Below are 72,089 nucleotides of genomic sequence, written 5' to 3' on the forward strand. Positions count from 1 at the left end.
AACACACCATTATAAATTTTGATTTTATTCAATACACCATTATAAATTATGATTTTATTTAACACGCCATTATAAATTTTGATTTTATTCAACACACCATCATAAATTTTGATTTTATTTAACACGCCATTATAAATTTTGATTTTATTTAATATACTATTATAAATTATGATTTTATTCAACACACCATTATGAATTTTGATTTTATTCAACACACCATTATAAATTTTGATTTTATTCAACACACCATCATAAATTTTGATTTTATTTAACACGCCATTATAAATTTTGATTTTATTTAATATACTATTATAAATTATGATTTTATTCAACACACCATTATAAATTATGATTTTATTTAACACGCCATTATAAATTTTGATTTTATTTAATATACTATTATACATTATGATTTTATTCAACACACTATTATAAATTTTGATTTTATTCAACACACCATCATAAATAAGTATTTTATTTAACACACCATTATGAATTTTGATTTTATTCAACACACTATTATAAATTATGATTTTATTTAACACACCATTATAAATTTTGATTTTATTTAACACGCCATTATAAATTTTGATTTTATTCAACACACTATTATAAATTATGATTTTATTTAACACACCATTATAAAGTATGATTTTATTCAACACACCATCATAAATTTTGATTTTATTCAACACACTATTATAAATTATGATTTTATTCAACACACCATTATAAATTATGATTTTATTCAACACACTATTATAAATTATGATTTTATTCAATACACCATCATAAATTTTGATTTTATTTAACACACTATTATACATTATGATTTTATTCAACACACTATTATAAATTATGATTTTATTCAATACACTATTATAAATTATGATTTTATTCAACACACTATTATAAATTATGATTTTATTCAATACACTATTATAAATTATGATTTTATTCAATACACTATTATAAATTATGATTTTATTCAATACACCATTATGAATTTTGATTTTATTCAACACACTATTATAAATTATGATTTTATTCAATACACGATTATAAATTATGATTTTATTCAACACACCATTATAAATTATGATTTTATTCAATACACCATTATAAATTTTGATTTTATTCAACACACCATTATGAATTTTGATTTTATTCAACACACTATTATAAATTATGATTTTATTCAATACACTATTATAAATTATGATTTTATTCAATACACCATTATGAATTTTGATTTTATTCAACACACCATTATAAATTTTGATTTTATTCAACACACCATTATGAATTTTCATTTTATTCAACACACTATTATAAATTTTGATTTTATTCAACACACGATTATACATTTTGAGTTTATTCAACACACTATTATAAATTATGATTTTATTCAACACACGATTACAAATTTTGATTTTATTCAACACACCATTATAAATTATGATTTTATTCAATACACCATTATGAATTTTGATTTTATTCAACACACCATTATAAAGTTTGATTTTATTTAACACACCATTATAAATTCTGATTTTATTCAACATACCATTATAAATTCTGATTTTATTCAACACACCATTATAAATTCTGATTTTATTCAACACACCATTATAAATTTTGATTTTATTCAACACACGATTATAAATTCTGATTTTATTCAACACACTATTATAAATTATGATTTTATTCAACACACGATTACAAATTTTGATTTTATTCAACACACCATTATAAATTATGATTTTATTCAACACACCATTATAAATTCTGATTTTATTCAAAACACCATTATAAATTAGTATTTTATTCAACACAACATTATAAATTATGATTTTATTCAAAACACCATCATAAATTAGTATTTTATTCAACACAACATTATAAATTTTGATTTTATTCAACACACCATTATTAAGTTTTATTTTATTCAACACACCATTATAAATTATGATTTTATTCAACACACGATTACAAATTTTGATTTTATTTAACACACCATTATAAATTATGGGCAAAAAACTGTCATTTGAAAATCTCAGATTAGATAAAACTTCATCTTTACTAATTATTAGGCAAAATTAATTGCATTTCTCTTCTTTCTTAAAAATCTGTAGCTTTAAACTTTAAAACGTTTTTTAGAATAAAAATCTTTGATACGAAACCTTTCTTCCAGAATGTTTTATTCTAGAAATAAAGTATAGTATCCGTATAAATTTAGTACTATTATAAATTTAATTTCATTATAAATTTAATACTATTATACATTTACTATCATCCTAAATTTAGCATCATTATAAATTTAGTGCCATTAATATCATTATAAATTTAATATCATTACAAATTAAGTATTATTATAAATTTATTATCAAATGATGTTATGGTTTTGATTTTTAAAGGTAACATAAAAGTGATGCCAATCAATTTTATTTTGAAAACCAATTTTATTGTTTAGGACGGGTATTCCTCAAATATATATATCTATATATCTATAAAAGTGAAATTCTCTGCCTCTGTGTGTGTCTGTGTGTGTACATTTCCTTTTAAAACTACTCTGTCCATTTTCAGTCAACAGACTTGAGATTTGACACAAGCGGTATGTAGATTTGGAAAAAAAATAATCGGTTTTCGGTCAGAAATTTGGCTGTCAAGGGCTCAAAGTTCAATGATTTGGCCTTTGTAAACTCTACCAAACTCCTCCGCCAATTTTTGGTCTAAGCATTTGAAATTTTAGATGGAGATTACTTGAACATGGAACACACTTTTTAATTTTATTTGAGCCAAAAAAAATAAATGTTAAAGGGTCAAAATTGGGGTTAAAGTTTTAAAAGAATTGATCTCTTCGGTCTCAATCAAATTATTCAGCCAATTTTTGGTCTAAACATTTGAAATTGTACATAAAGTGTATTCAAACATAGGGCACGCTTTTTAATCGGTTTGTGGCCTAAAATTTGGCTGTCAAGGGGTCAGTTCAAAAGAATTCACCTTTGCTGTCTCTAGCAAACTATTCAGCCATTTTTGTGTCTAAACATTTGAAATTTTACATAAAGGGTATGTAGACATGCAGCAAACTTTTTAAATTTCGCTGCCAAGAGGTCAAAGTTGAAAAAGTTGACCTTGGCAGATTCTACCAAACTCCTCCACCAATTTTGGGTCCAAACACTTGAAATTTTAGATGTAGGTTACCTGGAAATGAGTCAAACATTTTAATATATATGCACATAAATTTATGAACAGTACATAGGACCGGAGCAATATATATATATATTTATATATGTATATATATATATATATATATATATATATGTGTGTGTGTGTGTGTGTGTGTGTGTGTGTGTGTGTGTACATTCATATATATATACATATTTATTTATTTATTTATATGAATTTATTTATATATACTAGAACGCCCATCGATATTTATAATTATCATAGAACCAAATCTATATTCTTATATAGAACCCGGTATATAGTAGTAAGCACAAGGCGTTGCCCGGCCATAAAATGCCCTTACATACAATGTTTTAATTCATGCCGATTTCATATTTATTATTATATAACCAATGCCATATTAATTACATTGGCCAACAACAAAAAATTGTCATGCTGCCATAGATGTTGCAACTGTTTTTACCTTATTTTAGGGCGTTGATTACAGAAATGCTGTCACGTTTTTTTTTTCTTTTTTTATCAGGTCTGGTTTGTCTGCTATCGTATAGCCCCCTTAATAAGAAACCGATAGCTACAATAGAAACAGGAAAATTGAAGAAACAATATTTTATGTAACTTTAAGACAGATATTCATGAAATCAAACCAAAATATTCACAATTAAAGATTGAAGTTGTAAAAAAGATGCTAGGCATCAACATCGTCATCCATAAATTGACGTTTTACTTTTTTTACATAGGCATCACTACTTATCAAGGCCAAGAGGCCACTAGAGGATAAGGGTTAAAGAGTGTACAGTAGAAATTGGACAATATAGTAACCGTTAGTAATGGAGCTTCGATAAATTTGTTAACTAATATGGAACGGCTCATCAAAAACTTGTTTACGTTAGACTTGAAGACAGCCATATTTTAGTCAGCTAGAAAGCAGAAAAACGGAAGACAATTCTATAGGCGTGCAGTTCTAAGAAAGAAGCTTTGTTTATGGAATCTACGTTTAGGTTTAGGTACATATAAAGAGTGGGGGAAATTAGTGATAGTGTTTTCTGCTAGAGGGGTGTTTCTTGTGAAAGTCTGGCGAGAGGAGACTATTGAATGGAGCTCAGCAGAGCACCTGCCATGAAAATAACGATAAAGCAGAGACAAACTCGCAACATCTCCTCTGTGAGAAAGGGGTTGCAGGGAAGAGGAAAGGACATCCCCCACAAGCCTACGAAGTCTATTTTGAACTCTATCAAGGCAGGATAAGTCCTTTTAAGCAGCTCCTGCACAAATCTGGCAACAGTACTCCATCCTTGGACGTACCTGGCTCTTATATAGATAGAGAATTGCATCAGCAATAAAATATCTACTGGGTCGATAGAAGGGTCCCACCATTTTTCCAGCGGCCTTGGCAACGGATTTAATGTATGTGTTCCATTTAATATCAGGAGTAAAGGTCAAGCCCAGAAGCTTTTAAAAATATGAGGCCTCCCCAAGACGAGAGCCATTCACTTTAATTGATGCCAGATGGGGATTAGAGCATTGATGATGTAAAGATAAAAGCTTGGTTTTAGATTAATTAAAAGTAACAAGCCACCTCTTTCCCTATTGTACCATTTGCTCAAGATCAGAGGAGAGAGAATCAGAGAGAACTTGGTCGTTTACGGTCTTAGATGTGCTACCATAGATATTAATGTCATCAGTATAGATGTCTACGAATGATGTAAGGATGTGATTTGGAAGATCATTAATATAGATTAGGAAGAGAGTTAGGCCCAGGATGGACCCCTGAGGGACTCCAGCTTTAATACCGAGAGCATCTAATTTCTGCCCATCAGCCCCTACTCTTATGAACCTATCAGAGAGAAATGACTTAATAATTGAGACGACATTTCCAGCTATACCGTAGCTGGAAATGTTATGAAGTAAACCTTTATGCCATACCCTATCAAAGGCCTTTGATATGTCAAGAGCAATTGACCTAGAAAGCTAGCCCCCGTCGAGAGATTCGCTAATCCTATGAGATATAACTGTAAGTACATCTGCTGTAGATCTAGCAGAACGGAAACCATATTTCCTGTCACTAAGAAGGTTATTTTTGCTGATATGGTTGATTACTTCTCTATTTAACACGGATTCAAGCAACTTACTCATGACGCGCAGGAGACGTATTGGCCTGTACTGTGAAGGAGATGGACGATCACCCGAATTCTTAAATACGGGGCATACTGCTGAGACTTTCCAGGGTGACGGGAAGCAATTCTCCTTAAGATAACGTTTAAACAGTTTTGTAAGGATACGCGTGAGTTCTGGTTGAAGTCTTTTGAGTACTATAATTGGAATACCGTCAGGGCCGGTTGCTTTACTGGAATGAATGTTTTTGATTAACTTGGCAACATCACGTACAGATATTTGTATATCATATAGCATGTTTTCTAATACAGGAGGAAATATTGGAGGTTGGCAGCCTTGGTCGCAAAGGTTAGAATTAGCTGAAAAGTTATTGGCAAAAAGTTTGGCTTTGTATGATGCTGACGAGATTACCTCAGGTCCATTTATGAGTGTTGGGATAGAACACACACTTCTGTTCAGGATTCTGTTTGCTATTTGCCAAAACTGGTGGGAACCAAGCCGCTGCTCAGCTACTTTGGACTTGACGGACTGAGCATACAACTCTCTTGTGTTCCTTATTATTTTTTTACAGTGGTTGCTGGCAGTTCTGAAAGCGGCTTTAGTCTCAGTACGTCTATTACGTTGGAAGCAACGGAAAAAGTAATTTCTATGCGCAATGGCAGCAGCACATTTCGGAGAGAACCACGGCTGGCTGTTAGGTTTTTGCTTGAATTTTTTCGTAGATATGAAACGGTCTATACCTACAATTAACCATTCTGTCAGGTCTGATACTATAGAGGACACATCCTTTTTTAAAATAGAACGTCGAGGTAGATCTGATATAAATGTGCGGAAGCTATCCCAGTCAGCCATAGAGTATCGATATACTGTACGATGGAGAAGTACATCTGGGGACTTATTACAATTCATGTTTATCTTAACTGATACAACACTGGTCGGAAGATTCAAGTGGAGACAGAACGGAAGCTGAACACATTTCTAGGCAAGTTGTGAGAAAAAGGTCTAGGAGACTTGCATACTGGCCGTCAGTATCGGGAACACAGGTGGGTTCATTAACAATCTGAGTGAGGTCATAAGCAATTTAGAAATCATGACAGACCCGCTCCTCATCATCGGTCTTGTTTGAGTGAGTTAACCATTCCACATTGTGAACATTGAAGTCTCCACAAACATGAATATTTTCTGAAGGATAAGCAGATAGGGCGTGGTCAATTTTCTCAGATATGTTTTAAAGAAAATAACTCCGCTGGTGTGGGGTGATAGAGAGCAAATATAAATGCAGTAGTTTGAGCAAGTGCAGCCGTAATTCCTGAAGTCTCGTCGTGATTGGAGGACCAACCTGGGGTGTTCTACAACAACGGTCTCCAGATGTGCATCAAACTATGGGAGAAATGATTTTCAAGGATAGTGGGCTTGACATCATCGCACTTGATAGACCAACAATAGTCAGCCAGTATGGTGGCACCCCAACGACCTTCGTAGCGAACTTCCATGTCACTGATGTCTTGATGGAAGCGCTTCCCTTGCTCGTTACTTACATCACCAATATTTTCTGGAAAACGGACATATAACTTGATGCTCATATTTGCACCTACGAGGGGCGTGCAATAAGTAATGACCTTGACCCACTTCCCATAGCAGTAGAGCAACGAACATTGGCACAGTTATTAGTCTTTCACTATATAAGAACCACCCAGAGTTATACATTTCTGTCATAGTTTGATGCAGCTCTTTTTGTAGAACACCCCAGGTTGGTCCTCCAACCACAACTGACTTCAGAAATTAAGGTTGCATCATCTGGGGAATCCTTACCTTTCAAAAATAACATCACGTCTGGGAAGAGATAAAAGCCAGAGGGTGCAATATCAGGAGATTAGGGAGGATGGGGAAGGATTTCATAACCACACGCCCGTGCTTCTGATTTGGCGACATGCGAGTTGTGGACCGGAGCGTTGTCCCGCAGGAGGAGGGTACCTTTGCTAATCTTGCCCCGCCTCTTGATTTTGATAGCTTCCCTTTTCTTCAAAAGTGAAGCATAATAGGCTCCTATAATTGTGATACCCTTTGCCAGGAAATCTGTCATCACTACTCCGTCCTGGTCTCAGAAGACCGTGAGCATGACCTTGCCAGCGAAGTGGCGAGTCCAAGTTCTTCCACTGCATTGACTGGGCTTTGGCCTCTGGATCATAGCGATGGACCCAGTGTGTAATCAGTCTTTTGAAAAACTTTGACTCATCTTCTTGGCACATCTCCAAATTCACCCTCGAGCACTCGACGCGTTCTCGCTTCTGGAATGGTGTGAGCAACCTGGGAAACCATCTGGCAGACACCTTATGCATATACAAATGGTCATGAATGATAGTTTCCACAGACCCTGTAATAATCTTGATATCTTGGTCTATTTGGCGAATAATAATGCACTGATCTTCCAAAATGGCAGCCTCAACTTGACGGACAAATGCCTCATCAATGGCAGAAGGAGGGGCGATCAGGTCTGGGAGCTACTAAAACAGACTTCCGGCCATGTTTAAATTCACGATGCCAGCGTTTTACAAGATCATATGATGGGGCATTATCACCATAAGTTTCTTTCATTTCATCAAAAGTCTCCTATGGTGTGCATCCTTTCAAATACAAAAACCGGATCACTGCTCGACATTCAACAGGCTCCATTTTACACCTGACTCAGTTCAACCACCTGTAAAACAGAAACCACAATTAGTTCAGATCTGTAATTTGCCACATAACCCGTAGAGATATAAACCATTGCACACGCAAAATTTCAGCTAGATCAGACAACTGGAAGTGGATCAGGGGCATTACTTATTGCACGCCCCTCGTAGTTGATGGAAACTTATGAATAATGTTTCAATAAGCTCTTTTGTAGCTAGGCGCCTTTATTTTTTCCCCAGTTTTTTTTTTACTACATTCGTAAACGCCGTCTGGGCACTCAATCTTGCATCATTCATTAAATTATAGAAATTTGCATCATTCATTAAATTACAGAAATTTGCATCATTCATTAAATTACAGAAATTTGCATCATTCATTAAATTACAGAAATTTGCATCATTTATTAAATTCCAGCTATTAATTTTTTCACGGTATGAAAATTTCATGCATATTTATTTGAAACATTCTCTATCTTTCTTCAGAATGTTTCATGATGCTAAGATTTATGTAAAGATGAGGAAAGACAATTTTGGAACGCCCCACTAAAGGAGAAGCCGAAACATTGAAAGAGTCAGGAATCACTTTTTCGATGAGGTATGATGTAATTCTAGTTTTTTTTTAAATTTTAATTGATTATAAAGGTGGGTGAAGAGGGTTGGGTCGAATTATTTTTATTTTGTTTTTAATTTAAATTTTCTCATTGCATAGTTGTGTTTTTATTTAGTTTCTTGTTAGTTATTAAATACGGTTAGTATATTTGTCCCGGTATTAAATGAGATCCGGTTCAAAAAGGGCTGTCGTTTTTTTTATAAGTATGGCTTCTAGTAATTTTAGTCGTCATGTACAGTTGTATCTGATTTTAGTTTTGTTAGTTAAGATATTTCTAATGTCGGACGAATGTAAGTTTTTTTCGTGGGATGTTAGATATTGTTTTATGGCGCTATTATCAGCTAAATGATAGGTTAGACGTCGGGAGAATTTTGTTATTGTGTGGCCTATGTATGCGTCGTATGAATTTTTATAACCAATGGAAATTTAAAAAAAAAACTATAATTACATAAAGACTCATAGAAAAAGAAAACTTTCTTTTTATTTTTCTCTGAGGCTTAAAAATTTCAATAACAATCGCCCCTAAAGATAATCGGGTTCATCGATAGAAAGCGCTCGAGAAGAATATGGCCGAAAAACAAGTTTAGGCGTCATTCTGCATAAGTTACCTACTGAAATTTAAATTTTAAATTAAAAAGTCCGCCCGGCAAATTGAAAAATTATCCATTAAGATCGGAAGAAAGAATAACTCCGTCGTGTTCAACCAGATGTATCTGAATATATATATATATATATATATATATATATATATATATATATATTTATATATATATATATATATATATGTATATATATATATATACAGTTATGGTCAAAATCATAAGACCACTTAAGAAAGTAAGCGTTTATGCATATTATCGAATTTTTAATCAAATAAATGGTTGAAACCATTTTGGCAATGGTTTCAACCATTTGTTTGATTAAAAATTCGATAATATGCGTAAACGCTTACTTTCTTAAGTGGTCTTATGATTTTGACCAGGACTGTATATATACATACTCCCATGAAACTTCCTTCTTCGGTGGAAGCCGGTTAAACCCGGTTGCTGCTGATTGCACACACACACACACACACACACACACACACACACACACACACACATATACATATATGCATACGTTTAAAGATATATCACACATCAGCTAACAACAGGCTTCACAACATTAAAAGTGTAATCCAGACGTGTGAGAAAAACAATGCATCGCACACAACTTGATGCAAGCTGATAAACATGTGTCTACTCATGTATTCTTTACTTAGTGAGAGAAAAAAGAGGACGTAGAGAATAGATAGGGGCGATGCAGGGAGAGAGAGAGAGAGAGAGAGAGAGAGAGAGAGAGAGAGAGAGAGCGGAGACTATCATGAATTGCGGCCTAACGACAAAAAGCCCGTTGTTTAGCATTTATACTTCGAGTCATTGTCAACATTCTGATGGACGTCAACACCTTTCGTCCATGGTTTCTCTCTCACGGTTCGGCAAAATAACAAAATACAAATAAAAAATGCAACAGTACACTGGCCGAGAAAAAACACGCGACACGCAATAGAACACAAACATCTTTCTCATCTTCTGGTTACGCATGAACAAGATGAAAAGAGGCTTGGTTAGTTTGTTTTGGGGGGAAAAATGTAAAAACTACAAAGAGTGTACCAACACAAAAATCTTGTAAATATACTGAGAGTACATTAGTTGTAGTTAAATAAGCAGCAGAATATCAAGCATTGTGTGTAGTTTGATCCTTTGCAAAATGTGGGTTGAGCAATGAAAAAGAAAACGGTTATTCTTGAAATAGTTTTATTGGAATACATGTCAAATGTTGATATGCAAGAAATGTAATCATAGAAGTTAAAATTTAAGCGTTTTAGTGGAATTAGTTCTGATATAAAATTTAGGGGCATTAACAGTCAAATTAATTTAAAGGGAATTAGTTCGAATAGGTATTTAATGGACATTAACTTGATGGGAATTTAAAGGTACTTTAAGTGTCATATTAATTCATTTTGATATGACTTTAAGAGGCAATACCTGTCATATTAATTTGATAGGTATAACAATAATATGACTTTAACAGCCATTAACTGTCACATAAATTTAAACGGAATTAGTTCTAATAGGAATCTAATGGGCATTAAATGTCATTAATTTATGGGAAATTAATTTTGATATGACTTTAAAGCGTATTTTCTGTCATGTTAAGATGGGATAAATTCTACTAGAATTATTTCAGATATGACTTTAATTTTGACATAAAAATTTATGTCAAAATTAAAGTCATATAAGAAATAATAATTTAAGAAGAAGCATTAACTCTCATATTAATTTGACGATAAGTCGTTCTAATATGACTTTAAGCAGCATTAACTGTCGTATTAATTCATGTGGAATTAGTTTTAATAGGACTTGAAGAGACAACAACTTTCATATTAATGTGATTCTGATATCAATTTAAGGGCCATTAACTGTTATACCAATTTAAGGGGAATTAGTTCTAATATGAATTTTAATTGTATTAACTGTCATATTAATTTTAGTGAGTTTAAGTCTGATATGAAAAGAAGGGGCATTAACGGTCATATTAATATTAATATTAATTAAAGGAGAATTAGTTATATTAATGTAAGGATTCAATTGCAAAAATAATGGTGACTTTTGTAAGTGAGTTTTGTTTCTTCCTTTATTAACGTCAACTGTTATTTTTGATGATTGAAATCCTTTTGCTCGTCATTAGAAGAAAAGTGTAATTAACATGGTCATTCTACAACAGAATAAAAGTGTAATCAACATGGTCATTCTACAACAGAATAAAAGTGTAATCAACATGGTCATTCTACAACAGAATAAAAGTGTAATTAACATGGTCATTCTACAACAGAATAAAAGTGTAATTAACATGGTCATTCTACAACAGAATAAAAGTGTAATAAACATGGTCATTCTACAACAGAATAAAAGTGTAATCAACATGGTCATTCTACAACAGTATAAAAGTGTAATCAACATGGTCATTCTAAAACACAATAAAAGTGTAATCAACATGGTCATTCTACAACAGAATAAAAGTGTAATCAACATGGTCATTCTACAACAGAATAAAAGTGTAATCAACATGGTCATTCTAAAACAGAATAAAAGTGTAATCAACATGGTCATTCTACAACAGAATAAAAGTGTAATCAACATGGTCAGTCTAAAACAGAATAAAAGTGTAATTAACATGGTCATTCTACAACAGAATAAAAGTGTAATCAACATGGTCATTCTACAACAAAATAAAAGTGTAATCAACATGGTCAGTCTAAAACAGAATAAAAGTGTAATTAACATGGTCATTCTAAAACAGAATAAAAGTGTAAGCAACATGGTCATTCTAAAACAGAATAAAAGTGTAATCAACATGGTCATTCTACAACAGAATAAAAGTGTAATCAACATGGTCAGTCTAAAACAGAATAAAAGTGTAATCAACGTGGTCATTCTACAACAGAATAAAAGTGTAATCAACATGGTCATTCTAAAACAGAATAAAAGTGTAATCAACATGGTCATTCTACAACAGAATAAAAGTGTAATCAACATGGTCATTCTAAAACAGAATAAAAGTGTAATAAACATGGTCGTTCTACAACAGAATAAAAGTGTAATCAACATGGTCAGTCTAAAACAGAATAAAAGTGTAATTAACATGGTCATTCTAAAACAGAATAAAAGTGTAATCAACATAGTCATTCTAAAACAGAATAAAAGTGTAATCAACATGGTCATTCTACAACAGAATAAAAGTGTAATCAACATGGTCAGTCTAAAACAGAATAAAAGTGTAATCAACATGGTCATTCTACAACAGAATAAAAGTGTAATCAACATAGTCATTCTAAAACAGAATAAAAGTGTAATCAACATGGTCATTCTACAACAGAATAAAAGTGTAATCAACATGGTCATTCTAAAACAGAATAAAAGTGTAATCAACATGGTCATTCTAAAAAAGGATAAAAGTTTAATCAACATGGTCAGTCTACAACAGAATAAAAGTGTAATCAACATGGTCATTCTACAACAGAATAAAAGTGTAATCAACATGGTCATTCTACAACAGAATAAAAGTGTAATCAACACGGTCATTCTACAACAGAATAAAAGTGTAATCAACATGGTCATTCTAAAACAGAATAAAAGTGTAATCGACATGGTCATTCTAAAACAGAATAAAAGTGTAATCAACATGGTCATTCTACAACAGAATAAAAGTGTAATCTACATGGTCAGTCTAAAACAGAATAAAAGTGTAATTAACATGGTCATTCTACAACAGAATAAAAGTGTAATCAACATGGTCATTCTAAAACAGAATAAAAGTGTAATCAACATGGTCATTCTACAACAGAATAAAAGTGTAATCAACATGGTCATTCTAAAACAGAATAAATGTGTAATTAACATGGTCATTCTACAACAGAATAAAAGTGTAATCAACATGGTCATTCTAAAACAGAATAAAAGTGTAATCAACATGGTCATTCTACAACAGAATAAAAGTGTAATCAACATGGTCATTCTACAACAGAATAAAAGTGTAATCAACATGGTCATTCTACAACAGAATAAAAGTGTACTCAACATGGTCATTCTACAACAGAATAAAAGTGTAATCAACATGGTCATTCTACAACAGAATAAAAGTGTAATCAACATGGTCATTCTACAACAGAATAAAAGTGTAATCAACATGTTCATTCTACAACAGAATAAAAGTGTAATCAACATGGTCATTCTACAACAGAATAAAAGTGTAATCAACATGGTCATTCTACAACAGAATAAAAGTGTAATCAACATGGTCATTCTACAACAGAATAAAAGTGTAATCAACATGGTCAGTCTAAAACAGAATAAAAGTGTAATCACCATGGTCATTCTACAGCAGAATAAAAGTGTAATCGACATGGACATTCTACAACAGAATAAAAGTGTAATCAACATGGTCATTCTAAAACAGAATAAAAGTGTAATCAACATGGTCAGTCTAAAACAGAATAAAAGTGTAATCAACATGGTCAGTCTAAAACAGAATAAAAGTGTAATCAACATGGTCAGTCTAAAACAGAATAAAAGTGTAATCAACATGGTCATTCTAAAACAGAATAAAAGTGTAATCAACATGGTCATTCTACAACAGAATAAAAGTGTAATCAACATGGTCATTCTAAAACAGAATAAAAGTGTAATCAACATGGTCATTCTACAACAGAATAAAAGTGTAATCAACATGGTCATTCTACAACAGAATAAAAGTGTAATCAACATGGTCATTCTACAACAGAATAAAAGTGTAATCAACATGGTCATTCTAAAACAGAATAAAAGTGTAATCAACATGGTCATTCTACAACAGAATAAAAGTGTAATCAACATGGTCATTCTACAACAGAATAAAAGTGTAATCAACATGGTCATTCTACAACAGAATAAAAGTGTAATCAACATGGTCATTCTACAACAGAATAAAAGTGTAATCAACATGGTCATTCTACAACAGAATTAAAGTGTAATCAACATGGTCATTCTAAAACAGAATAAAAGTGTAATCAACATGGTCATTCTAAAACAGAATAAAAGTGTAATCAACATGGTCATTCTAAAACAGAATAAAAGTGTAATCAACATGGTCATTCTAAAACAGAATAAAAGTGTAATCAACATGGTCATTCTACAACAGAATAAAAGTGTAATCAACATGGTCATTCTACAACAGAATAAAAGTGTAATCAACATGGTCATTCTACAACAGAATAAAAGTGTAATCAACATGGTCATTCTAAAACAGAATAAAAGTGTAATCAACATGGTCATTCTAAAACAGAATAAAAGTGTAATCAACATGGTCATTCTACAACAGAATAAAAGTGTAATCAACATGGTCATTCTACAACAGAATAACAGTGTAATCAACATGGTCATTCTACAACAGAATAAAAGTGTAATTAACATGGTCATTCTACAACAGAATAAAAGTGTAATCAACATGGTCATTCTACAACAGAATAAAAGTGTAATTAACATGGTCATTCTAAAACAGAATAAAAGTGTAATCAACATAGTCATTCTACAACAGAATAAAAGTGTAATCAACATGGTCATTCTACAACAGAATAAAAGTGTAATTAACATGGTCATTCTACAACAGAATAAAAGTGTAATCAACATGGTCATTCTACAACAGAATAAAAGTGTAATCAACATTGTCATTCTACAACAGAATAAAAGTGTAATCAACATGGTCATTCGACAACAGAATAAAAGTGTAATCAACATGGTCATTCTACAACAGAAAAAAAGTGTAATTAAAATGGTCATTCTACAACAGAATAAAAGTGTAATCAACATGGTCATTCTACAACAGAATAAAAGTGTAATCAACATGGTCATTCTACAACAGAATAAAAGTGTAATCAACATGGTCATTCTACAACAGAATAAAAGTGTAATCAACATGGTCATTCTAAAACAGAATAAAAGTGTAATCAACATGGTCATTCTACAACAGAATAAAAGTGTAATCAACATGGTCATTCTAAAACAGAATAAAAGTGTAATCAACATGGTCATTCTACAACAGAATAAAAGTGTAATCAACATGGTCATTCTACAACAGAATAAAAGTGTAATCAACATGGTCATTCTACAACAGAATAAAAGTGTAATCAACATGGTCATTCTACAACAGAATAAAAGTGTAATTAACATGGTCATTCTAAAACAGAATAAAAGTCTAATCAACATGGTCATTCTAAAACAAAATAAAAGTGTAATCAACATAGTCATTCTACAACAGAATAAAAGTGTAATTAACATGGTCATTCTACAACAGAATAAAAGTGTAATTAACATGGGCATTCTACAACAGAATAAAAGTGTAATCAACATGGTCATTCTACAACAGAATAAAAGTGTAATTAACATGGTCATTCTAAAACAGAATAAAAGTGTAATCAACATAGTCATTCTAAAACAGAATAAAAGTGTAATCAACATGGTCATTCTACAACAGAATAAAAGTGTAATTAACATGGTCATTCTACAACAGAATAAAAGTGTAATCAACATGGTCATTCTAAAACAGAATAAAAGTGTAATCAACATGGTGATTCTACAACAGAATAAAAGTGTAATCAACATGGTCATTCGACAACAGAATAAAAGTGTAATCAACATGGTCATTCTACAACGGAATAAAAGTGTAATTAAAATGGTCATTCTACAACAGAATAAAAGTGTAATCAACATGGTCATTCTACAACAGAATAAAAGTGTAATCAACATGGTCATTCTAAAACAGAATAAAAGTGTAATCAACATGGTCATTCTACAACAGAATAAAAGTGTAATCAACATGGTCATTCTAAAACAGAATAAAAGTGTAATCAACATGGTCATTCTACAACAGAATAAAAGTGTAATCAACATGGTCATTCTAAAACAGAATAAAAGTGTAATCAACATGGTCATTCTAAAACAGAATAAAAGTGTAATCAACATGGTCATTCTACAACAGAATAAAAGTGTAATTAACATAGTCATTCTACAACAGAATAAAAGTGTAATCAACATGGTCATTCTACAACAGAATAAAAGTGTAATCAACATGGTCATTCTACAACAGAATAAAAGTGTAATCAACATGGTCATTCTACAACAGAATAAAAGTGTAATCAACATGGTCATTCTAAAACAGAATAAAAGTGTAATCAACATGGTCATTCTAAAACAGAATAAAAGTGTAATCAACATGGTCATTCTACAACAGAATAAAAGTGTAATCAACATGGTCATTCTACAACAGAATAAAAGTGTAATCAACATGGTCATTCTACAACAGAATAAAAGTGTAATCAACATGGTCATTCTAAAACAGAATAAAAGTGTAATCAACATGGTCATTCTAAAACAGAATAAAAGTGTAATCAACATGGTCATTCTAAAACAGAATAAAAGTGTAATCAACATGGTCATTCTACAACAGAATAAAAGTGTAATCAACATGGTCATTCTACAACAGAATAAAAGTGTAATCAACATGGTCATTCTACAACAGAATAAAAGTGTAATCAACATGGTCATTCTAAAACAGAATAAAAGTGTAATCAACATGGTCATTCTACAACAGAATAAAAGTGTAATTAACATGGTCATTCTACAACAGAATAAAAGTGTAATTAACATGGTCATTCTACAACAGAATAAAAGTGTAATCAACATGGTCATTCTAAAACAGAAAAAAGTGTAATCAACATGGTCATTCTAAAACAGAAAAAAGTGTAATCAACATGGTCATTCTAAAACAGAATTAAAGTGTAATCAACATAGTCATTCTAAAACAGAATAAAAGTGTAATCAACATGGTCATTCTTAAACAGAATAAAAGTGTAATCAACATGGTCATTCTACAACAGAAAAAAGTGTAATCAACATGGTCATTCTAAAACAGAATAAAAGTGTAATCAACATAGTCATTCTAAAACAGAATAAAAGTCTAATCAACATGGTCATTCTAAAACAGAATAAAAGTCTAATCAACATGGTCATTCTACAACAGAATAAAAGTGTAATCAACATGGTCATTCTAAAACAGAAAAAAGTGTAATCAACATGGTCATTCTAAAACAGAATAAAAGTGTAATCAACATGGTCATTCTAAAACAGAATAAAAGTGTAATCAACATGGTCATTCTACAACAGAATAAAAGTCTAATCAAGATAGTCATTCTAAAACAGAATAAAAGTCTAATCAACATGGTCATTCTACAACAGAATAAAAGTGTAATCAACATGGTCATTCTACAACAGAATAAAAGTGTAATCAACATGGTCATTCTAAAACAGAAAAAAGTGTAATCAACATGGTCATTCTAAAACAGAATAAAAGTGTAATCAACATGGTCATTCTAAAACAGAATAAAAGTGTAATCAACATGGTCATTCTACAACAGAATAAAAGTCTAATCAAGATAGTCATTCTACAACAGAATAAAAGTGTAATCAACATGGTCATTCTACAACAGAATAAAAGTGTAATCTACATGGTCATTCTAAAACAGAATAAAAGTGTAATCAACATGGTCATTCTACAACAGAATAAAAGTGTAATCAACATGGTCATTCTAAAACAGAAAAAAGTGTAATCAACATGGTCATTCTACAACAGAATAAAAGTGTAATCAACATGGTCATTCTACAACAGAATAAAAGTGTAATCAACATGGTCATTCTACAACAGAATAAAAGTGTAATCAACATGGTCATTCTAAAACAGAAAAAAGTGTAATCAACATGGTCATTCTAAAACAGAATAAAAGTGTAATCAACATAGTCATTCTACAACAGAATAAAAGTGTAATCAACATGGTCATTCTAAAACAGAAAAAAGTGTAATCAACATGGTCATTTCTAAAACAGAAAAAAGTGTAATCAACATGGTCATTCTAAAACAGAAAAAAGTGTAATCAACATGGTCATTCTACAACAGAATAAAAGTGTAATCAACGTGGTCATTCTAAAACAGAATAAAAGTGTAATCAACATGGTCATTCTACAACAGAATAAAAGTGTAATCAACATGGTCATTCTACAACAGAATAAAAGTGTAATCAACATGGTCATTCTACAACAGAATAAAAGTCTAATCAACATAGTCATTCTAAAACAGAATAAAAGTGTAATCAACATGGTCATTCTAAAACAGAATAAAAGTGTAATCAACATGGTCATTCTAAAACAGAATAAAAGTGTAATCAACATGGTCATTCTACAACAGAATAAAAGTGTAATCAACATGGTCATTCTAAAACAGAAAAAAGTGTAATCAACATGGTCATTCTACAACAGAATAAAAGTGTAATCAACATGGTCATTCTAAAACAGAATAAAAGTGTAATCAACATGGTCATTCTACAACAGAATAAAAGTGTAATCAACATGGTCATTCTACAACAGAATAAAAGTGTAATCAACATGGTCATTCTACAACAGAATAAAAGTGTAATCAACATGGTCATTCTAAAACAGAAAAAAGTGTAATCAACATGGTCATTCTACAACAGAATAAAAGTGTAATCAACATGGTCATTCTAAAACAGAATAAAAGTGTAATCAACATGGTCATTCTACAACAGAATAAAAGTGTAACCAACATGGTCATTCTACAACAGAATAAAAGTGTAATCAACATGGTCATTCTACAACAGAATAAAAGTCTAATCAACATAGTCATTCTAAAACAGAATAAAAGTGTAATCAACATGGTCATTCTAAAACAGAATAAAAGTGTAATCAACATGGTCATTCTAAAACAGAATAAAAGTGTAATCAACATGGTCATTCTACAACAGAATAAAAGTGTAATCAACATGGTCATTCTAAAACAGAAAAAAGTGTAATCAACATGGTCATTCTACAACAGAATAAAAGTGTAATCAACATGGTCATTCTAAAACAGAATAAAAGTGTAATCAACATGGTCATTCTACAACAGAATAAAAGTGTAATCAACATGGTCATTCTAAAACAGAAAAAAGTGTAATCAACATGGTCATTCTACAACAGAAAAAAGTGTAATCAACATGGTCATTCTAAAACAGAATAAAAGTCTAATCAACATAGTCATTCTAAAACAGAATAAAAGTCTAATCAACATGGTCATTCTACAACAGAATAAAAGTGTAATCAACATGGTCATTCTACAACAGAATAAAAGTGTAATCAACATGGTCATTCTACAACAGAAAAAAGTGTAATCAACATGGTCATTCTAAAACAGAATAAAAGTGTAATCAACATGGTCATTCTACAACAGAATAAAAGTGTAATCAACATGGTCATTCTACAACAGAATAAAAGTGTAATCAACATGGTCAGTCTAAAACAGAATAAAAGTGTAATCAACATGGTCATTCTAAAACAGAATAAAAGTGTAATCAACATGGTCATTCTACAACAGAATAAAAGTGTAATCAACATGGTCATTCTACAACAGAATAAAAGTGTAATCAACATTGTCATTCTACAACAGAAAAAAGTGTAATCAACATGGTCATTCTACAACAGAAAAAAGTGTAATCAACATGGTCATTCTAAAACAGAATAAAAGTCTAATCAACATAGTCATTCTAAAACAGAATAAAAGTCTAATCAACATGGTCATTCTACAACAGAATAAAAGTGTAATCAACATGGTCATTCTACAACAGAAAAAAGTGTAATCAACATGGTCATTCTAAAACAGAATAAAAGTGTAATCAACATGGTCATTCTACAACAGAATAAAAGTGTAATCAACATGGTCATTCTACAACAGAATAAAAGTGTAATCAACATGGTCATTCTACAACAGAATAAAAGTGTAATCAACATTGTCATTCTACAACAGAATAAAAGTGTAATCAACATGGTCATTCGACAACAGAATAAAAGTGTAATCAACATGGTCATTCTACAACAGAATAAAAGTGTAATCAACATGGTCATTCTACAACAGAATAAAAGTGTAATCAACATGGTCAGTCTAAAACAGAATAAAAGTGTAATCAACATGGTCATTCTAAAACAGAATAAAAGTGTAATCAACATGGTCATTCTACAACAGAATAAAAGTGTAATCAACATGGTCATTCTACAACAGAATAAAAGTGTAATCAACATGGTCATTCTAAAACAGTCCCCGTTTGAACCGGCAGTTCAGGTAGTCACATCAAATAAAAACTTCCAATAAATCTGAAGGGTGAAAATTTCGAAAGTCGCTAACCATAATTTGTTTGTTATGAATCTATTTCTGATCCCGTTCGTTTAACATAGAAATTCGTAAAAACAATATCAATAATCGATGAAGATTATCTTAATTACCATAGCACGTGCGGGAATTTCGTTTTCGTGACAAGAAATCTGCCCGTCTTAGCGCCATTTCATTGACCAAAAGATTCTATCATTTTACGTGTGGCTGAGTGACGATTTAAACCTGCGTTTTGCTTTTCACTGATATTTTGACGAGTTAAAAACATTGAAGATTATTTCAAGAGACAAAATAAATATTGAATGAGATTTTAAAATTGTTTCCAGCAAACAAAGCTTACGTCATACGCCGTTAAAGGCTGTTTTATTTGTTTAACGCGTCTTTCTAAAGCATACCAGCCTACTTGCGAGTTGTTAACAGCTTAACATCACACATATTAACAACACACCAGTGTATACGATCAATTAACGACACGTTGCCGTTGTAGTGTAAATTGAAGAATCACTCAATAGTATTGGAGAGTAAATGGGTCTGAGAGTAAATAAGTTCGATACGTGTTTGTTGTAATGCATGTAGTGATATTTGTGTCATTTAAGCCAAATAATAAATGTTATAACATGTCGATAGCGCAGGGTCAGACGAGAGAAAACTGACGATATATTAGAAAACTGTCGTTGATTAAGTTATTCTATTTTTCTCATCTTAGTTGTAATTTTTTCACAACATTTCGGTCTATGTACCACATTTCCTTCTGCAGATGCATCTTTTCGAATCTAAATCCTTATATTGAACTCGGTAATCAATGCAGAAATTCAAACTAAAACTTTTTTTTATATTTCTGCGGAGTTAGATTTTTCTTGTTCCGTCAGCCGAATAGATCTGTAATTATTTTCTGTTACTCTTAGTTATAATCTTCTGTAATAAGGATTAAATCTTCAATCTCCAAATGATTGTCACTTAAAAGTGATTGTTAATCATCACTTTTAATCGCTACGCCTTTTGACCATGCAGACATCGTGGATTGAATGAAGGTTTAGTTTGAAATGCCGTTCAGGTTCCCAGGTTAAAATAAGAGTTTCAAAGTTCAAAAGATGAGAGAGAACCTGTCGAATGTGATTTTGTCTATTAGTTAATGTTTTGTTAATTAGTTTAGTTAATGACTCATCATTGGCTAAAAGGAAATATTTATAATTAAAAAATAATACTAAAAACAGTGTTTTAACCTAAAGACTTTTCACTTGTTAATTTTTGTAAAAGCATTTGGGCAATTCGCACATAACAGATGAAAAGGAAGAACATACATAAATAAACATTTTTTTCCATCATTTTGGACCCCCCCCCTCTTTCATGACTCGAGCAGGCTTTACTTACTTTGGCCAGCATCTAATAAATGTCTAAAGAGATGTAAAGAATATGCGCAAAACACAGCGAATAAAGAATTATTTTCAAAGTTTTTTCGGACTTTGTAGTTTCTATACTTTTAAAGAAATTATTTTCTTCGCGATAAAAAATGGGATACACTTTTGCTTTCCGCTCACCAAGAAATTCTCTTTTAAATTAAATTATAATTCGGATGATTTATTCTTAGTGAAGCAGATGCGAATTATTTCATTCGAATTCAAACGTGTGTTGTATCGAGGAAATTAAACTGAATTTCGAATATAAATAGAAGTTATGTAAGATTACATATATAATGAGAGAGAAAGGGGGGCGTCAATATCTTGCTTCTTTATTTGTACACCTTCTTCCTCTCTCTCTCTCTCTCTCTCTCTCTCTCTCTTGCTACTTTATTACATATGTAATTTTATACAACGTTTATCTATATTCGATTTAATTTCCTCGAAAAGATATATCTTTAAATTTGAAGCCAATAATTTCTATTCTCTATCTCCCTAGTTATATATATATATATATATATATATATATATATATATATATATGTCTGTGTATATGTGTGTGTATGTGATATCCGTGTGCTACCGACAAAAGAAAACGTTAAAGAATCCACATAAAATCATAGTCACCTGTTAAGATGCGTTCCTTAAAAATTTCAACTATAGCCCTATATTTATTAAATGTAAATTATATAAATAATTTTTTCTAAAGAAATAAATGGAAGCCATCCTGTAAAGCTAATGGAGCTATGGAGGTAGAATCTCCTGTCAAACTACAAATATAAGCATGTTTTGATCTAATTCATATCATACGTACAAAATTATCCGGACAAGACAATGAAGTGGTCACGAATCTCTAGGTTACCTTCTATATGTTGAATGAACCCCACTAGAAATTTAAAATTCGTCTTTGGAAGCGAAACAGGTTAGGAGGGACAGTAAAACAAAGCTAGTAATAGATGGGCATAGTAAACAAGTACATTGAAGTGAGCATCATTAATGCCGAGCAATCGCGGAGTTTCTTGCTAGTATCCCATGAAGAGAGATGAACGTGTATATGCGAGGGATGATGATGATGATGATGATGATGATGATGATGATGATGATGATGATGATGACGACGACGACGACGACTAAAAAAAAGTACAGAAAACAAGACGAGAAGATGGATGCACAAGAACAAGCAACTGTGAGAGAAAAAGGGTAAAACTTCATAGAGCTAAAAAGGCAGGAAGGTAAAGAACAAAAAAGCTAAATAGGTAGATAATAATGAGAAAGGAGGGGGATAGAGAAGGAATAATTGGAGAGGATGTAATAAAAGGAGAAGAATATAGAAAAAGACGTAGATCTAGAGATATAGAAAGGGAGAATGAAATACAGAGAGAGAGAGAGAGTTCTGATTGGTAATTTGGTTTACTTTTAACAGCAAGTACATACACACGAAATGTAGCTTCCTCGTTGGGTGGACAACGTGCATCGAATAAAAATGGAAGAAATCTTTCACTTTGACATCGAACACGCAAATGAAAAGAAATCGACGATGTGACTTCCATTATACGTCATCCTAAGGAGAGACAACATAACATATCTTCGTTCGTCATAAGACCATTCTGCCAAGGATTACTTTCTCCTTTTTGAGGACGTAGTAATAATACCTGTTTCGTTGCGATGATACTATCACAGTCACAGTCTTTGAAGCATGTGATCATAAAAGTGTCTCATTTTTACGATGTTTTTGCTGTTTTTGACTGCAAGATTTATGAAGTTGCACTGATTGCTCAGCAGGAGGCAGATAAGACAGTCCCATCGTATAATCCTCCTTTCCCCATCCGTAGATATTTGGGTAGGATTTGTAGGCCCATCTAGTTATAATTATCTAATTATAATTATCTAATTATAATTAGATAATTATAATTAGATAATTATACGAACTTTTCATTGTCTCAGTCCAGTTTCAGTCGGTTGTTTTTTTAAACGAGTCACATGACATCATATAACGTTTTTAAAATTCTTATATTATGTATTTAAAATAAGGTCGAAAAATGTACAGGGTTTCGATTGGTATTGTAAATAATGAAATTAACAATTAAATTGTCAAAGAGAAAGATAGAGATAGATAGATAGATAGATAGATAGATAGAGAGAAATAGAGAGAGAGAAATAGAGAAAGAGAGGGGATTAGATTCCAAACATTATTTTAATTACATGTGTCTATATTTGGATTTTTATAGTCACATAATTTAGTTGTAGGAGCGTTATGAACAGTCCTTGGAAATACTGAAAAAGACTAGGAGAAATTGGAATCGAGGGAAGCCTAACAGTATACAATGGACGGAAATGAGAGAAAATAGCAAAAACAAATCCTTAAATGGCGAAATCAGCCCACATAAACTACGAACGTGTGGCATGTGGGAGTTACAACAGAAATAAAACAAAAATATGACTGTAAATCACGTGATCTCGATAGAACTGAAATCGCAAAAATATTTATAACAATTCTCCTCGGCCACAGAAAATAATCGTGAAGAAGAGTCACGAAAGACCGAAAGTTGAAGTAAAAAAAAGTACTAACGAGATCTTTAAGAAAAGGTTAATGGTCATTGACGGAAAGAAATCAATAATAAGCGGCTGTGTGAATGGTTTTCGAAAGATTAGGGACAACTAAACATCGGAGGAGACATGTTGTCGCTCAGATTTCAAGAAACACTACCGGTTATTATTTTTAAGTAATCAATGATTATTACCTGTGTGAGAACAAGTTAATACAATAAATAAATAAATAATAGTAGTACCCTGAAAAACATCATCAGTATACCCTTATGCATTTAAGAATTCAGGTGATGTCATCTCCCTCTCAGTACAGACCAATAAGTCTCCTGTGTGTCATGAGTAAGTTGCTGGAATCCATATTAAATAGAAAAGTAGTCAATCACCTCAACAGAAACAACTTTCTTAGTGACATGCAATATGGTTTCCGTCCTGCTAGATCTACAGCAGATGTGCTAACGGTTATATCTCATAGGATTAGTGAATCGCTTAACAAAGGCTTCCTTTCCAGAGCAATTGCTCTTGACATATCAAAGGCCTTCGATAAGGTATGACATAAGAAACTACTTTACAAGATTTGCAGCTACGGTATAACTGGAAATGTTTTCTCAACCATTAAATCATTTCTCTCCGATAGGCTCATAAAAGTAGTAGTTGATGGGCAAAAATCAGAGGCCCAGAGTATTAATGCTGGAGTCCCTCAGGAGTCCATCCTGGGCCTAACAATCTTCCTGATCTACATCAATGATCTCCCAAAACACATACTTAAATCATTCGTTGACATCTATGCTGATGACACGACCATCTACGGCAACAAATCAAAGGCTGTAAATGACAAAGTTCTCTCTGATTCTCTCTCCTCTGATCTCGAGCGCGTGGTACAGTGGGAGAGGAGGTGACTGGTAACCTTTAATGCATCTAAAACCAAGCGTCTATCTTTACATCATCAACGCTCTGATTCTCATCCTGCATCAATTGAAATGGATGGCTCTTGTCTCGGGGAGGCCCCATGTTTTGACAAACTTCTGGGTGTGACCTTTACTCCTGATCTGAAATGGAACACGTACATCAAGTCTGTTGCCAAGGTCGCTGGAAAGATGGTAGGATCCTTCTACCACTCCAGAAGATATCTCACTACTGATGCCATTCTCTATCTGTGTAAAAGCCATTTACGTACAAGGATAGAATACTGCTGCCACATCTGGGTAGGAGCTGCTAAAAACAGCCTATCCTGTCTTGACAGAGTACAAAATAGACTTCGTGGTTTAGTGGGGGAATGCCCTTTTCTCTTCCCTGCAGCCTCTCTCCTACATTGCGAGCCTATCTTTGTTTTATAGTTTTCCATGGCAAGTGCTCGTCTGAGCTCCAATCTCTGGTCTCCTCGCCAATCTTTCACGATAAACACCCGTCTGGCTGAAATCACTGTCAATAATTTTCCCCACTCTTTATCTGTGCCTAAATCAAAACATAGATTCCATGAACAAAGCTTCTTTATTAGAACTGCACGCCTGTGGAACTCTCTACCGCTTTCCTGTTTCCCTCCTGACTTCAACATGGATATCTTCAAGTCCAACATAAACAAATTCCTGATGAAGCGCCCTCTTAAGTAATGACACTTTATCAAATCTCCAATACTAATGAATACTGCAACACTATCCCATTGATTACTGTACACAAAATAACCCATATCCCCGAGTGGCTTCTGGGCCTTGATAAGTGGTGACCCCCATGTAAAAAAAAACAGTCGTAATACTCCTAAAAAATAAGGTACATTTCAAAATCATTGTCATTAGAAGATAAAAACAAATGCAAATGTGTTGCTGAACTTCTGTTAGATTAGCCTGGACATATGCCAAACTTTGGCTAAGAATGTAAGCGACTACAATCGGAAATGAATCGACGTAGGCCAGACAGATCAAATCCACGATGTGTGAGTAGAAATAAGTTTTATAAAGAAATTAGCCGAAGGAATATAGGCACAGAGTGTATCGTGCCGATATAATGTGATCATCGCAGATATTAGTAAAAAGAAGAGGAGTTAGAAAGAAAAATGTGAAAGGAAAGAATGAAAGAAAGGGAAAGAAAGAAAGATAGATAGATAGAGAGAGAGAAAGAGAAAGATAAAAGGAAAAAGAGAGAAAGAAAGAGAAAGAGAGAGAGAGAAAGAAAGGAAGATAGATAGATAGATAGATAGAGAGACAAACAGATAGATAGATAGATAGATAGATAGATAGAGAGAGAGAGAGAGAGAGAGAGGCTGCTAATAGATGCATTTCGTCTTCACTTCCCTCGTGTGACAATTACACAGACTTACGTTTGCGCCGTCTCTTTCACTCCGTAACTGAATGGTCTGGGATAATTTCCGCACTGATGGCTTGTACAGATTGCGCAGTCGGGCTCTGAAACAGTAACCGAGCCTCAATCTTACCTTAAAGCACTTGCAGGTCTAGCAACACTGAAGAGGTGTTATACACCAAAACATTCGATCTGCAGATGGCTATAGGACGCCAACTACTAATGAGTCGTAGAAGCGATTAAATACTTGTCTGTGATATATATATATATATATATATATATATATATATATATATATATATAAAGAGAGAGAGAGAGAGATAGAAAGGGAAAGAGGGAGAGAGACAAAGAGAACGAGATTACGTAAGCATAAAACACTAGTGTCTGTAGATATAAAGAATACTTATTTGTTTATAATTGTCAAGCTTTTTTTAATATACTTAAAGATGGACACTATCTGCGGAATTATAATTAAGACAATCAACTAAGCGTCTATGCAATGTTGAGGATTTCCGCTCGGGCAAACACTATAGATTGTCAAAATGTATTCGCGTGAATTCGACGTTTAATAGCTCCTGCTTCGCTTCATACCAGTGGTAAGTGTTTTGGTGACACTGAGGTAAAAGCTTGGCAAATGGAGCTAAAACTGGCTTCGTGACTAGGTTCAAATCTTATGATTGTCACCCCTACATTGATGACTGCGTAAGCATGAAACACTAGTAATTATATATGTACATATATATATATATGTATGTGTATATATATGTATGTGTATATATATGTATGTGTATATATATGTAGCCATATATGTATATCATATATACATATATTATATGTATATATATGTTGCGTAAGCATGAAACACTAGTAATTATGTAGCTGTATATTATATATATATATATATATATATATATATATATATATATATATATATAATATTACACATATCTACATAGCATTTTCCGTGTTTAATTGAACATTGCTTAATACGTGAACAGAGATAGGTGGTAAGTTTTGAAAATATATATGGCAATTATGTTACACAGAAATTTCGCCTTTCATTCTCTTTAGGATTCTCACTAGAATGAAACCTGGAAAATTCTATATATTTTTATGCTTAAATATTACATGCATTTATATATATATATATATATATATATATATATATATATATATATATATATTCTATATCTGTACAATTAAAAAAGACAACTTTGTCTGTGTGTGTGATTTCGTTCTTTATAGACTCCGAAATATATGAACAGATTTTCTTTAAAATTTACAGAACTTTAATGTATAAGTCTGGGAGCGATCTTAGTTTAGTTTTTGTCTCAGAATCCCCCCGATAATTACTGATTATATATAATTGAAACCGTAATTTAAAGTATCTATCATCAGTAAAGCCATTGTTTTCGTGCCGTTGCTTATTTTGTAGTGTGTTATTATTATTATTATTATTATTATTATTATTATTATTATTATTATTATTATTATTATTATTATTATTATTATTATTATTATTATTCATGACGTGGTCTGAATGGTTAAAACTCCGGACGTAAGTTTGTTAATTTCTTCAATTGTATAAGACTGTAAAATTTACGCGTTTTCTCTCTCTCCTGCATCCCCCCATATATATATATATATGTATATATATATATATATATATATATATATATATATATATATATATATATATATATATATGTATATACTGCATGTCTTGCATGACTTGAATATTTAGCCATTCTAGGTTTGTATACAGGAAATTCATTATATGTAAATAGTTCTATTCCTTATTGCGAACTATTAAATAACCTCAGTAAAGATTCTTTAGATGTCTCTCTTATGGATACAAACTTATGAGTGGAGTATTCTGGCGATTAAAATAAAAGTTTCTACTTAAAGTAAATACAACATACTTTATAAAAAGAATTGAGTACATTCGCTTATCAATATTGTAAAAAAAATCTAAATAATACTTCTATATAAATACCATATAAATCAGCATCAAAATAGAATTAAAAAAAAAAACTTTTATTGTTAAAGCATCAAATGTCAATCAAGAATAATTAGTACAATTCGTATCGAACTGTTGATTTGGAAAATTGACTAATTGAAAAATTCCCGCATCCATTGCCGAACTCAATTTAGTATGTTTCGTCGATGTTGCTAATGGGTTAAGTAAGAGTTTATTTGTCTATGTTTTATTTATATTAGGTTTTTGTATCAAAATATCCCATGGAATAATCGGTCCAAAGCTGGAAAGAGTATTGAAGATGCTGAAAACGTATATCTGCCTGAAAGCAATAAAAATGAACATAATTTTCAGTCTTATATCAATATTTTTTTCCTTAATTTTTCATTTTCAAGATAATAATGAATCTTTAAGGCTATATTTCATTAATGATAATGAACATACTCGGCATTCTACTTGAATAAAACTTAAATAATGGGGAGAGAACTTGCATGTTCACTAGACGCTGTCGTTGACTGCCGCAGGTGTCTCTGTACAAAGTTTTGTTAGAACAATCTGGCACGAAAATACCTTTCACTACAAGTAAACCCTGACTTAATATACACATTTACATAGTATTTGCGGCCCAAGTAAAATTCACTTGGTTTGGTTAGCCACACTGACTTATACAAAGAATGATGAACCTTCTTTAAGTAATGGTACCTCACGTAACAACAGGAAGTTGGATACTCCACCAAACCAGATAAATTCTTGTCCTTAAATCTAGTAAGACCAAGAGACCAAATAAAAGACACACTATTAAATACTTAAATGGTCAATTGTGGATAAGAAAAATAGGTTTTCAACTAAGTGTTTGGGATGTTAAGAACTTTATGGAATATTAGAATATGTATTTTATATGGAGATCAAGTGTTAGACCTTGATTTCTTAGAATTTTACCTGAAGTCAAATGAAACATAAAAACAAACAAACAAAAAAAACAATGTGTTATTTACGTAAGATTTAGTTTTGACTTCGAAACTCTAGAGGCATCAGTTTTTTCTATCTTCATTTACTTTTTTTTTTTCTTACATTTTCACCCCAAACAAGACACATTGTCACTTTGATGTAGGGGACTACTATCATGGACATAAGCTACAGGGGTACTATGTAGGGAGTTGGGCAGCAAGATGTCGATCACGTTATACTTGAACTACTGTATGTCAGTACAGTTGGGGAAACAGGGACCCGGAAGGGAATTCCAAAGTCTGACGGTTCTGGGGAAGAAACTACTGGGTACAAGACTCTCTTATATATAGGGATCTCTACTGTGAAGAGGTGGGATTTAGTTACTTGTCGGGTTTGTCGGGAGTATTTACCTCGAGGGGGTGCAAGTGCTTGCAGTTCATCGGAGAAATGTTTATTATACACATGTATGGTCGTCGTCGAACCCAAGTTTTTGCTTGTTTGTAGATCTAAAACATTTTGATAGCGATGTTCATTTATTAAAAAACATTCAAGAAAAAACAGCCATAAAAACATCAAAAGGACGAGTAACTTTCATACACGAACGAGAGAGAGAGAGAGAGAGAGAGAAAGAAAGTCAGAGAGAAAGAAAGATAGGGAGAAAAACAAATAACTCGTCTGGTTACAATCTCTATCTTTCTCAGTTTGTCTGTGTGTTTAAAATTTTCTCAGAAAATACCAGGTCGATCTGCTTGAAATTATATATGAATTATATATATATATATATATATATATATATATATATATATATATATATATATATATATATATATATACAGTATATTGAAATCGTGTATAGCCATTTGTTATCATCAAGTGTTCAGAGAATAATATGTTCATCATGTTCAGATTAATATGGATGAATAGGAATTAGTCACCACATTACCACATTTACTCTAGACGTTTGCTCGGAAACTACTAAACCGATCTAGCTGAAATTTAGTATAGACTTTTATTATGATAGAGTGCAGCAAACTAAGTATTATTGTATCCATTCGATGCGCTGTTAAGAATTTAAAGTCTTGTTATGATAAAGTACAGCGAGCTTAGTATTATGGCTTCCACTTGATGCATGCTTAAGGGTTAATACAATTTTATATTGATTAGTATTTAATGCAAAAATAAGCACAAATTGTGTCATATTCAACCATCAATTTGGCAAAAAACTATCATTCGAATTCAACGTTATATAACCTTTGCCCCCTTTTACGGCTACAACGTCTAGTTTATAAACTAAGTCCACAAAAATCGATTTGCTGAAAGTTGAATAATCCTAGATTGAAAGAAAAAAATTAGTGTGAATGATTGAAATATTGTGTAGTCTAGCTATTTTATCAATGTGAAAGGAAACTTTGATCGATGCATTGTATATTTGTGATGATTCCTGAAGAAAAACTCCAATCAGCAGACACTCTTTTGTGCAAGATTTATTTCCCAACAATAATTGTGCGGATTTAGATAAAGCCTGAATTGCGAAAATGTCAAAAGCCTCTCGGCCTTTCAAACTTTTCAAATTGAATGCGAAATGTTGGTTTCTGTTGAAAATGGGCGAAAAAAGTAAAGTTGGCTTTATGGCATAGGACAATGGTGCTTGCATGCATCCTGATAACAATCTGAGCCAGTTTAGAAATTTCTTTTACTGTAAAGACGGACAGCCTATCGATTGAATACCTTTTTGAAGATCTCAGACATTTGTATTGTGGAGCAATCTGTGAGCACATCTTTAAAAAGATATAGGAACAAAAACAAGGAGCTGAACGTGCTTCCTAGTCAGTCGAGCAGCTGGCAAACGACATCTATCATATGCATCGTCAGTCTGTAGGCGTTGAGGGGCTTCTATTGTTCCATCAAACTATTTGCTTCAGCTGACCCAACCAGAAATGAAAAGACACCCATTCATCAACAGTTGTTAAGTACGTGCTTTTTAGTATCCGTCGAGAGTTTTTAATGTCTTAAATCTTGAGTCATTGAGAAAGAACAGCATTATAGCCTTTCTAGTGTGTTTTTCTACCATTCTTGACTGATCAATTTTAATTTCGGCGTTCTTTTTTATCTTTTTCACCACAGCGCATTGCCATTGAGGAGTAAGGAGCTACTATTTGGAATCTTATCTAACAGAGGAATGTGGGGGAGCAGCTATGTGTTTGTGCACATTACATTTAAAATTCTGCATTTAGATACAGTCTGGAAAGCAGGGAGCAGCAAGGGAATTCCAAAGCCTTACAATCTAAGTTAAGAAACTAATAGAGCAGAAGGTTTTTGGTATCTGAGAACCTCACCAGTGAAAAGGTAGGATTTTGTTGCTTGTTGGTTTAGTTCGGAGTATGTACACCAAGAGGGTAGAGTATATGAGTTTATCAGGAATCTTCTATTAAAGTACTTATAAAACAGGCGAACGTTTGCGACATCGCGGCGATAAGATTGAGGATGGAGCTTAGTCGAAAGTGCAGACTTACTTGACACTCTTTTACTAAGCGGGAGAAACTAGTGGTAGATGCACCAGCATATATGTGATAACAATATTCCATATCAAGGGTGAATAGTGACTTGAGAAAAAAATTATATTTGTTTTGTATTTTTTATTTTAAGCATTTTTTACATGGGGGTCATCACTTATCAAGGCCCGGATGCCACTCAGGGATAAGGGTTATTGCATGTACAGTAATCAATGAGATAGTATTGTAGTAATCATTAGTATTGGAGGTTTTATAGAGTGTCTTACTTAAGGGGGCGGTTTGTCAGGAGTTTATTTATGTTGGATTTGAAGACATCCAAGTTATAGTCAGGTGGGAAACAGGCAAATGGAAGAGAGTTCCACAGTCGTGCACTTCTGAGAAAGAATGTCTGCTCATGGAATCTACGTTTGGATTTAGGCACAGATAAAGAGTGAGGAAAATTATTGACAGTGGTTTCAGCCAGACGGGTGTTTCCCGTGAAAGATTGGCGAGGGGGGACCAGAGATTGGAGCTCAGACGAGCACTTGCCATGGAAATAACGCTAAAACAAAGACAGGCTCGCAACGTCTCTTCTGTAGGAGAGAGGTTGCAGGGAAGAGAAAAGGGCATCCCTCACTAAACCACGAAGTCTATTTTGTACTCTTTCAAGACAGGATAGGCTGTTTTTAGCAGCTCCTGCACAGATATGGCAGCAGTTCTCCGTCCTTGGACGTACATGGCTTTTATACAGATAGAGAATGGCATCAGTAGTGAGATATCTTCTGGAGCGGTAGAAGGATCCCACCATTTTCCCAGCGTCCTTGGCAACAGACCTGATGTACGTGTTCCATTTCAGATCAGGAGTAAAAGTCACACCCAGAAACTTGTCAAAACATGGAGCCTCCCTAAGACGACACCCATCCATTTGAAATGATTCCAGATGAGGATCAGAGCGTTGATGATGTAAAGATTGAAGCTTGGTTTTAGATGCATTAATAATGACCAGCCACCTCTTCTCCCACTGTACCACGCGCTCAAGATCAGAGGAGAGAGAATTAGAGAGAACTTTGTCATTTACGGCCTTTGGTGTGTTGCCATAGATGGTCGTGTCATCAGCATAGATGTCAACAAATGATTTAAGTATGTGTTTAGGGAGATCATTGATGTAGATCAGTAAGTGAGTTGGGGATAGGATGGACTCCTGAGGGACTCCAGCATTAATACTGTGGGGCTTTGATTTCTGCCCATCAACCACTACTCTCATAAACCCATCGGAGAGAAATGATTTAATGGTTGAGAAAACATTTCCAGTTATACCGTAGCTGCAAATCTTGTAAAGTAGTTTCTTATGCAATAACTTATTGAAGGCCTTCGATATATCAAGAGCAATTGCCCTAGAAAGGAAGCCTTTGTCAAGAGATTCACTAATCCTATGAGATATAACCGTTAGCACATCTGCTGTATCTCTTGCAGAGCGGAAACCATATTGCATGTCACCAAGAAGGTTGTTTCTGTTGAGGTGGTTGACTACTTCTCTATTTAATATGGATTCCAACAACTTACTTATGACACACAGGAGACTTATTGGTCCGTACTGAGAGGGAGATGACTTTTCACCTGAATTTTTAAATGCAGGACATACTGTTGAGGTATAACCATTTTCACCATATAACCATTTTCACCATAAAATGTGTGGTTTTTATTATCTTCATGGAAGAGAGTAATGTTTTTAAGTGTATTTTTAATTATGTAATTGAAAAAGAAGTTTTTAAGTGTTTTGTGTAAAACCATTTTCACCATAAAATATTTACATTTTGGCAAACGCCTAACACAAGAATAAACCCTTAGAGCACTAGTTTGGCCATGAAATAATATATGCTTATACCCACCCCATCGTCATAGCTTCTACATCTTTCGCAAAAAAAGAATATCCCAATCAAAGTAAACATCAACTGATAGTTCTATGACGTCATAAATTGAAAAACAGTATAAATCTAATTCGATTTCAATGTCAGTATGAAAAGCCTGTTCGATTCATCTCGAGATTTATTTAAATATTTATAAAAATAGCAGACATACTTCCCTTAAATATTTATAAAAGTAGCATTTAAATTAAAAGAAATTAAGTAAAAACAACATTTTTCTCGTTACGACCCTTATTTTTATGAAGTAAAAAGCGTAGAAAAGGGCAAAACCAAAAACTAAGCAAACCAAACCGATTTTTTCTAAATCTGACATTATGTGAAATTATCGTGTCTTCTTCCTCTAGGTAATCACTAATTGCATCTTATTAACTCCGACATTTTGAAAGAAGATAAAGGAGAAATATTTCCGTTATTAAACGGCTATCTCTTGCTTATTGTATGGAGATTATAGCGGAATGATTGAAAATACAAGATAACAAATAAGAATTATAGCCGAGATAGTAATGAAATATAGTTTAGGGACGTGGCTAAGACATCGAGTTTGTAATGCGATTGTGACTGTTATGATAATTTAAAGATTGAAACTGTAATTAAACGCATAAACTTATTGTTTTTTATTTTTAAATAAACTTATTTAGGGAATATTTCGTGAAAAGCAAAATATAATCAAAGATGGTAAATAAGACTTTTAACCTAAATGGTAATGAAATGTAAGTTAGGTGTTAGAGTAGGATATCGCGCAGAGAATGGGACTGTGAATCTTGAAGTATTTTTGTTCTATCGAACCAGTTGAAAAAATTCCTTTTATATATTTACATAATTTTTTGGTATGTACATAAATTTTATGTATTTGCATAAACTTTTAAGTATTTGCAAAAACATTTATGTATTTACATAAATTTTTATGTATTTACGTAAACTTTTATGCATTTACATAAACGTTTTTGTATTAGCAAAAACTTTTATGCATTTACATAAACCTTTATGTATTTGCATAAACATTTATGTATTTACATAAATTTTTATGTATTTACATAAACTTTTATGTATTTACATAATTTTTTATGTATTTACATAATTTTTTATGTATTTACATAAACTTTTATGTATTTACATAAACTTTTATATATTTACATAAATTTTCATGTATTTACATACATTTTTATGTATTTACATAAACGTTTTTGTATTTACATAAACTTTTATTGTATTTACATAAATGTTTATGCATTTACATAAATTGACTAATAGTGATTTAGTACGTATTGTATTTAAATGATTTTATAGACGTTATTTTCCACGTCGGGTTAAATTAAGCAGAAAACTAGAAAAATTCATGAGAAATAACAAAGAAAGAGTCAAAGCTATGCTTCAAGATATGAGATCAATCATATGACGCCACAGACATTACGTTACTAATAGAAATCCAAAATACAACGGAACAAAGAAAATAAATGATATATTCTGTTTGGTTGATGAACTAACTTGGTTCGATTATCTATTTTGAAACACATTTTTTGTTACGAGCCCTCGTTCTGATGAGTTGTTAGCGTTAAGCTTATGTGATTTGTAACTTTGTCATCACTATATATAAAAGCGAAAATGTGTGCATGTATGTGTGTTTGTTTGTATGTATCTATGTATGTGTGTTTGTATGTCTCGCAAAAACTTTCGAACCGGTCACGGATTTTCGCCAGATCGGTATCATTTTAAAGGCCAACCTTCGTCCGACAAATATCGAAAAATTGGCCAAAAACGTTAATTTCTTCACCCTTACATCAGCAGTTTTCTACAGGGAAGGGGGTCAGCAAAAACCGTCCTCTCATGAGGAGTTCGGTTCTACGCATGCGTCATACGACGTCGGAACATGATTTACTTTAAATATTTGAAAAAGCGACACAATTTCGTCGACGTTATCTTAGCTCAGTTTCTTAGAGCGCAGCCTCATTAGCTAAACGTTTTAGGTTCGAATCGTGGTGTGGGATGTCTTTTTTCTCGATTTTTTAAATGTTAATATTGAAGCAGGGTTATTTAAGTCAATTTTCACATGTTTTGTTTTTGGGTGGTATTTTTCATGTTCGTTTTTCTATTTCGCGTTTCTTTTTTCGTTTTTCCCATTTTTATATTTAACATCGTTCGTTTGCCTTACGTTAGTTCTTTTTACTACGCTTATTCTTATGTTTTGATTAATACCCCCACCCCAGTCCGAGCACACACAAACACGCGGGCAACGCCGGTTACCCCCCCCCCGCCACTTGTCTTTTTTTTTTAAAGAAGTTTTAACATTTTTTTTTAAATATTTACTTTGCTTATTCTTATGTTGTGATTACCCCCCTCCAGCCCGAGCACACACACCTCTAAACATCTGGGCAACGCCGGGTACCACCCGCTTATTCGCTTGATTTTTTAAATTTTAATATTGAAACAGGGTTGTTTAAGCCATTTTCACGTGTTTTTTTTTAGTTTTTATTTTTCAGATTATTTAAAGAAGTTTTAATGTTCGTTTTTCTGTTTTCTTTTTTTTCCGATTTTCGTTTGCCCTACGTTAGTTTTATTTACTTCGCTTATTCTTATGTTTTCATTAACACCCCTCAACCTCGCCCGAACACACAAACTTACAAACATCCGGACAACGCCGGCTACCCCCGCTAGTACTTTAATTAATCAGAGTCCATTTACTGTAGACTGTTTTTGAACCCAATCAACGACGGGTACTTTTGCTAGTATAAGAATAAATTACAAAATAAAAGAAACTAGGAAACTTTTGCTGTTCTATATTCACTTAGACTATGACGACTTATTAATACAACAGGAAAGAAACGAAATAAACAGAAACATATCACCATCCAATGAACCATCTATTTACATGATGGAGAAACGAACAACTGTTTCTGTCGACAATGTAAAAGACACGGGAAAATCAGTGGCAGTACTGCACTAAAACAAATTAACTGTAACCTCTTCTTTATCGCATGCTTATTTACCTAAAATTGTTTTATTTGCTCTTTTCTGGGCTACACTAACCCAATCAAACGTTGCAATAAAGTAGCCTAATGTGAGGGCATATTTTAGTTAGAAGCAACGTGTAGTATCTGTTTCATCTTAAGCAACAAAGGAAAAGTTCTTCTAGACTAAATGTCTCACTTTAAGAGCTGAATTTTCCCACGTTAAAAACGACCTTGTGTCTTACTCTAATCTCGGCAAGAGGAAATTTTATCATTTTTCTGTATATGCTTTTCTTTAGTTTAAAAAAAGTATTTTCTTTCGTCTCATTTTTTAGCATTTTCGTTGTCCTTATTTTCTGTATTTCTTTTTCCATAGTATATTTTTCTGCCATTTTTTAAAAGGATTTTTGTCTCTAGAAAAATATTCACTGTTTTTTTCTTCCGTTTTTCTTTTGTTTGGGATTTGCTTAAGAAGATCGATGCATGATAAAACAGTGAAAATAGCTGATCAGACAAAAGTATTTTTAAATCACGTGGGAAAACACACGAAACAAGTTCTTTCACAATACAACTACAACAAGAAGAATATTTACAACAAAAGTGTTTAAATCTCATTTTGCCGGTCAGTTTTTGTTGACACACATTTCAACAAACAGAGCAGCACTGCCGAGTTTACTAATCCATTGCTAAAGCACCTTTCTCTATACTATGAACCTGGCAACAAATGCACATAATCATTAATTAAAAGAACACATACATTTCCCAATGTAATAAGATTGAAACATTAACGTACTATTTTACTAAACAGTATGTCTATAGTTTTACCAATTTCTTTAATGTGTTATGTACCACGTTAATATGTTAAACTAAGTGCGTAGATATCTATTAGTGATAGAACGATCGCAATATTTTTGCTGATTCTGATACAATTACAGATTCGTTACTAAATTTCTTATTTCGATTCTGATTCTATATCAATCTCTAAATATTTAACTATGAATTAATTTTTCCCATTTGTCGTAACAACACATGTTAAATGTGCAGATATTTTCTCACGTGTAAAAATACATTTGTAAGCGATGATTTATCGATTATAGTTTTCCTGGTAGTTCTAAAATCAATAAATAATTATCGTTTCATCATTAATACCAGAAGTGGAAGATTTTGATTTGAACAAAATCAAAAAAATAAATAAATAAATAAAAAATCGTTTTAGGCATCGGAAAATATGTACAAATTTCCTCGATTCAGATACCGATTCCGATACCCATAAAAGTTCCGATTCTTCTGATTCCTGATTCCGATTCCGATTAATGGTCTCAATACCAATATCTATACCACCGTTTCTTCATTATTGTGTTTTCCTCTATTTTCGACCATCACTCACAGAAAATAGCGACCCCTTCAGTGGAAAAGATGGAATGTCCAATATTCATTAACTTTACCATTGCTTTTCTCCTCATCATAATAATCCGTTAATATCATTGGTATCATTGGCTAGTCCTTTCATGATGTTCTTCATCTTTCCGCTAATAATCATATCCGCCTTATTTACCCTTATGCTTGAATGGCTTTTGGTCTTGATAAATAATGCTTCAACAGTAAAAAAGTAAATGCAAGAACAGAAATATCTTATTGTTTTGTTTCGTTTATACTAAACGCGGTGGCATCACAAACGATCGAATAGGCCTTTTTAAAGAAATCTTTGAATTCGTTTATATGAGATGCGTGCGGAAATGTGTTTCCTTTAACAAAGAAATACAAAAAATCATGGTGCTTGACTTTCGCCTATGTATTTTAATTCAGGTTATCATAAATTTGTCATCGCTGGAAAGTATGTGGGCGGCGCAAATCACAACGAAAAGCCCTCGACTTTCGAGGCAACTATGATCAGGACTTATATAGAACACCTGGTATTTTCAAGTATTTACAAGAAGCTATTAGAGTAGAAACTTTTTCCCGCATTTAGTAAATTCTAATGAAGGGTCGGATTTGTCGGGTTTTTTTAAGTTGAACATAAGTAAGTACTAAGAATTTGAATATATAATTACTAACGGGACCCATAGAAATTCCGCGGTTTTTGTCACACCAACTTGTATAATTTGTATTAATAAAAATATTCCGTTTCAATTAATAAATGCTTGTTAAGGTCAAAACTATATAAAAAAATACTTATTTATCATTCGTAAAACTAATTCTTATTGTCAGATAAATAGCTTTAAATAAATAAAACGAATATATTTCTTTATTCTAAATTGAAACAATTACTTTTTTTAAATAATAAATCGTCGTTGTCTTTCTTTATAAGCTTTTAATCGATGAGTCGACATGATTTGATCTTGGAACAATTCATTTATAAATCGACATCAAATTAATTCATCAATCATTGTCGGACGATTTCATTGTTCATGTTTTTGAAAGGTGATAACACTATATGAATATTAAATCCTTAGTGTATTATTATTAGGGATATGACAACAGAATATTCTTGTCTTTGTTTTGACTCTCGAGTGTGTACCCGTTGATATCTTATATGATGTTGTATTGAGTGATGTGGTTTTCGGTTGTTTAACTGTGTTTTACTGTGTCGGATATATACTCGAGAGTCAAAACAATGAAAATAATATGCTGTTGTCATAGTCCTAATTAATATATAGACCAACGGGGACCGTGAAAAGTCCGCAGCGTATCTTTCATCTGTTGTATGTGGTTAATGTCTCATGGTTGTCTGAAATACACATCTGTGTTATTCTGACAAAAAATATAGACAGTAGAATTTGGCATGAAGCTCTCTTGAAACGTCAGGTAAGTATTAGGTGAGATAACCACACTACTACTACTACTACTACTGCTACTACTACTACTACTCATAATAATAATAATACTAGTTAGATTCTTCAACAGAATAAAAAAGTATAATAAGAATCGCTTGTAAACACAGTATGTTATAGTGTGGTACAAATAAATGACTAATCTATATTTCTCTTTGTCCGTTCGACTATTTCACGGAAACTCCTCGAAAGATCTGGCTATAATTTTTTATAGAATTTTATTATGATAAGGTAAGCACACTAAGTATTAGCGTATCTGTTGTATTTAATATGAAATATTAATAGAGATTAGTCGTGACTAGGGCTAGGACAAAAGCATATTCTTACCATTATTTTGACTCTAGAGTATGTATCCGTTGATATGTTATATGCTTTTATATAGAGTGATGTGGTTCTCGGTTGATTAACTGTGTTGAATATACACTCGAGAGTCAAAACAATGAAAAGAATATTCTGTTGTCATAGCTCTAGTTATCAGTCATCTTAGTTGGATTAAGTATTTTTATAAATGTTGGAGGCTCCTCCATGAGATTAATGGACTATCTCATGACGTCACTTCCTTTAGTGACGTAACTTCCGGTATCGAGACCGGTGTCCGGCAGTCTGAGCACGTGACCAAGCTGGACGTGTGCAAAAGCCCACCGTTGAGAAATGGTACTATCAACCTGTCTTTGCCTGTAATATGAATGTGAATACATGTTCGTTCCTAAAAATCCTGTGTTCCTTTTCGTTTATTACCATTTATACCCCATAACAACTGGCAGCGAGGATTCGACTTTCACACGGGTTAACTCCACAAAAAAGAATAAACATTCGAATTGACAAACTAAGAAATCGGTTAAGAAATCGGCTAAGAAATTGGCTGGCAATGACTTGATAAAAACAAAAACAAACAAAAAATAAAAAAACAGAAACGAACACATGACAAAGTATCAACTCAAATGTAAGTTAATCTTTTTGTCTCTATATTTAAATTGAAACAACTGTAAGAAACACTTTTGTAATGTTTAAAAATTAAGTTGGTTGGCTTATTGTAAAAGGAAAGAAAAAAAAGAGAAAAATGCTGAATATGTTCAATACGAGAACAATTCTATCGTAAAATGTCGACTGTTTATTCGTATGCAAATTTGAACATTTTTTTTCAAATGAAGTGACGTTTTTGCCTTGTTGTTTTCTGCTGGGAACGTTATGCAATATTTTAACGAGAGTGAAATGTTTCTTTTTCCTTTTTCGTTTTACTGGGGCTATAGGAAATACGTTTTTTTCATTGAGTGGAATTTTCTGAAATAATTAATTTTTAACTGTCGGTTCTAAAGTAAATTTTTTTCTATCGCGTGGGGACAACTCTCCCAACACACACAAGGAAAAAATAGCAATTTTGGTTAACTTCCAGATAATTCCACAATTATTTTTATTCTGTTGCAACTGTAGTGTACAACAGTACATTTTTCTTGTTTTGTTTCGCAAGTAAAAAAAAAAATAATTTGTCCACCCTCATATTGGGTTATATCTAAGGTTTTACCAAGAAGCAAGGGATAAATTGCTACCACTTTATACGCACACACTCAAGGAAAGGAAATTTTATTTTTTAAATATTTTATCTCTCTTCTCCAGACAAAAACGGAAATAATTTTTTTTCGTGTGTTTGGAAAAGCTATTAAAAGATGGAGGAGGTTAAAGCAGAATTAATACAGCTAATAAAAGCTCAGATGGACCAGCAACAGAAATCCGAGGAATAATTAAATCAAGAGTTTTGCTTTTCCCAAAGTACAATATGGAGCGCTATAGAAACGTTCAACTACCAACCGGAGTTGGATGGGACGTTTGACGCTTTCTATCGGAGATATGAGGACCTATTCACCATGGATTGTCAAGAGTGGAGCAACGCTAAGAAAGTCCGCCTACTTTTGAGGAAATTAGGGACCACAAAACATAGCAAGTTTGTGGATTATATTCTCCCTAGCAAGACGAGTGAATTGGAATTTTCTGAAGCGGTCTTACTTTTATCCGAACTGTTCAGCCCGAATTCTACGCTCTTTCATAGAAGATGGAAGTGCTTGAACCTGCAAAAAAGCGATGATGACGATTACCTAACCTTCGTGTCTGTGGTAAATAAACACTGCGATGATTTCCGTAAATCCGACTTATCGGCAGATGATTTCAAGTGTTTAATTTTTGCGCAGGGTTTAGTTTTATCCAAAAACGCTGAGATTAGACAACGTGTTCTCTCTAGACTTGAGAGTGAACCGGGCTTCACCCTCCAGAAGTTGGCCGAGGATTGCCAACGGGTAGTGCGTAAGGAACAACTCGAGACACGTCGAGGACTCAGGCGCAACATTCAGGACAAACTTCAGACCGGAAAAATACTCACCCCGAAAAAGCAAAGCTTGAAGCAAGAACACGCAGGTTACACCTAATAAGTACCACCCAGTCACAAGACCCGGATCCCCTACAAGTCCGTGCTATCGCTGCGGCGGGAAACATTGGTCGAGTAAGTGTTTTTACAAATATAAGTACTGCAACGAATATTACAGGAAGAGCCAAAAAGCGACCCAGTGCAGGAAGAACAGCACCCGACAGACTAGATTCGATTGGGATTCGGATAAGAACCCCCGCAAATATGTCACAATTAAAATCGCAAATAAAACTGTGCATCTTCAATTGGAAAAGGCTAAGGAAACCAACCATGCGGAAGACGAAGAAATCAGCTCGAGCTGTGACAGGCGATAAAGTGGAATTTGAGGTAGAGCTCACACTCCCGGTGATCTTAAATGGTGTTACTAAAAAAGTGTAAGTGTATGTACATAGGGCATCCGAAAACCTGTTCAGTACGGATGGATGGAGCGATTCGAATTGTAGGACCAACCTATAAATAAATTCTGTCATAGGGTAAAGGAGTCGTCTACGGAGGAGCAACAACTGAGGGACGAGTTAAAAGAGGAATTTCCAGAAGTGTTCTCACCAGGACTAGGAAAATGTACAAAGGCTATAGCTAGATTCGAACTAAAAGAAAATATTCTGTCCGATTCAAGAAGATACAAAACGCCCCATTTGTAGCAACAGAGAAATCGAAAAAGAAAGCTTCAACGGAATCTGCCAAAGGAGGCATAAAAACTGAAACTGCAAAGCCGGAAGCTAAAAAACCCGCGCCAAAAGAATTTCCCAAGCCAAAGCAACAATTTCGACACGTGTATAGGATTACACCCAACCCGAACACACTCTCACCTGCAGAAGCAATGTTTGCGCAGAAAGTGAGATCCGTTTTTGACTAGCTCTTACTCAAACAGTCAAGGCAACTAGTGACCACTTATGTACCCAGTAAACATTTCACACCAGGTGAAAGAGTGTTTTTCAAAAGTTATAAAAACAACACATCATTCTGGGAGGTGGGTACAATTACTAAGAGAGTCGATGACATGGTATATATCATCCAAGGACCAACATATACCCACAAACGTCACCAGAACCAACTAAGAAGATGTCGATTAGTTGAAAGCAGCGACAGTCTGGAAAATGAGCCAATAGACACTGTCTTTGAAACTTTTGATCTTGATCCTCCTCAACCAACACCTGAACTACGGCGGTCGTTCCGTAAGAGAAAGGTTACCGAGCCATTGATGGTAAACCCTAAAAGGAAGAGGTACTGACAGCTTTTACGAACAAAAAGCTTGGGAGGGGGTGTTGGAGACGCCCCTCCGTGTGATTAATGGACTATCATGATGTCACTTCCTTTAGTAACGTCACTTCCGGTAGTGAGACCGGTGCACGGTAGTCTGATTGGCACGCGATCAAGCTGGACGTGTGCAAACGCCCACCGTTGAGAAATGGTACTGTCAACCTGTCTTTGCCTGTAATATGAATGTGAATACATGTTCGTTCCTAAAAATCCTGTGTTCCTTTTCGTTTATTACCATTTAACCCCATAACAATAAATTGTAGCAAATTACATTGTATTAAAAGCAAAGTTTTGTTTGTCAACTTAAATACTATTTGGGTTTGACTTTTAAAATCCTAGTCACTACAATAACACATTAACTCTAGAAGTTTAACAAAAAGCACTGATTCTATCACTTTTGTCCGTTTTTAACGTGTTAAAGTCTTGTACTATTTATAATTATCTAAAAGAATAGAGCAGTCTAGTACAGTTTCATAACACATTTACAAAGATTAAAATCAAGATAAATAACTACTAAACCTTCTTTCTAGAATCCGTATTCTAATTTGGATCAAATGCAGTTCATAGATCTTTCGAAGGAACTCAATTTCGGAGAATCTTGCATTATAGGTATTTAATGATAATAAAATATAATAAAACATACATGTTCTATTATAGTTCATGAATATTAAAGAGTTTCTTGGTTAGTGGTGAGTATGCAGTAAAATCACAATATTTGAATAAGTGTAAAACAGATAAAACGTTAAATATAAAAAAAAACTTTAATTTTCTAAGAAGAATAAGTATTTTATTTATTTATTTTGTTGTCGTTTTGCTGAGAAAATGTTTGTCTATTGTTCATAGAAACGATTGAATTAAGACGATACACGTGGAAAAATTAATCTGTGTCGAGTAATGGAAAATTGATTGATAAGGCGCGAAAATGTGTTTAAAAGTATCGAAAAAGGTGGGTAACAGAAGAAAAATTAAGAGCGCGAAAGAGAGAGAGAGAGAGAGAGAGAGAGAGAGAAGGAGGGAGAATGAGAGGAAAATAAAACAAGGAGAAAGATATAGAAGAGGAATAGGGTAGAATAGAAATATGAACGTAATTAAAAATGATCAATAGAAAATGAAGTGTTCTGCAACAGAGAGAGATCAACGGAAAATTGATGTGAGAATGAACAGCTGGCGATCATCATCATCATCATCATCATCATCATCATCATCATTGGTTTAACCGGTTTTAAATACTGACATGCGTTGGACCGTTTAAATAAATTGATTTACAAAGTAATCTATCCCAGAACAGGTCTTAATTCCTCTTTACTCGAGTATTATTTTTACTCCTATTTTTTCTTTGACCTTCTCATGTAAATTTCTGATCTCAACTTTTCTGCATCTACAAACTAAAGAACTTTTGACATGACCATAACATCCAAGTCTATTCTTCTGAATGCATCTCCCCAGACTTTTCAGGTTCAATCTTCATCTGAGTTTATCAGAATTAAGTTTGTCTTTAAGACACATACTACACATCCATCATATCATTCTCATATTCTTGTCTTATTCAACGCATGCCCTCAACCCTCACTGCACAAGTCTCACTGTCACTCAATATCACGCTGTATACGCATGCGTGATAATTAATTAACACTGGTAACGCTCTTCTAGTTAATAATAGCATAAATTCATTGAACACATTCCTAATTCTTGCAATCATACTCACACATGTTTTAACCCAACTTTTAACATAAATTTTGATATCCAGATAAACTCTCACTACATTTAAACGTCTATGTTCATTGGAGAGCGTTTAGCAGCAGTTGCTTTTCGACATTATAGTTTTTCATTCTATCATCTTTGGATTCCAAATAAACTCATTACGTTAGATGAAACGAATGTTCGCATTCACAATTGATTTCTGAGAGAAGAATATTCAACAATAATTTTAAGTTTATATAGTTTCGATTATTCAGACTACTCTTCTCATTTGGAATGGCATTCTCAATCGACTATGCCATCACGGATAGAATCACTAAATTATCATCGATTCTGAGAGTCTTCAGTGCAGGTGATACTAAGAATATAATTACGAATTACCGAAACTCTGCTAAGCTAAAGGATTCCGTTCGAAATTCCATAGTTCTGAGTTCGAAAGAAATAGTCCCTAATCCGACACGATGCACCTGATGAGGTTCAGAGGTTACGTCGGTCGAAACGTTGTGATAATGATAATTCTCATTTAAATAATTAAAAAAAAAATACTTCTGTCTTACAGAATAGACATTGAAAGACTATCCCTGCTTCATCGTTATTTTCATGGCAGGTTCTCGACTGAGCTTCACTTTATAGCATCACTAAAAGCATTCATGGCAACCACTCGTTTAATTACAACGATTGTCAGCTATTTCCCTTACTCGCTATCTGTGCATAAAACTAAACGAAAAGCAAAGTATTTTTCCCAGAAGAGTTCATCTATGAAACAATACCGTGGATCTGCTTCCTAGCTAAGTATAACATGGTCGTTTTCAAGTCCAACATAAACAAGTTCTAGATGAGCCATTCTTTTAAATATTTTATTTGTACCCAATTTCCACTATCGCCTATAGTCACTGTGTTGCCTCGCCTTATCCCCTTAACCTTTATCCTTGAGTAATCACCAGGTCTTAATAAGCAGTGGCATTATACTAAAAAAGGTGAACCAAAAGACAAGAAAACACCAGAAAAGGACGAAAACTATGTACTAAATGATTTCAACATGTCGGTTCTGTTCGGATGGTTTTAGAAAACGCTTATCTGCTTTGTTGATGAAAATAACTGATATCTATCAACAAGGTGTGGAGGTTGGGGAAGTAAACTTACATCGCTACTCTGCCAAAGGTTGGTACGATAAACAAATATTATGTGGGCAATGCAATTAACTTCCAAGAAAACAAATTCTGCTCCGATAAACTTGAAAAAAAAGTGCGAAAATAAATATTTACTTATTTCTTTATTTCGCCGCACTAAACGTCTTGTAGTTTGATCAATAATCCATTTCAAATTGGCAAACACATGCATTATTCTCGCCAACACATAATATTATGCCGCCTTATCTTTTTTTCCTCAGTCTTCAGGGATCATACACTAAACTGCTTCACACCATCTACAAAACGTAAGCAGATAACAAACATATGTTGAATGGTTGCCTTCCATGCGTATCAGCAATTGTGCAACTCCAACAGCTGGCGTTGATTAGAAACGCATGTCGACACGAAGAAAGTCCAAGAACATACTGCTGTGGTTTCCGTTGAGATTAAAGCGACAGGTCACTTCATATTACATATACGACTCTTTATAACAAGAATGTTCGCGTGTCGTGATTTCTTCTAGTCGCAATGAGAGAGCGAGCATCATGGCTCACGAATTTTGTGAATGTTTCATTAATTGATGGATGACCCCCCTCCCCCCCAAAAAAAAAGAAAAAAAAGAAGATACCTTTCTTTTTGTACTCTGTCGTCGCATCGCGCCATTTCTTTCTTGTTTTTTCTCACCTCGGATTTATATGTATATAAATTAAAAAAAAAACAAAAGCATTCTTCACTCATTGTGATTTTTTTTGATAAATAATAAATATATATCAACAAAGCACTCATATGAGTGTATTTGTTTGTATATTAATCTCTCTCTCTCTCTCTCTCTCTCTATATATATATATATATATATATATATATATAAATATATGTATATGTGCGTGTATGTCAGGGGTGTGATTTCGTTTATAGAAGCATTGATTTAATTTGAATAAAATAAAATACGCATCAAGTTCTTTAACGCAACTCACACCCCTGACGTTAATCTCGCGTAGTCAACGCAACGTTCCCGACATTTCAAAATACAACCGCTGAGAGACAACGCGCGGATCTTTACTACTGACTTTTCTTTTTCCAATTTTACAACATAGCAAGAAAGATGAAGAAGAAAAAGAAATAAATAAAATACTGAGGATGGAGTTTTACTCCGAAATATATTTCAATTATAAATTTAAAATGAGTAAAATATTTGTTTATTTTTTAAAATTGCGTTATAATTTGGCTTTCAAGCGCACTTGATGCATATTTTACTTTATTCATATATATATATATATATATATATATATATATATATTCTAGGGTTATAATCAGGATTCGGTTCTGGGATTCGGGAAGGAGTGAGTCACTCTCTCGACAACAGCACGTTTCTGCCGTCTTCTTTTCCAATCGAAAACACCTGGCCTCTCGCCACCAATGTCACACCGCACAATCCGGACGTCAGCAATACAAAATTCTTTTCAAGAGGAGATGTTCACGACTCTTTTATCTCTGCTGCCCCAGGGAATTTTTCCCTGCTTTTATATCCTCCTATCTAGAAAAAAAAAAGGAAGAGACAGGAAAAAAATAATAACTTCTCTCATCATGCTCTGCCTTCCCAAGATGCCCTTCGCGTATACAAATGCGCTGGCCATACTTTCCTTCTTCTTTACCAAAGAGCGATGCAGATACGCCCGGTACGTTTCTTTTTTTTTCTTCTTCTTTTCTAACCATATATATATATATATATATATATATATATATATATATATATATATATATATATATAATCGTCTGTCTGTGTACATTTTCCTACCAAACTACTCTGTCAATTTTCAGTCTGTAGACTTAAAATTGACATAAGGGTATGGAAATTTGGAAAAATCGTTTTAATTTCGGCCGGAAATTTATCTGTCAAGGGGTCAAAGTTCAACGACTTGCCCTTTGAAACTCTACCAAACTCCTCCGCCAATTTTGGGTCTAAACACTTGAAATTTTAGATATAGGTTCCTTGGACATTGGTCAAACCTTTTCATGTACTTGAGCTCCCTAAAATAAATGTCATGGGGTCAAAATTGGCGTCAAAATTTAAAAAAATTGACCATTTACCCAGGCAATTTTTGGTGTAAAAATTTGAAATTTAACATAAAGTGTATTCTGACATGGAACAAGCTTTTTAATCGACTTTTGACCAAATATTTGGCTTCCAAGGGGTCAAAGTTCAAAAGATGTTACCTTTGCGGTCTCTAGCAAACTATTCAGCCAATTTTGTGTTTAAACATTTGAAATTTTACATAAAAGGGATTAAGACATGCAAAACGTTTGTTAATCAGTTTTTGGGCGAAAAAGTTGCTGCCCAGATAGCAAAGTTGAAAGAGCTGACCTTTTCAAACTCTACCAAAGTAACCCGCCAATTTTGGGTCTAAACACTTGAAATTTTAGATATAGGTTACCTGGACATGAGTCAAATGTTTTAATTTATATATGCATATGCACATAAAGTTATGGACAGTAAATAGGGCCCGACCAAAGCCGGGCTGAACTGCTAGTATATATATATATATATATATATATATATATATATATATTTCTGTAGAATAATATTTTCTTATAATATATATCAATCTTTATTTAAGAAGCTCAATGTAATTACAGAGCAATATATAGAATAAATGACAAAAAGTTATATTCCAAAATTCATGATGTTGGCCATCTTATAATTTATTCCTTTAATTCAGTTGATCTGTGTGTATGCATATGCATATGTAATTGCCTTAATAGCATAATTTTAAGTATTTTCTATATGTAGATAAATATTTTATATAAATATAATTAGCTAATGAAAATGAACAAAATAAATAAAACTTTATAACCTTGTTATATAGGCCTAATGAATTTAAATAATGATAACGTATAGGATGGGAAAATATATCTAAATTAATATTTAATATGAACAATGAAGATAAGTATGTTAACATATTACACATATTATATTATTTTACTGGGGAGTGATAAAAAGAGCGTACATTTATATTATACAATTAGGAGTGGAGGAAGAATTAAATATTAAATTAATATAATGAATAGAAATGGATCATGATATAACTTAGTTTGATAGTAATGTTTATCGATGGTAAAGTTGAGTGTGTTAAGTAAGGTAATTTATGGATTAGAAAAACTAAATGGTAATAATCATAATATTAAAAATGTATTTATAGCAATCAGGCTCCAAATATTAATCTAACAATAAAATATATATGATGTAACAAGTGATTATTAATTGATTGATAAGTGGTTCCAAATGTATAAGCCAAATGTTTAATTGTTAGAATGAATGTAAAAATCAATGTTATAGCTATAATAAGATATATCTATTGATAATCCATTCAGATAAACTATATATTTTTCATATATATACTCATTAAATTAACGTCTATAAGTTCATTTCGGAATTGTTAGTTAAATTATTAAAAAAATAAATAAAAATAAATAAAAAATTAAAACATTAATTAAAGTAGAGGGGGTTTAAAGTATAAGGAAAACTTGAATATGGAATGGTCTAGAATTTATAAATTTTATTAACTAGAATTAAAATTAGAATTAGTTTTAACTTAAATATACATTTATTTGATTATAATTAAAATAACTAGTTATCAAAGTGAGAAACATATTTGTTGTGTCTGCACAAATAATTAACAAGAACACGGAAGTAAAAGTATACAATAATATATTAGGAAGAAAAGTTATATACATATTTACATGTCTTCAGATATACTTCAGTTGGAGATATTCCGGCAAGTGGCGTGTTGCATGTCTTACTGGAGGCAACATAGGCGTCTTGCCTATTTGGCGGTCATTGCAGAACTCTCCCGGTATTGGTGATTGATACCTTTATATATCTCACTCACCCACCTATGTTAATTAGTGCGCGTCTCCACATTACCCCCCCCAAGATTTGAAGTCGTGTAGATCTCAATATCTTTTTCTCTTGGGTTCATTATAATTGGTTCTGTAAACTTTCTTTTCCTTCCCGATCTTCTCGGTTCAGGCATGGTTTGTGGTGGTTCGATATCAAACGCTTCGTATAGTATATCAATTGGATCTTCTTTTTCATCCGGTTTGTCATGTTCGTGTCTTTTATATGACGTTTTCTCAATTGATTTTTATGTCTTTTGTGTATACCTTTTGGACCTTTTATCATGTAGACCAAGTCGCCGATACGTTTATCTACCGTACCAAACTCCTAATATGAAATATTATTTTTAATACATTTAAAATATACACGATCACCAGGTTTAAACCTTTTACGTAATGTGTGCGTAGTTTGATGGACGATTGCTTGCTTTGGTATTAATTTATCAAATGGTGATATTATTTTTCTAGCAAACATTAATTCTGCTGGCGATAATTTCGACGGTGTATTTGGGTTCTTAGTTATCCTGTATATTTGCAGGAATTGTTGTAATGCTTTATGCGTCGGGGCCCCTATTGATTTTTTAAGTGCACGCTTTATCGTGTATACGAATCTTTCCGCTAAGCCGTTTGATCTAGGGTGGAACGTTGGTCTAGTTATATGTTTTACCTGAAAAGTGTCACAAAAGTCCTTGAAATCACTTGATGTAAATTGTGTTCCGTTATCTGTAACTATAATGTCTGGCACACCAAACCGTGCAAATATTTCATGCAGAAAAATTATTGTGGTATTTGTCGTCAGGTTCTTGAAACGCTTTACTTCAGGCCATCTGGAAAAACTATCTACTACGATTAGGTAGTATTGTCCTTCGGTCGGTCCAGCAAAGTCTATATGAATGCGTGACCGTGGATGGTCATTTTTTTTCCAAGGTTTATGGACTATCGGTGGTGCCTTTGCGGCTAACGCACAACCTGTACACTTGTTTACTGTTAGTGCAATATCCACATCCATGTTACGCCAGTAAACGTAACTCCGCATAAGTGCCTTCATCCTATTTATACCCGAGTGTCCTGTATGAAAATCACGTAAGATCTTTTTTTGCACGGTTTTCGGAATAACAACTCTTTCACTGTATAATAAATCATCATTGCATACGGAAAATATGCTTTGCGTTTTTTCATCATTTTCCCTTATTTTTTTCTTTATGTTTGTGATGACATCGTCATTTTCAGCCTCCCTTTTTATATCATTAACGTGACTGGTAATTCTTTTATTATATTCGCCACCATGTTTTTTCCTCATAATTGGAACGTATAGCTGCAATTACTGACTCTTCAAGGGTTTCCGCCATTTTCGGTATAAGCCTTGACAGGCCATCCGCATGACCTATTTTTTCCGAACCCAGATGTTTTATTTGAAAGTCATAATTTAGCAAGATCGTACCCCAACGCGATTTGCCGTATAAACTGGCAAGCCCTTTTTTGAGCCGAAGATTGTCACTAGGGGCTTGTGATCTGTTTCCAGTATAAAGTGTCTCCCGTACAGGTAACGGTGGAATTTCGTCACTGCAAAAATAATGCTTAACCCCTCTTTTTCTATTTGAGAGTAACCCTTTTCTGCCGGAAGTAGTGTCCTTGAGGCGTGAGCTATAGGTTTCTTCGATTCATCTTGCAGGATATGTTGTATACATGCTCCTATACCATACAAGCTCACGTCGTTCGCAACACGTATTTCTAATTTTGGGTCGTAATAGGTTAAAAATAGATCGGACGTTAGCGTCTTTTTAATTTTCTCAAATGTGTCTTGACATTCTTTTGTCCATATCCATGGTGTTTCTTTCTTTAATAACTCGTTAAGCTGAGCTCTTATGTCGTGCATTCCTTTGATAAATACTTGTTAGTAGTTTGCGAGACCTAAGAAATTCTGTAGAGTCGGCACGTTATGTGGTGCCGGCATGTTTTTAATTGCTGTCGATCTTTCCGGGTCTGGGCGTCGACCGTCTTTATTTATTATTTGCCCATAATATTTGATTTCGTCTAAACAAAATTCGCATTTGTTTTCTTTAACCTTGAATCCGTATTCATTTATTCTTGTGAATACTTCTTTTAGATGCTCCTGGTGTTCACTTATGGACGCGCTCCTGATGATTATGTCATCCAGGTATGCACAAGCACAATCTATTCCGTTCAGCATTGTCTCCATTGCTTGTTGGAAAATCGCCGGCGCGACTTTGATCCCGAAGGGTAGACCGTTGTATTTGAACAACCCTTTGTGCGTATTAATACATAATATTTTTGAGCATTCTTCTTCCATCGGAATTTGTAAATAGGCGTCAAACAAATTTATTTTTGAAAAATTTTTGCAACCATTTAGTCTGGCAAATATCTCATCAGGGCTTGGTAAAGGGTAGTGGTGGTCTTTTAATTCATCGTTTAGGTCCGTAGAAAAGTCTGCACGGACTCGAATTTGTTCCAACGTTTTTTTACGTGCACCGTAGGGGCTGCCCAGACGCTAGATTCAATTTTCGATAAGATGCCTTTTTTTCGAGTCTATCAAGCTCGCTATTTATTTTGTCGAAACTGGCGAATGGTACGTTCTGTTTTTTCTGTGTTGCATCCTTTTTTTTTTAGCTCGAATGAAACCTTAAATTTATGGCATCTTCCCAGCCCAGCAGTAAATATTTCTGGGAATTTCTTTTTTAGATCGTTTTTAATATTTTCTTATGTTGGGGTGCAACTGGTTATTTTTCTACAAAAAGCGTTCATTGGTTTATCACAAAGATTGAATTTTTCAATCAAGTCAATTCCCAACAAGTTCTCGCTTTCTTTAATTACGGAGATTTTCAATTTCTTCGTCGTGTCATTTAAATTAATGGGCAGGATGACAAATCCGATCCAGAGTCAGGCTGAAATTTTACTTGTTTGTCGAAAATGTTTACTGATACATTTTTTTGTAAATTATTTTCCCTTTGTCGTTTGTTCTCATTTGGTGTACTTTATTTTTTGTTCTGCAGCAAACCCTTGATTCCGTTGGGATAAAGTATGGTTCTGAGTAGTTATAGGAGTAGTTCTAGGAGTATTTATAGGAGGCTTTACTTTTGAGAAGTTTATTGCTTATTGCAATTTATAACCGACTCGGCTGCTAAGGAAGTTTTCCCGGCTAGAGTGGACTTCTAATGTGCTGGCATTTCAAAACCTTTTCTGAACTTGTGTCTAACCGAAATAGAAAGTAAACTAAACGTTCAATATGCCACAGGACTCAATTGTTTTGTTTGCAATAAAGATAATACGTATTTAAATTGCGTATAAACTTGCATGCCTGTAATGTTGTAAACAATTATATTGTAAATATTGGTTTCGGATTAATTTAAATGGTCGATTCTATAGCGGAGATTGTGTAAACTCTTGACACTAATTTTTTGCAAACATGAATTTGAAAAGAAAGTTTAAAGGTTTTTTCACAGGAATTACAATATACTTATGTATACTATCATGTGCGTTGATCGTTACCTACCTACGAACATATCTTTAAGGCAAGAGAAAGTTTATGTATCTTACTATTAATTTTCCAAATTTATGTCCTTTTCGATCGATGTAACTTTATCCAATTCCATTTAAGTCGGCGTCTGAATCGCATTGTAAATGTCTATTATGACTATTTCTTCATTAGTTGTTATCGATCATCCACATTCGTTCATCTCGTAATTAGATTGTGTCTGCCATTAAGTCAACCAATCCCTATTTAACTTATAATCTTTGTACACATCTACATATCTCGATTAATTAAATATACTTCCATAAATTAAAACAAAGGGAAGGTTGAAAAATATATGAATCCAAAGTAAGCTTCCTTATCTTCCTTTCCATAAGTTTATATAAGTGGCTGAGCGGGCAGATATGACGGATAAAATGAAATGGTGATTATAGATGTTATTTATTATAATAATAATAATAATAATAATAATAATAATAATAATAATAATAATAAAAGTAATAATATTAATGTAAGTAATATTGGAAGTAATATCAATAATAATAACATTAATCATAATAATAAAAATCATATCATTAATACTAATAACCGTAATATTAAAATAATAATAATAATAATAATAATAATAATAATAATAATAATAATAATAATAATAATAATAATGATAAGATAAGTACTTATAATAGAAATAACAATAACAATAATAGGAATACTACTAATATTGATAGTAATAGTATTCATAATAATATTAATAAAAATGGTAATAGTAATAAAAGTAGTAATAATAATAATTACAATAGTGATAACAATGATAATATTAAAAATAATAACATAATAGTAATAATACTAGCAATAATAATAATAGTCATTATAATAATACGAAGATTATTCGTAATAATAATATTAATATTAATTATATTAATAATAATATAATATAAATAATGAAAAATAATATTAATAATGATTCAAATATTAATAATAATACTAATAATATTAAAGAAATAATATTAAAAATAATAATAATAATCATAATAAAAATAGGAACAGTAATAATAGTAGTAATAATTATAGTAATGATAATAGTAATTATAATAATAGTAATTATAATAATAGTAATTATAATAAGAATAGTAATGATAATAATAACAATAAAATAATATACTAAAATATGAATTATAATAATAATAAAAATATCATTAATTATAATAATAACAATAGATACAAAAATGATAATAGTAATAATAATAGTAATGATAAGATCAATATTAATATTAATTATAATAATATTTATGCTAGTACTGATAGTAATGATAGTAAACATAATAATAAACATAATACTTTTAATATTAATAATCAAAATAATAATAATAATTATAATAGTAATAGTAATAATAAGAATAACAATGAGATTTATATCAATAATAATAATAATAATAATAAACATAACGATTATATAAGTATAAATAATAATAATTTTAATAATAATAGTAATAATAATAATAATAATAATAGTAATAATATAAATAGTAATAATTATAATAATAATAGTAATAATAATAGTAATAATAATCATAATAATAATAAAATTTAACAATAATAGTAATAATAGTAATAATCATAATAATAATTATAATAGTAATAGTAAGAAGAATAAGTATAGTAATCTCCATAGAAATAAAATGAACTCATTTTTCCCCTACGACTTTTACCTTAATAGGATTAAAAATCATGACATTACATGCAAATTTAATGCGTACAGACTGTAGCACATTATCTGAGGTTTGCTATAGGCCTATTACATCTACAGTACCTCGACAATCGTACATTCCTATATTTTTTCGGTGAGAGTCCACTGTCAAAATCGCTTAGATTCAATAGAAGTTGCAACATCTTTTCTCTCTCTTAGATTCCTCCTTTCCCCTCTCCCCATCATGAATTCACTTGCATTACACTTAAATTAAAATTAAAACAAATAAATTCTTTTAGAATTCGAGAAAACAAAGGTATTCATTTAGAATTCGAGTGTGATGTGACTTCTGAAATTAAACCAAAACAAACTTCACTGCGAAATTGATATTTAACCTAATTCACTTTTTAGTTAATTCATCACGTTTTTTAGGCGCTTTCGCCTCAATGATTCGAGTTCGAGCCCTCCCCCCTCTTCAAACTTTTTTGGGATTTATCACGTTCATTTTTTATTGTTTTTTTACACGATGTTTTAAAATAGTTTTAACATTGTTTTTATAATATTTAAACAGGGTTATGACTTCGCTTTGTTTTCATTTTACCATCCCCCAACAACACACGCCTCTTCGCTAGTAATAAAATAATAAATAATATATTAATCATAGTAGTGGTAATAATAATAATAATAATAATAATAATAATAATAATAATAATAATAATAATAATAATAATAATCACTCAAATTCCAGTACAAACCAATGGCCACTACCAGCGAGAAATCAATGGTATGAGGCTGTTGCGATGACGCAGATATATTTGCAAATGCTATCGAAGGAGGTAGAAAGAGCTGGACGTCTGGGGAGACTTATTGTCACTCAGCTTCCAGAGAACACCACAGGTCTCCAAACCGAGCGTTTGTTGACTTGTGTGAAAGCTCCATGTGAGCCAACAATAATAATAATGCAGATAAAGATTTACACGTGTGGGTTATATGTTTCTAATCAATCTTTAATCTTTGTTTGTATACATATTATTATTTCAAGTTCCATATTCCTTTATACACACACGCACACGCCCGCGCGCACACACACACGACACACACACACACACACACACATATATATATATATATATATATATATATATATATATATATATATATTATTGTTGTGGCCCGAAAAATTACTAAGAAAAACTCGGTCACGGTTGAGAAAACAACAAGAGCTAATACATTGAGAACAAGAGTTGTGTTATTTTACACCAATATGTCGTTATATATATATATATATATATATATATATATATATATATATATATATATATATAATATGTTATATATATATATGTTATATATATAATATGTCGTTATATATATATGTTATATATAATATATGTCGCTATATATATGTTATATATAATATATGTCGTTATATATATCTTATATATAATATATGTCGTTATATATATCTTATATATAATATATGTCGTTATATATATGTTATATATATAATATGTTATATATATGTTATATATAATATATGTCGTTATATATATGTTATATATAATATATGTCGTTATATATATATATATGTTATATATATAATATGTCGTTATATATATGTTATATATAATATGTTATATATATGTTATATATAATATATGTCGTTATATATATGTTATATATAATATATGTCGTTATATATATGTTATATATAATATATGTCGTTATATATATATGTTATATATATAATATGTCGTTATATATATGTTATATATAATATGTTATATATATATGTTATATATAATATATGTCGTTATATATATGTTATATATGATAAATGTCGTTATATATATGTTATATATAATATATGTCGTTATATATATGTTATATATATAATATGTCGTTATATATATGTTATATATAATATATGTCGTTATATATATGTTATATACATATAATATGTCGTTATATATATATGTTATATATAATATATGTCGTTATATATATATGTTATATATAATATGTCGTTATATATATGTTATATATATGTCGTTATATATATATGTTATATATAATATGTCGTTATATATATGTTATATATATAATATGTCGTTATATATATGTTATATATATATATGTCGTTATATATATGTTATATATATAATATATGTCGTTATATATATGTTATATATATAATATGTCGTTATATATATGTTATATATATAATATGTCGTTATATATATGTTATATATATAATATGTCGTTATATATATGTTATATATATATAATATGTCGTTATATATATATATGTTATATATATATAATATGGCGTACTAAGTTAAACTCATTCACAATATGAGAGTGTATATCTCTCGGTATATTTAACTATCTTCCATTTTTTATAAATAATATGGCCTAGATAACTAATGCAATTCATGAAAAGATCGCATTTCAATTCCTGGATTCGTATTGTTGTATTATTTTGAAATTTTGTGTAGATGTTTCCAGTGTTGTTCTGAGGACTAACTAGTTATTATGATATCGGATGTTATGAAGTCAAAACTACATAACGAAGTGCCGGTGATTTATTTATTGATTGATTTATTGGAAATTGTCGGCGCAAATTGTATCCTGAACTCAAGTCTTTCGTATTTCCATAGATTTCTGTGTTTCTACACATATGTTAAGAGCTTTCTTTGTCTATTTGGATTTGCATGTACGCATCGCTGAAGTCTACTTTTGAGAATATTTTTCCTCCTTTAAGTTTTGTAAATATATCTTCCGGTGGGCAGAGGATAATAGTGATGTCGTATTGATCCCTGTATAAAAGTCAGCGCAAATACGTGTATCCTTTGATTTATTATGTACGTAAACCGTAGGCGCTGATTACCAGCTCAAGTCCATCCCCGATTTTCTCGTCGATCCAGTTTTCGTTAATTTTATCAAAAGCCACAACTTATTTTTTTAAAAATAAGTTGTGGGTTTTCTTTCACGTTAAACTTTACTACGAATCCATGCTAGTTCCATTGCAATTAAAGATTTCCGCGCTATTGATCCGATGTCATTGCAATTTGTTCATGCAAATTGTTTGGTCTGAGTGGCAGCAATAGCTGTTCTTTACTCTTCCTCTTCGATCAGCATGCCTTTTTTTCGCCTTTTTGACATTATTTGAAGTATATCTCATGCTGATCATTCAAGCTCTATTAGTTTGAATGGCGCCTTTATTTATCGGCCGCCTGTATGGTCTTAACAGCAAACCATTTAGTCCCCAGATTTAGTTCTTACTTATTATCATTTGGAGTCTCATCTTCCCAATTCTCCTCCAGCAGTGAATATTTGGGGAGTTGTAGGTTTCAAGAATATGTATATAAACGTACTTTCGAAGAAAAAAGGAGTACCTCCAAGCTATTTTCATAGGTATGCATTACAAAACTGTTGACTTCGTTCAATATGAGATAATGAAATCTTATACATATGTACAGGTCACAAAAGACAAGGTAGCAAACCATGTTGGTAACTCAAGCCTTAATCTATTCGTGTAGATAAGTTTTGTCAATTGATTTAATCGATTGATTAGATCCCTCTACTGCGATGTCGATCAATCAAGAGGATAAATACGTCCAAGAATTTTAATTGGAATCTTCCTAACTGTTTGGATCGTATCTCTCGCAATTTTATAATTTAAAGAAAGGCTTCCACTTTTCTTTGGCTTAATCTTCATCATCGCAAAGGTCGTAATATTTTTTTAGTAATGCATAAACATCAATTTTGGATGGGACAAGAATACTAGATGGATAAGGGATCAGATACTCAATTGTCATCACTGGTCTCGATGTGTTCAATGCCACGCACAATATGACGCACACTTGATCGATGAAGCAATTAGAAATGAATAAAAATAAACACTCATAACCTTTTTACTATCTGTTCATTTCATCGCCATGTTCATCAGGCGTCTTTCGAGTCATCCAATAATCAAAACTTTGCATTGTTATCACAATGATTCATGAACGCTATAATACTCTCACGCGCGCGCGCACACACACACACACAAAAACATATATATATATATATATATATATATATATATATATATATATATATATATATGTATATACTAGCAGTACATATCTGACATTGCCAGGTACAATACATTGCCGGGCGGAGGGTTTAATCATATACTAAGGTACACCAAATATCCCAAGTTGTTACGAGGTTCCTGACAGTAAATAATATTTTTAATGCATAAAACATCTATGAAATCTAAATAGAGAAATAAAATCTCATAACTTAAAGGGGAATAACTCATGTTAAATGAAAACTTCCGTTTTAAAACGCAGGTGATATTGGTTTTAATAATAATTAAAATAAACCAAACTAAATATAAATAAATTAAAAATAAATTAACTTTTTATAATATTTCCAAATAAAATACTTAAAACAATTCTATTACTAATTTCCATTAAAAATTTAGAGTAATGATTAAAACAGATTTTCCTTAATGTAATGTGAAAATGAGATTACCTCTTGAATGTTGATTACTTTTGAAAAAATATTATATATAGAAATCATGCAGGAAAGGGAGAATATAAAGCCAGCTTTTAGTATAAAAATCTATTTGTGAAACAGTATATTTTAATCAAATTGTGAACAAAGAGACAGAGATACGACTTCATTATATATATATATATATATATATATATATATATATATATATATATATATATAAAATATAAAACTGAATGTGTGTGTGTGTGTGTGTGTGTGTCTCGTCACGAATATGCTCCTATATGGTTGACTATTTTAAAAAACTGATTACATATAATGATAGAAGATGTATCGAGACACATAAATGGGTATGTTTGATCTGGCAGAACGGTGGTTCATTAAAATTGTGGGGTATGCGTTCGCGTCTGGTTCACAAAGTATTGAAATAAAAAATTTAAAAATTAAAAAGAAAACGTTTATAAGTGTTTTTGATATAGATGTACATAAGAATAGTTTGATAAGTATATTTTAACTTAAATAGGGATGGTATAATAAAATTGTGGGGTCTGCGTTCGTGCCTGGCCTCCATAGAATGGAAATAGGCACAAGCTTTAACAAAGACTTTTCATATATATCTGTCTAAGTATACTTTGATAATTATGTTCCAGTTTGAAGAAATATGGTATAATAAAATTATGGGCTGTTCGTTCGCACCTGACCCCATAGAATGGAAATATGTCACAAAGTTTAACAGAGTATTGTGATAAGTGTTTCAGTGTGAACAGGTATGGTATAATAAATTATGGGATTTATCTATTTTATTTTTACTTTCATCATATTTTGCTTTGGTTTTGATACCCCCAAATTCGAAGCTATCTCTTTACAACCCTTCCTCTTCATAACTTATCATACTTTCATAAATCAGAATCTATTTTCTGTAGGCTGTTTTGTAACCTAGTCAACGACGGGTACTTTTGCTAGTATATATATATATATATATATATATATATATATATATATATAGTCTTTATATGTATAATGTATTTACATATATTATGTATTTATACATGTAAGTCATGCATGTGAAAACTGTCTCACATTAATAAACCTCCTGTCCGGGATAGAAACTCAACCGTCTATTTGACAGGTGGAGATAATAGTCATTCAGTTTTTAGTCAGATGCTGTAAGTAAACAAAATCTCAATATTTACATATGATTAACGAAGAGTACTTCATTCGTTTTCACAAAAACTTTGCATTTACGTTGATGGCAGTTTGCGTTACCACTTACCATCATGATCATACTAAACATTAAAAAATTTGATTTCATTCTGTCGAATATATTTAAATTTATACACTTCATGTTTCCAACGAGCCTCTGATTTCACACACACACACACACACACACACACACACACACACACACACACACACACACACACACACTACTAGCAGATGTATGCAACATTAGATTTCTTTTAAAACATGAAATAAAAAACGAAAACAAACTGAGACATGTGCATGCAAGTATTATATATTTCTTACACAGTTCACTTCTTGTAAATAAAAAAATCGCGAGCTGAGATCGAAACTAAAAAGCCAAGTACAATAACCATTAGGTCAGCTTGTTTTTCTAATCGATATTTTTTTAAACGTATTGTATCCTATTTTATTTTAAATGTATCGTTTCGCATTTTTACTCGATCCAGCTTATAAAAGTTAGCCAGCATTTTTTATGCATTTCATGCAGTGAATGACCTGACACATAATTAAGATTATTAAAGAAGACGTGCGGTGAATACAAAAAATATTTCATTAAACTTTCAAGTCTTATACCCTCAAAATAGCATCAAAACAATGACAGTGTTCAAAAAGTTTTTAAATGTGTAGTATCTGTTTTTTATAGGATGTTTTCTTTTTTTCAAAAATATTTTAAATATTTTTTGTTTCCAACAAAGGGAAGTAACTCTTTATTTAGATTCGATTATAACGTACACATGAACACTAAATGCTAGAATAAATAATATGATATTAGAAGATAAGAAACTAACATTATGTCAACAAAGCTTTCTTTCTTTTTTTCTGTTTTTCATTCGACGAATAGAAATGAGTTAAATGATCGTTATTTGTCAACAGGAATCGGAAATCGATCACCGTGTGACAGCAACACCTTTTTTCACTTTTTGTTTAGTTTCTAATTGCAACAGACAACACAAACGGATTTTTGTTGTATTTTCTGATAATTTTAAAACTTTCGAAAGTGTTAATTTCTATTTTATGGCAGTAAATTTAACAACAGGTCATAAAAATCATCATGTAAAACTCAAACTCGTTTTAACTTGTTGCGATCGAAAAACGCATGATGGTGAATAGAAATAAGTATTATAAAATGCTTGGTCACGTGGTGAAGGTAAAGAATCTGGGTAAAATTCGCGTTTCGAATGTGACTGTTATTCAAATCGAAAACAAAAATCAAAATGATAAATTGTAAACTTACGTCACTGGTCGAGAGAAAAACAAACTTTATAGTGGAAGTGAGTAGACATTTCGGATTTTGTTGAAATTTGGGAAATTGATTGGAACAGTAACGCAACGTGTACTTTGCGACAATGAATTGATTGAAGAAAAGATACTAGCAAAGCTATCAATTGAACCTAGTTGCAAAGCTAAGGGTGGCTTTGCAACTAGGTTCGAATCTCGAATTATCACTTCCTACACTGATTATTTCATGAGCATGAAACACTAATGTATGTAGGTGCAAAAATAATTGTTATTATTTATCTGAAAAATATTATATTACAAATTCTTTTTAAAAAAATTAAAGTTTAACCCTCTTTAGAGAAATAAGAAAAAAGCGGTCAACTTTAGCCCAGACGCAATATTCCAACCCTCTGTTGCTGAAAAAATTATCTATTTACTGTGAATGCCCGTTGATGTGGCATATATAAGTACTTTATTGACTTTTTATTCTTGTTTTAATTCGAGATGACATGGGGAAAATATGCTACGAGACGCCTTCAATAAGTTTCCAGACATTTTTCGTATATGCACTTTTATTATCACACATGAAATTCTAGTCTCCTCCGCAGTAATCTCCTTCGGCTGCAATACACTTGTAACGTTCTTACAATTTCTGGAGGATCCCATGGAAATCTTCTGGCGTGAGCATGTCATAACTCTCGTCACAGCCTTCTTTCATCAATTTTCTCATAACAACAGCTTCTAAGGTTTTCCTTGAACTTCAGGAGTAACTAAAATTCACAGAGAGCAAGGTCTGGATTATAGAGAGGGTGAGTAACTGTCTTGATGCCCATTTTTATCAAATAGTCTGTGACAAGGATGAAGTTGTGGACTGGTGTATTCGCACAAATCTTCCGCATCCTCGGTGACTCGCGAATAATTGTATGTACAGTTCATACAGTGACATCAAACTGTGCACTTTTTCTCTATAAACACTCCTTATCCATGGAATTCTTTATTTGGCCAATCAACTCTGGTGTTTTGACTTCTTTACCCCTTCCACATCTTTCATCATCCCTCACAGACTCCCTGCCTTCATTGAGTTTCTTATGCTACTCAAAAACCGATGGTCGATTCATGCACGATAATCCAATAGCAGTCTGAAGCATTTCATATGTTTATGTGGCATTTTTTCCAAGTTTAAAACAAAATTTTATTGCATGTCGTTCTTCTAAAATGTCCTCATGTCCAGATTGCACTTTTGAAATTCACCATCTATGACAATCAGGTTTTAGTAGGGTGTATTCTAATTCCTGCTGTAGCTGTTCATTTGAACCTGAAATCATAAAAACTTGTCAGTCATCTCATAACATTAATAAAATAATCTACGAAAATTGTACTCGGAGATCACAAAGCATAGGTTGTCTTTGTAACTGTTTTAAAAATCTTTTCATTTCTGCCGCAACTTTTCTATTTCCTATTTAGTAAAGATACTGTCCGATCTTACATGTATACAACACTTCCACTTGAGATGATGCGGAGGCTATGAATATCTGGGAGAGATTGATTTCTCACCATGGGTATTACAGTATTCGTGTCATACTAATCAAAATATTTAGGCGTTCAGCTTAGAAAAAGTTAAGTTTATTAGTAAATTCAAACAGTATGAGACGGGCTGACAACCAGGGCGGCGAACGAGAAGGATTTACTTAACAATTCGATGTTGAAATTCACCAATTACTTTGCTCAAAGATGGAACTTAGTTCAAGAATAATATTAAATATAATTCGGACATACATCACGTTACAATAAAGAGCAATACGTAAATACATACACGCATACACACAAATATACATACATACAAATATACATACATACAAATATACATACATACAAATATACATACAAATATACATACACACAAATATACATACATACAAATATACATACATACAAATATACATACATACAAATATACATACATACGTACGTACGTACGTAGATGATGATTGCTACTTTTTGACAGAAGTTTGCCATCTCCCAATTTTCTCTGGCGGTTTTTCTCCAGTGATCTATCTTTCGCTTTTCCTTCCTGGTTATGTACATCTATCTCAAGTATTTTCTTTTACTTTTCTTGTTTATGTTGTGGTCTTTTATCTATCTTGTCATAAAACAGTTGTTTAGGAAGTCTTTCGCCCTCTATCCTAACAAAGTGTCTCCTCCAGCGCATCCGATTTTGAATGATTTTCATTTTTATTCTAGAACTATTTGATCGTTCAAGAATTACATTGTCAGGAGTCCTCCAGGTAATATCAAGTATTCTTCGAGTACAACTTTGGTTAAACCTTTCAATCAACTTACGATGCCTTCTATATGATGTCCAAATCTCTGACCTATATAGAAAAGTAGTGATAACACATGCTTCGTAAACAGCTTTGTTTTTATGTGATTCCCCGGCTTTAACTATTCAGTGATTTATCTCAGCATCAAGTGTACAGTCCTTACTCAGTGTACTACCCAGATATACAAAATTGTCCGTGACATTTAACCTGTTACCACCAACCAAGATGTTTGGTTCAACATATGGTATTCCTATAGAACGGGAAATACACTTTCGACTTTGTGTTGAGAAATTTACCGTATGTGCGAAACTAAAACTTCACTCCAATATTGAAATTGTTAAAAGCATCGAAAATAATGTAGGAGTATATCATTTTTTTTCACGCAGTTTTCAACTTTCATATTATGGGGTAACTATGGTGTAACTATGGTGTAACTGCTGAAGCAACTTCACAAAAGTAGTAGGACATCCTAGTTTCCTAGACTCTTCCAGAGTGTGCTGCGATTGATGGTATCAAAAGCTTCCGTCAGATCGACAAAAACTTGAAACAAATGCACTCGTTGCTCCATATATTTTTCCATTAGCTGTCGCACAGAGAATATCATGTCCATTGTGCAGCGGCCAGATCTGAAACCACATTGTTTCTCTGGGATGGTAGAGGAACAAATCCATTTCAGCAAATGATTTAACATCTTATCGAAAACCTTTCCCACTCAAATTTTGACACCTTTTCTTTATAAATTGGGGTAAATATTGCATCAATCCAATCTTGAGGGAGAGCAGTGCCAGGCCAAACAGCAAGGATGAGTCTATGGCCTGCGTTGTTAACGCTACCACCTCCAAAATATTAATAATTGAATAGGTATCCTATCAAGTCCGGGTGATTTTGTTACATGATAAGGGCTGTCCCCTTTTCATGTAAGTATAAAAATAGAGAGATTACTTAAAATGAAAATAAAATGAGAGAAAGCAGAAATCGAACCTTGTATATAAGTTTTAAAGAACAATATGTTTAAATGGAATGTCCAGTAAATTGTTAATTCTGATGAAATAAATAATAAATAAACTATTCAATTGTTAGAAAGAATGTGGATAATAAAATATGTTAAATAGGTTAAATAAATTAGATATAGGTTAAATAAATTAGATATGTAGGTTGAATTCCTTTGTAAAAACATCAAAGAAAAAATAGGTTATTGGGAAATCATAATGTCGGAAGCGTGCAAAGTCGCGCACGTTGGTGACACGTGAATTTTGCTCACGTGGCCGGACATGCATGGATGTCTCAATATAGGAAGTGAGAGTTAGTCAGTGAGAAACTCAGAGGGAGTCAGAGTCAGGCGATAGTCTGGGTCCAGACATGGGTTTCAATCGTCTAGAAGCGAGACGATCACATTTTGAAACTTAATATGTGAAGCTTTGAATTCTTGATGAGAAAACCACGGCCGGTCGTGAAGAAATAAACCCATCATGTGCTTTGATAAAACTCGTCTTTGTGTTTGTGATTCTTACAAAAAGGTAAAGTGAATTGTTATTGTATGTCTGTGTTATAAAATGTAGTGACATACACATCTCATATCCACAATGTGAATCTACATCTCATATCTACACTAAGACTGTCTGAACACTATCTCCTCACTCTAAGAGCTTCACATATCAACACTTCTAAGTAATGAACTTTAATATATATGAAACATCATAAAACGAACAATCTCTCTTTCAACAACATCTCTCTCTCTAAGATACAACATCACTTATAATAAGACTCTCTCTCAACGACAAACACTCTAATAAGACTCCTTCTAAGCATCACTTGTAATAAGACTCTCTGAATAAAACCCCTATAACATATAAATATTTGGTGCCGTGACCAGGATAAAACCCATATATAACACTTTTCCCTTATTAATCTCTGTTAATGTTGTTTGGTCTCATCAATGAGTCATCATGTCATAAACGGCCTCCTTTTGAGGGAGACCATCAATAACTATATCATTTACTTTGGGCGGATTATCAAAAAGATCTTGAAAATGTTCTGTCCATCGGTTCATGATCCCCTTAACATTGTTGAAAAGGGCAGAACCATCTTTGGATTTCACAGGTACCAATGCTGGAGGCTGCGGTCCAGAAGCTTGTCTGATTTTGTAATATATATTTTTTTAATTTTTGCGGTCATAATCTGTCTGGGTGTCTGCTGACAATTTGGCCCAGCACTTGTTCTTCATTTTTAATGTTGCGTCTTTATACAATTTTTCTTCAGTTATTTTAGCTCATTAATAAGAACACAAACATATATCATGAGCCTTTTTTTCTCTTCCAAAAGATTGATGATTGCACAATCATTTTCAGCAAACCGATCCCTATGTTTGATTTGCTTAAGGCCAAGATTTTCGGCTCCTTTGCTTGTGATTTGAATCATTCTTAAGTTCCGTCAAATAAGATATAAATAAATGAGGTCCACGTTTTGTCATTTTTACTCCATTGGCTCTGACCTGTTTCCTTAAGATTAGCACACACAAGATTGTGATCAGTGTCACAGTCTGCGTCCTGCATAACTCTTACAGTACACATATCCTGAAGATCACGCTCGCGCATGGTGACATAATCAAGAATACGAACCATATTTTAGTCTAGGGTGTATTCAAGTTGCCTTGTGAATGGATTTTTATTGGTAGAATGCATGACATACTGCAAGATTATGTTCAGTGCACATCTGCAAAAGAAGAATCACATTATCATCACTCTTACCAAGACCATATTTTTCTAAGAAACACCAGCTGTTGTGATCACTTTAAACCTGTGCAACAAAATTTTATCTGTTTTTGGTATCCCTTTAATACAATTCCTTAGATCTTGATAAAACTCCACTTTGACATCCTGCCTACTATCCAACGTAGGGAAATATACTGAGATAACAGACACGTAACAATCACAAGGAAAAGGTATCCTCAGTAAAATGATTCGATCGCTAATTCTACAATATTTTTCTAACTGACATGTGATCTTTGTCCTGCTAGTAAAACAACTCCTTCTTTCTCTTTTACCTCTTTGGATTTGCCTTTCCAGAAAAACGTATACCCTGCACCTTTTTCAGTGAGTTGATTTTCAGCACTAAAATAGGTATCAAGCTAATTCTCCGGAAAAATAGCTGTTTTTCGCTCTGAATTAACTGACACTTTTGTATCAATAGTGTCCTTACGTTCTAGGTAGCAATATGTAATTTAGTTTTCTTTTTAGAATAAATCATATTGTTTTTTCTTTTGTTTCCGCTGCAGAAATGAACAACCGTCAGTAGCAGGTAAGTGGCCAGCTGAAAACAGGAACAGCCGATCACCTTTTCTAGACCTTTCCCATAATTTAGGCGAGCTCTTAAAAAGGGGTGGTCAGTCGCAAAAATCCTCACCGAAACTAGTTCCTGTCCCTAAAAACTAACAGCGATGTTAGAATAAACTCTAAGCCGCTTGCAGATTTGTGACTACATAATTGTACACGTTGCCTCGCCTCTATCGCCACGGGACTTGTAAAGAAGAGATATCTGGACAAAATAATCTCAATGATAAATACTTGTCCGGCACATGTGTCACCCTCTGAGCATCCACTTTCAGAATCCAATGAGAAGCAAGTGCAAAATAATTGTTATCTATCAGCTGCAGGTTTTCATGAGTGTCCTTTTTACAAAAGCGCTGACTTGTCGAAAGATACTTTCAGACACAGAGGTTAGGCCGCCACTCGCCGCCAGATGTTGAACAGACGCATCGTGGATGTGGATATAAAAATGTAATGTAACCTAATTCGTAGAAATTTATTCATGCTGATGTAATATATAATACTATAACTGGGTGACTTTTCTTTGGTTGCCAATAAGACACACTGGGTGTGGTCACGAGATAACAGTCAGGCGCATATATATTTTTGAAATAAAATTTTAATATATCCAACAAAGACAGAATTCACTAGGCTTTCATGTAAACGGCTCGAAATTTGTTACATGGAAATTTTGTTTGCAACACTCATGCTCTTGTTGATGAAGAAAATGATGATGATGTATCTCCCAGATTATTTAAAAACAAATGAATAAACAAATATACCTAACGAAAACAGAATTCACAAAGTTTGCATTGTAAATGTCACAACATTTTTTTAAAGTTTGTTTACAACATTCACGCTGTTGCAAATGACGAAGATGATGATGATGATGCATCTCATGAATTATTAAAAAAAAATGAATAAACAAATGAATCCAACGAAGCTCAAATGTGTACAATTAAATAAATTGAAACATGAATAAATAAAAGCAAATGCAACACAAAGTGTAAAGCCATCAAACAAAGAGTTTCGGTGTTTTGTGTAAAAAGTAGATTTAATCTTTAAATATAGTTTTTGTAAGGTTCTAAAAATTAATATATAAGAAAACAAAGTTAAAAAATAATAAATGGGTTTTCAAATGGAGGCAGACATTGATGTCATTCCAGAAGATCGACCCTGACCCAAATACAGTGAAAATCTTCTTAGACTGCCCCCAATTGTAAAAAAATAAATTAAGTATAAATGTCACTTCTCTCTCTCTCTCTCTCTCTCTCTAACGAGCTGTATGAACTCTTTCTCCCATCCAACTTCTAACTCTTTTCTCTCTCACACTTTCTCTTTCACACTCCTACATCATCCTCCACCGCTAATTTTTTGTTACCGCTTTCTCTTTTTCTTAATTAAAGATACTCGTGAAAGTTTTCAACTTCCTGCTATACTTTAGACATGGCAAAATAGTTTCTCCTCTAAAATAAAAAAAATGTTGAAAAACATTTTTTTTATATTCATAATTTGTTCTTGCATGATGAGATGAATAATGAAAGAAACGACTTACACATCGTAGTAAGATATGACTATTTACTTAAGGGAAATTATAAATATGCTCTCTTTGATTGAGCACTACCAACGAACCCTACTGAAATGCAATGATTCTAACACTTTGTATATTTTCAACCTGTAAAATATACAGATAAACGATAAAAACTAAGCAGTAAATTGTCTATGGCATCATAGCGTGATGGATTAAGACGCTGAACTGAAATACATAAGGTCCGAGGTTCGTCCTAACAATAGTCAAGCAACGCTGAATAGGGGTAGGACCCCGAAACACGCGTAGATTACTGTTTTTAAAAAATAATAAATAAATACGTCCAAATAAAAAGAGAGCAACTTTCCAAGAAAACACCGGAGCTCCAAGGTGGAGACGATAACCTTAATCTTAATATCGTTTAAAAAATCAACAACAAAACTACGTATATATATATATATATATATATATATATATATATATATATATATATATATACATGAATTAATCAAGTTCAAACATATTCATAAGATGAACTGCAAAACAATTTTTAGAGCTTGTATTGTAAAATCGCGCTAACGGCTATATGCAAATATCGAACAGTGAGCGAAGTGATGTCACAGTAAAGAACAACGAAGAATATAAAAAGAGAGATCACTTTCAAGAACAAAATGACGTAAGAGATGAAGATGACCTTCCAGAGCACGAGAGAACGATCACATTCGAGACACGTGGGTGACGTCTAACCCGTACGAGAAGTCACACGTGGCGAGAAAATGAGGAAATAAATGTCGTTGTACAAGAAAAAAGCGAGTTAAAGTTCTTTTCTATTTTTGTTTACATTGCAAATGAGGCCACAACGTGTTGGGTAATGTTAACGTATGAATAAATTATGTAAACATTAAGAATTAAACGTTTAGACGTTAACACGGTGCGTCATTGTTGAATACATGCATATATATATATATATATATATATATATATATACTACAGGGAGACCCGATGATGTCCGTAATTGAATGGGGATCAACAAATGTTCCACCTACTCATACATTTAGTGTCATCGTAATCGGTAAAATGGTCCATGTTTTAATCTAATCGATAAATTGTCTGCTCTAGGGACACATTCTTGCAGTGTGTCAGGAGAACGCTTCACGTGCCTCTGTAAAATCTTTGAAAATTAGCCCAGCCGTTATCAAGCCCATATGGAACGAACACACACACATTATATATATATATATATATATATATATATATATATATATATATATATATATTTATATATATATATATATATATATATACCCTCTGATGAGAAGGAAAGTATTAAGGACTATCCATTTATCTAGTGTTTCCTTTTCAGATTAAATATGTTTTTAACTCATTTCAAAGTGTTTTTTTAACATATTTTATTAACTGTTTGCTCATATATATATATATATATATATATATATATATATATATATATATATATATATTTATATAATTGTGAAACTATCAATCAAGTTTGCATATTAGGAAACATAATAAAATCATGTTTTCATGTACGATCGTTTCGGAAACGATATCCTTTTATTTGTTCGATATTTACAAATAAAATCATCGAGAAATATGTAAAATATTTCTTGATATCGTCTCCTCATCAGAATAAATATAAGGGGAGGGAGAGAAAAGACACCCAATTTTAACCATACATTATATATATATATATATATATATATATATATATATATATATATATGTATGTATATTACATAGGCATCACCACTTATCAAGGCCAAGAGACCACTCGAGGATAAGGGTTAAAGAGTGTACAGTAGAAATTGGACAATATAGTAACCGTTAGTAATGGAGATTCGGTAAATTTGTTAACTTATATGGAACGGCTCATCAAAAACTTGTTTACGTTAGACTTGAAGACAACCATATTGTAGTCTGCTAGAAAGCAGAAAAACGGAAGACAATTCCATAGGCGTGCAGTTCAAGAAAGAAGCTTTGCTCATGGAATCTACGTTTAGGTTTAGGCACAGATAGAGAGTGGGGGAAACTAGTGATAGTGTTTTCTGCTAGACGGGTGTTTCTTGTGAAAGTTTCGCTAGGAGGGGAACCATAGAATGGAACTCAGCCGAGCACCTGCCATGAAAATAACGATAAAGCAGAGACAAACTCGCAACATCTCTTCTGTGAGAAAGAGGTTGCAGGGAAGAGAAAAGGACATCCCCCACAAGCCTACGAAGTCTATTTTGAACACTATCAAGGCAGGATATGTCCTTTCTAGTAGCTTCTGGCCAGATGTGGCAACGGTACTCCATCCTTGGACGTACTTGGCTCTTATATAGATAGAGAATGGCATCAGCAGTGAGATATCTACTGGATCGATAGAAGCATCCAACTATTTTTCCAGCGACCTTGGCAACGGATTTAATGTATGTGTTTCATTTAAGATAAGGAGTAAAGGTAAAGCCCAGGAGCTTGTCAAAACATGAGGCATCCCCAAGACGAGAGCCATTCATTTCAATGGATGCCAGATGGGGATCAGAGCGTTGATGATGTAAAGATAGAAGCTTGGTTTTAGATTCATTAAATGTAACAAGCCACCTCTTTCCCCATTGTACCACTTGCTCAAGATCAGAGGAGAGAGAATCAGAGAGAACTTCGTCGTTTACGGT

This window comes from Euprymna scolopes, chromosome 40 (genome assembly GCF_053919585.1).
Source record: "Euprymna scolopes isolate OS-2025 chromosome 40, ASM5391958v1, whole genome shotgun sequence".
In the NCBI taxonomy this organism is placed as follows: Eukaryota; Metazoa; Mollusca; class Cephalopoda; order Sepiida; family Sepiolidae; genus Euprymna; species Euprymna scolopes.